The sequence below is a fragment of the Pinus tabuliformis genome, chromosome J (assembly GCF_031772625.1).
Source record: "Pinus tabuliformis cultivar Carrire ecotype Pingquan chromosome J, CPIR1, whole genome shotgun sequence".
Taxonomy (NCBI): Eukaryota; Viridiplantae; Streptophyta; class Pinopsida; order Pinales; family Pinaceae; genus Pinus; species Pinus tabuliformis.
Genome location: NC_142295.1, coordinates 1,493,579,662 through 1,493,651,750, shown reverse-complemented (window position 1 = coordinate 1,493,651,750; position 72,089 = coordinate 1,493,579,662). Strand labels below are relative to the sequence as shown.

The 72,089-nt window shown below is 36.9% G+C and overlaps 2 protein-coding genes across 3 annotated transcripts; both read right to left on the bottom strand.

Annotated features, from left to right (window-relative positions):
- Positions 1-14,303: 14,303 nt before the first annotated feature.
- Positions 14,304-32,668, bottom strand: LOC149233066 (uncharacterized). 2 transcript variants are annotated; one of them, XM_089376649.1, is made up of 3 exons: positions 32,381-32,668; positions 32,191-32,258; positions 14,304-14,679 (listed from the first exon to the last, which is right to left on the bottom strand). In XM_089376649.1, the coding sequence occupies exons 1-3, from the start codon at positions 32,483-32,485 to the stop codon at positions 14,361-14,363; spliced, it is 492 nt and encodes a 163-aa protein (XP_089232775.1). In that variant the 5' UTR covers positions 32,486-32,668; the 3' UTR covers positions 14,304-14,360. The 2 variants fall into 2 exon arrangements, with proteins under 2 accessions (XP_089232775.1, XP_089232776.1); XM_089376650.1 differs by lacking the exon at positions 14,304-14,679 and adding an exon at positions 26,090-26,425.
- On the bottom strand, positions 16,235-18,380 carry LOC149233067 (cytochrome P450 71AU50-like). Its single transcript, XM_089379681.1, has 2 exons — positions 17,323-18,380; positions 16,235-17,045 (listed from the first exon to the last, which is right to left on the bottom strand). Exons 1-2 carry the CDS (start codon positions 18,262-18,264, stop codon positions 16,407-16,409), a joined length of 1,581 nt encoding a protein of 526 aa, XP_089235807.1. The 5' UTR covers positions 18,265-18,380; the 3' UTR covers positions 16,235-16,406.
- Positions 32,669-72,089: the final 39,421 nt, after the last annotated feature.

Sequence of the window (72,089 nt, the reverse complement as noted above, 5' to 3'; positions counted from 1 at the left end):
TAGAAGGATTTCTCGATGGTATCTTGCCTTTCTATCAACACAATTCTTAGTGATGCATGGTATGTGAATATGAGGCTTCTCATCATATGCCACCAACCTCACAATTAGTAGGCTAGTCAATCTGTTCTTTGTTTATGAGGGTTTTCGGGCATATTTTCTCGTCTAATTCGCCTAGAATCTAGCAGCGATTTGATATAATCACAAATTTGAATTGTAAAATTTCCACAATCCAAGTGCCCCATGGGTTTTTCAGGGTTCTGAACCCATATACGCAGTTAAAAAGCCATTTTAAACAAAAAAATTAATACTCCGCCAATTTGTTTTTGTTAGAATTCGGCTAAAAACTCCAAAATGTAGCATTTTTAGAAAATGTAGAACTTTTAGATAATGCCAAATGATATTCACAAATAAGTTACCTGGATCATGATATTCTGCACTTATATCACATTGCATATAAAAGTAGGAGAAATTTAACCTTTCATTTCCATGTACTCTGCAATTGTACCATATTGAAGATAATGGGTAACATCTCACTTGCATTTCTATTTACTCGTAAAAGGCTATTGTTAGAAATCTAACTCCAGCCAAAGATGACTGTTATTAGAGATCGTTTCATTTGTTTCTTTATTGATTTACTCGTAAAAGGCTATTGTTAGCAATCTAACTCCCACCAAAAATGATTGTTTTTAGAGAGTGTTTCATTTGCTTCTTTATTGATGGGACTGTTCCTAAAAAACATTAATTTAGTTTGGTTTCTTTAACTTTGGTGCTATATTTTGTCCAATAGTTCATCATAATATGACCATTGTTGTTGATGATATTGAATAGCCTAAAGCACTTGAGCAGTTCTTGACAGCTAACTTACTTTGTATTTCAACTTGAGATTCATCAGTTGTTTCTATTTTGTTTCTTATGATGGGGATCCTAGACTTTCAAGTTTTGGCATGATGAAAAACAACAAAGATGGAAAGAGCTATAGCACAAACTTGGCATACATACCCAGAGTTTCTAAGGACGGGTATTCGTATTAGTTTTTAATGGATTATGATAACCTATGTTTACTTTGCACCTAGAGGAATCTTATAAAATTTGACTGCCTTGAAAGGATTCAATCGAGGAATAAATAAAGATTATGCAGTAGGATGCATATTCTAATAGAAAACTTCTTCCACTTCTAATACTACAAATAAATAAAATTTGAAAATAGGATCTGTGAATCCCATTGGCTTCTATTGAAACTAGGATCCCATTGGTATAATTGTTGGTTCAAAGCAGGGTGTAGAGGTCACGTTGTAAGCTTTGATCAAATGAATGAAAAGTCGATTTGAATGAGAAATTTTTGTATATGTGTTTTTATTTCTTCCACTCTTCATTTTTTCAGCTATTGTGTGATTCATGAAATGTTCAGAAATTTAATTTTCTACTATTAAATCAACTTTGTTTTCAGTTATTGAGCATGAGAACATTAGGATAATAATCACATAGGCTTGAAAAATTTACATGGTATCATAGCTCTTTTTCTAATTGAAATTCTCCAGCATTTATAGTGGTAAAACAATTGTCAGAAGGATGGACCAGTTTTTAGATGGTTTCCATATTTATTTGAAGCACTAATTTTCAGATCTAGGAGTTTGCATATTGGATCTCAAAGATGGTGTTATCTAGCTTTAGATTCGAGGATAAACTTGATGGTGCCTCATTTTTTTATTATAGAAACCAAGGGTTATGCTCTTATTAAAAGATTGATATCTCGGATATCATACCTTCACCTATAGATCTGCAGTGGTTGGCAGTGCACATGAGGACGGAAGTTAAGTCCAAGTGGATGATCATGGATGTCGTAAAGGATCATTTAATCACATCTGTATACAAGAAGAAAACAATAAAGGATATGTTTTATGCCCTAGTGGGCCTCTAAGAGAGTGAGAACATAAATGAGAAGGTGATATTGTGATCAATCTTAGATCCATAGAGATGACCTAATCAGACCTAGTCAATAGTTATCTTATGTAGGGAACGCAAGTTCATGGTCAACTTGTAATAGTTGGGGAGAAGGTTGTAGATTTATAGCGAGTGAACATGGCACTAAATGGATCCATAGCTTCATGGGAACCATTTGTCAAAGGTGTTGTGATCATGAGAACCTTCCTCACATTGAAAAGATGCAGGATGATTGTATCCAAGAGGATATTTGGATGGATTTGAAAGCTAGTAGGAAGGGCACGGTGATCCCAAATACCTTGTAGCAAGAGTAGGTATTGTTCTCTTCCATATTATGTTAGGTTTTAGACGTTGATGATGTTTTTCTTCACCATTAGCGAGAAAGGAGCCCCCAAAAATAAAGGATCATCATGCCTATATTATTTTCAAAGTTATTGGCATATTTGCAACAAATCAAGGGTCATCATGCCTATATTATTTTCAAAGTTATTGGGTCCAACTTTAATGTAAATCTAGCTATTGCGTTTTGCATATTTGTGTCGCAGGGACTTTTATTGTTTTATTATTTTGGGTTCAACTTTAATGTAAATCTAGCTATTGTGTTTTGCATATTTATGTTGCAAGGTTTTTTTTTGTTTTATTATTTTGGGTCCAACTTTAATGTAAATCGAGCTATTGTGTTTTCAACCATTCCATTCAAAAGTATTATTTTCAATTTAATGATATAATTTCAAGTGTTTTGATTTTAATTTGGATGTATTTTTATTTTAACTATTTAATAACTCTCACATAATTCTTTAAAGGGTGCTAGCTTAATGGAAGAGCACCTCCTTTATGAGGAGGAGGTTGGTGGTTCGATTCCACTGTGTCCTAATATGAATATGAATTAATATTGTAGTTTATTTTTAATTAAATACTTTTAATATTGGTTTATTTCCATGGTGAGATATTTTTCTAGATTCATTATTTTATATTGTCTCTAAAGAGACAAAATTGATGTTGTATTATCTTTGAATGTAATTTTTTATTGTCTCTAGAGAGACAATAGTTGGGATCAAAGACATTGTCTTTTGAAAGAGAATATGTCCTTAATCCCAACTATTGTCTCTAGAGAGACAAAAATGAAATTGTCTTTTGGAGAGACAAAAATGAAATTGTCTCTAGAGAGACAAAAATGCTTGTGTTATATATTATCTTTATAGAGACAATATTTTAAGACAACTTAATTTTAACATGATTTAATTTGAGACACCCAGTTAAAGACAATATTTAAGACAATACACAATTGTTTTTTGTCTCAAGTTAAGACAATTTACCAAAAAATTGTCTTAAATATAGTCTTAAAACCCCCCTTTGTGTTGTAGTGACCTAATGAATAAAGTAAATGTTAAATGAAAAAATATATAAATAGTCACAAGTAAATATTATGACTATAAACTATTTGAATTTCTAACAGGAACAAATTTGATCTCATGGGCATGGAAGAAATAACCCATTGTTTCAATATCTTCTGTAGAGGAAGATTATGTAGCTACAACTTATCAAAATGTATGGCTATAAATACTATTGAATGATCTTTCAGATGTTCAAAAAGAGTCAACTTCTATTTTCTGTGATAATAACTTAGTTATTGCCTACCCAAAAATCATGTGTTTCACGAAGAGAGAAAACATATTGACAGACACATTCACTTCATTCCTTCATTCGAGAACTTGTTAACGGAGATATATTTATTGATTTATGTGGATTAGGAGATTAGCTTCCAAACATTCTCACAAATCATTGGGAAAAATTGTATTTGAATTTCAGAGATAACACTTGCCCATTGTAAGTGCCAATGTTTGTAAGAGTTGACATTACGAATATTTGTAAGAGAAGACATTACCGGATGATGTTAAGATAATTAATCTCACTGTCCCATCTTTATCTACCCGTTATCATAGCTAGTCTTAGGTTCAATTATTTATATAATTTATTTAGTTATTACTGAATGATGAGAAGATTGTTTGCTACATTTCTATTTTCTAGTTCATTGTTATCCTAGTTCTTTGCTTCTCATTTCTCGTCAATTCCAGCTTGTAGCTTAGTAACTTTCGAAACTCGAATCAAAATGAATAAAAGTGACGATGTTGATCCACTATGATGGATCTAGCACTAGCGCAGTTCTAGCTTCAAATATGTCACAAAATAATTATGCACAGCCTGCGTATCTCGTTGCAGTCAAATGATCCATCAAAGAAACTAGGATGAAACGCTTTACATCGTTGAGATAGACACGCAATATTTGTTAATGTTGTTTGCACAATCAGGAAGAACCGAATATTCCTTAACGGCCACCACCTTGAGAAAGTTATAGATTCCTGTTGGTAGCTTAGTAACTTTCGAAACTCTCGCATGAAAATGAATAACAGTGACCACGATGATAAATCTAGCACCAGCACAGCTTTAGCTTCAAATATGTCGCAAAAATAAAATTGTGTACAGCCTACGGATCTCGTTGCAGTCGAGTGATCCATCAAAGAAACTAGGATGAAGACTCTTTACTTCCATGAGAAAGACACACAATAATTGTTAAGGTTGTGAAGATTCCGGTCAAGGATCTGCCGACTCTCATTTGGGACAGTTACGGAGTCCTACAATACTTTTATTTTCATCCAGGATGAAGACGTTTCCCACCTTTGCCTCAAGGCTTTGAGAGCCGAATCAATGATCAAGCATTGTGGTTTCTGCGTGGGCTCCTCAGGTTCCCATTCTTTCTCACCCATCCATCGGTGGTTTCCTTTGTCGCTCTTGCTGGAACTCCACTCCTTGGATATATATCTCAACGAAACACAACACTAAATTAAATTACAACTTCCTAGGACAAGGAGAGTTAATATCTCTAATAGTTGCAAGTTTAGGTCGCGTAGTCTCATATGATTCAGGGCACTTCATGGTTCTAACTTTTTGTAAGGATGTTTTGTTGTTGTTTTTATATTTTTGTTATTGTTTTGTTCTGTTCTTATCTTATGCTACCATATGGTTGCTTTCAGCCATGTTTTTTTTTAAGTATTTTGAGGTAATTTGGGGCCATGTTATATCAAAGAACTAAGTATAACTTTTTTCATTATATCAATGAAAGAGGTTTTAATTTTTTTTTTAAGTTTAGGTTGTGTAATGTATATAATCTGATATTTATTACATGTATAATAATTATAATCTTACAAAAAATTGTAGATGTAGAACATTTTATTTGTGCGTTAATCAAAATGAAGGAGATATGTAATTCTTTTCATTCTTAATATGAAGTCGATACAATGTGCGTCTATATCTATAGATAGATAGATAGAGATAGATAACTATTATAGATCTATTTTAACTTCGGATCTTTGAATGGTTGAGAGGATCAAATTTCTTGCCGTGCAAACTGTTTAAGTTTTGTCTTGTGAAAGATGTTTGCAACTTTAGAAAGCTTTAACAAATTTGATTCCTCTAGATTTTTGATAAATCCACTAGCAGATATCCATCTTAAGTAGGGATCTAACATGAGTGGAGAAAGATCAAATTTCTTCGAGTGTAAACATTTATAGAATGCAAAATACAATGTGTTATTTTTCATTGTTGAAATTGTATTTTTGAATGCTAAATAGAGTGTATATAAAACCATAAAAAAAAATTATTTGTTTTTCTACATATAGATATATATAAAGTTGATATTGACATAAATTAGTTAACATAGATCTTCAAATAGTTTATTTGAATATCTAGCGAGAATATTTTTGAAAACATTTTTTTTACTAGATATTTTTGAAAACATTTTTTTTTACTTTTGATTAATTTAGAACATATTCATTTTTTTAATTATAGCTGATATTATTTTTCTATTTATAACTTAATTTTTATTTTTATTTTGTATTTAAAAAACACTCAGCAAATAGACAAACTTACACATTTCTTCGTGATAGACTATAAAATAAATCTTGATTCAAAAATCAAAATTAAAATAAATCTATGCTATACAGGTCACTTCTGTTCTTTTTTTTCTACTTATTCCACGTCTGCATAGGTCACTTCTGTTCTTTTTTTTCTACTTATTCCACGGCCGCATGGCTTAAGGTTATGATTAGCAAAAGCAAGCAGCAGCATGAAGGGAGGACTTGGATCGGTTTTTGGTTAAGATTTCACTATCATACTTCTTAGTCTCGTTAGTACTCAAGCTCACTATCTTACGTTTAGTCTCTTTAGCACTGAGGTCTATTAGATTTAACAAGAACCCGTGACTTCTAAAGTGCATAACATAGCTTACAAAGCAACAGCTCGAACGTTTCGGATATCGAAGTCATACTTCGTCATAACGAGTTCCGTAGCACAAGCAACAACTCTATTTAATTGACTTTAGTACTGGAAATTTGGATTATGCCTCCATAACTAAAACATTCAACCTTCAAGTCTGCGCGGGTAATGAGTATCAACCAACTTAATCTCTTACCATAGTGGAATTAGAAAAATAGAAGTTTTCGGAGAAGTCATGAAAAATTATCCCTAAAATGAATTTTCTAGCAATAAAATGGGCTTAAAATGATACTTCCTCTAGATTTTATGGAGATGAACGTGTACTATTTGACGCATAGTAAAGTAGAACGAGCCTACGGTTCTTTCTTCTGGTTGTCGATACCGATTAGACCATGTTGCAAAGGATGGGAATCCAGAAGTTGCTTAACTGGTAGGAACGTTTCTCCCCATGATATTCGCTGCTATTATAATTCAGATTCCAACATTAAGATTCCAACATTAGAGACAATCATATACACCCATTATAATTGGCGATTCCTATTTCCATCACAAATTTTTATTTAATGTGAGAGCGAAATATAACTCGCGTTTTTTTTTTCTTCCTCCCGTCATGACAGTGCGCGTTATATTTCGCTATCATCCCGGCATGTCAAAACGCATTAAATATGAATGTATGGTGGAAATAAGAATCGCCTTTACAATCCAGATTAGTAAACAATCATGAAAATATTGAAACCGTATCACGTTGTATGGCCACGTGGCAACTAGCGTTATTAAAGCATAGATGATGTGTCTATTTATAACAGCGACAGTCACAACTCATCTCAACTTGGAGGTCACGGCTCGCTTAAGGAGAAAGGTATGCATGTTTCCGAAGAAAACAGATCCTCTAGATTCTGTGACAGTGAGAGGATGCATTATGCTCAAATTGTGATAATCGTGTCAGCGATCTAGCAAGTAGGTTTTGGAATTTCTATCAATCATGTCATCGGTCTAGCGCGTACGTTTTGGAATTTCTATCAATCATGTCAGCAGTTATTCATTTCAAACCTGCGTTTATTTCCCAGCCGCCCCACTCATTCAAATCGCGAGGGAGAGCAATAAGGGGCGGGTCGGACAAAAATCCTTGCTATATTTTATCAAAATATTGCCAAATTTTCAAAGGAAAAATAAGACTGTTAATTTATTCGGTGTCTTTGTTTTTTTTAAATAATAAAATATCAACTTCTTTAATATATATATTTATATACATATTTGATGAGTTTTAATTAAAATTATTATATTTGATGAGTTTTAATTAAAATTATTATAAATTCTCAATCATTTCATTGTTTATTGTTTATATGATTAACAGAATCATATAATAAATATCAAAACACTTATGCTGAAGATTTTTATTCGGTTAGTTTTATTACAGTATCATGGGCTAATACCATGGCTTATCAATACCATATGCCAAAAAAATAATAACTCACTTCATGGAACATATATTCATATATAACATTTTTTTAATTAATCTATTTAATTTGAGTAAAAACATGTAACAAACTACTATAGAAATAAATTTCAATTTTTGAGTTTTATATACTTTTATAAATATTCTAGAATATCTGTTATCCACTAAATAATTATTAATAATTAAATTAAAATTCTAAAATTCCTATTTTTAAATAACTTTTATATTTTTAAAATAATTCAGTATAAAACCGAAAGAAACTACAATATCAATTATATATATAAAATATAAGTTAGTTACATACCATGTTTCATTATCTGGATTAAATAATATTGACATGTTTTTAAAAATATATTAATAATCAAAAAATATTTTAATATAAATTCATAAGTAAAATATTTCAATGTTTTCAAGGCATTAAATCAATTTATACATTCAAAATTGTTATTTAAATAATAAAATATTACACATGGTGCTTAATTAGAATAAATTCATCTTAACCATCTATCTAGTTACGTGCAAATTTTTTAGACTCTTTTGTATATCAAAAAATTTGATTCCTATCAACACTTGTTAAATCCACACTTACATAATTTCCATTATATTAATTATTCTTAGTTTTAATTATATTAATTAATCAACTGATTTCAACATGTTTAAAAATGATCAGCATAGAGTAGCTCAATTGACAATGGCTATGGAAATAAAATCCGACCAAATCACAAGTCTCCAAGCGAAAAGATAGATACTATAAACATATAGTCTTATCAAACTTTAAAAATAACTTGTTTAATCATGGAAACAAATTCTCACACTTAAGAAAACGTATCTTTTAATATTTAAAACCTATTCAAACTATATTTTAAATAAATTAACAAAATCACAAATAAATATTCGATAAAAAAATATTTAAATAAACTGATGTAAAATCCACAAAATCAAATATTCGATAGAAATGTCAAATCAAGTAATGTGAAATACGACCATCATAAAGTAGGGTTTCATAAAATTGGTCTTATCCTAATCACGACCATTACACTGTCTTCTTGTGCAACGAGTTCTTTCGTAATGGACACTACTGCTTATTTGGATTATGACACTAATGATTATCCAGATTATTACGAGGATAAATGCAAAGTGTTATTACTTAACCAGAGAGTGTAAGGCCCTCGTTCTGAAAGTTATTAAACATTACACAAACGTTCGGTTCAGTGTCGACAAAGCCAGCGCCCAATCGCCGCTGATGTATCAGTGTACTTTTACTTTTACTTTACTTTTAACTTTAACTTTATTTTTATCTCTCTTTCTCTGGTTTTTAACCATAATATAGGTTTTATTGGTGATGCGTTTTTAGGAGTTATTGGGAAATTCAATGAAAAGCGATGTTGAAATGTTACTTTCAACTGCAGCGTTAAAACCGGTAGTTCCCTGCATCGCTTTTGTTGAATGGTGGTAATTCTCTGGGGTAACGAGCACTCTCATCAGTGGACACGTACCGGTAGTTCCCTGCATCGCTTTTGTTGAATGGTGGTAATTCTCTGGGGTAACGAGCACTCTCATCAGTGGACACGTATCTTGAGCAGTTTTGCAAATACAACATTTCCCCAGCGCGTAAAGTGCGGTAAAAGAAGCTGTGCGATATTCACTGACAACCGTCCGATTAATGTGGGCCAGATCGACGGAATTAATGCAGCAGAAAACCTACATCAGACAAGTGATAAGGATTAAGGAAAATGTGAGATACAACGACCAATCAAACGTATCTGAAGATTAAGGAAAATGTGAGATACAACGACCAATCAAACGTATCTGAAGATTAAGGAAAATGTGAGATACAACGACCAATCAAACGTATCTGAAGATTATTGCTCTAGAAACGAGTTAAAAGGGAAAGTCGTATCCAGATGAGTTTTCTCACGGAATTAATATAAATTCATTACATTTATTACGGTTGTTGAATATAATTAATATAAATTTACTATGGTTGTTGAATGTAGGTAAAGATTTTAATTTTATTGTTTTTAATTCACGGGAGTAGTTTTTTTTACGGTACAAGTAAAATGTAATGTCATGTTTTTTGTTGTTGTTGAAGATGTAATGTAATACGCAGCAATGCGAAAAAGTAAGAAGTGAAAAAGAAAAATTACACACACAGCAGTGTAAATTTTCAAGGAGAGACAGAGTAAAGTTTTTGAAATGCCTCTGAGCAGTCTTGATGTAATCCCTCTGTTAGAGGAAGATTTTTGTAACAGTTTTTTTTTTGTTAATGAATACAAGTTTTTGTGTGTGTGTGAAACTCTGTCATCTCAAAAACAATTTTAGTTTTCCTATGTTAAGAAACAGAGCATTTTTCTCTGTTTATTTGTTCTGGAATTATCAGAAATTCCCAACATGGTATCAGAGCTTGTCCAGGCTCTTTAAAAGTGTCAAAGAAGTTGAAGGAAAGATTTTTTGTCGCAGCAGTTTCTACAGCAGAGTGAAGACTCAATCAAGAAAGAATCCAAGGTATTTCTCAAGTTAGTTTTTGTGTTACTATTGAGGACAGTGAGTTTTTTTAAATACACGGTCAAGTATTTTGAAGCATATTTAAGAGTGCAAGAATGGCTGGAGCCAGTACTAGCATGGGTATCTGTAATACTTAGCTCCCACAATTTAATGGAAAAAACTATGACTATTGGGCAATAACTATGAGAGTTTTGCTTGCTTCCCAAGACTTATGGGAATTTGTTGAGGATGGTTTTGAAGAACCAACAGATGAAGATGAGTTTAATAATTTAACTCAGGCAGAGAAAGATCTGTTGAAGAGCAATAAGAAGAAGGATTCTAAAGCCCTCTACTTTTTGTATCAAGTAGTGCATGAGAGTGTGTTTCCAAGGATAGCAGCAGCCGAGAGATCCAAAGAAGCATGACAAACTCTCAAGATAGCCTATCTAGGCATGGAGAAAGTGAAGACAGCAAAACTACAGTTGCTGAGGAGAGATTTTGAAACTCTCTGCATGGAGTCGGATAATATTGACTCATTCTTCACACATGTGATTGGTCTGGTCACACAGATAAGGTCTTATGGAGAGATTCTTGAAGAAAGGAGAATTGTGGAGAAACTATTGCGGATCCTACCCTCGAGGTTCGATGTGATTGTCACCACCATAGAAGAGACAAAGGATCTTACAAACTTCTCAGTTGATGAACTACATGCATCATTGATGACACATGAGTAGAGATTGAGTAGAAATGAAAACTCATCTCTATAACATGTCTTTAAGACCCAAATGTTCTTTGGAAGAGAAAGAGGTCAAGGTAGAGGAAACAAGAGAGGAAGAGGCAGAAGCCAAAACAAAGGTGGAAGAAACAGTCCAGCAAATGCTCAAGGAAGAAGCAGCAATCCAAATCAGAACCAAGACCAAGGCAGCAGCGAACAAAGTGGACAACATCATGCTCAAGGAAAAAGGTATGATAAATCCAATGTCCAATGTCACTATTGTAAAAAATATGAGATTATGCAAATAAATGTAGGAAGAAGCAACATGATATGAGTAATAGAACTAGTGCAAATTTCACTAGAGAAAATATCAACCAAAATAATTTGTTTTTAGCCTATAATATGAGTGAAGCAAAGAGTGAAGATGTATGGTTCCTAGACTCCGGTTGCAGTGACCATATGACAGGAAACATAGCCCTGTTTTGTATGTTAAATCAGAGTGTGAAGTCACAAGTCACACTAAGCACTGATAGTAAAGTTTCTGTTATGGGAAAAGGAGAAGTAAATGTCTTAACAAGGAAACGTGAAAAGAAAACCATAGCAGATGTTTATTATGTTCTTGGAATGAAATGTAACCTCATAAGTATTGGACATCTTATTCAAAAGGGGTACAATGTTTTCTTTGTGGATGATGTATGCACCATCATGGATAAAACACCCAATAAACAATGTATTACTAAAGTGAAGATGACAAGGAACAGGATGTTCCCTCTCAGAATGAAAGCAGATTTAAAAAATGGAGAAGAAATAGCAGCAATGACACAAGAGGCTTTCCAAAGCGAACCAAAAGATGAAAATTGATTGTGGCACTTGAGATTTGGACATCTCAACTTTGGAGGTCTTAACTTGTTAAATAGAAAAGGAATGGTAAAAAGATTACCATTGATAGAGAAACCAGACAGCCTTTGTGAAGGTTATATCTTGAGGAAACAACACAGAGAAAGTTTTCCATCTGGGAAAAGCATAAGGGCAAAAGCACCCTTAGAGATTGTCCACTCAAATTTATGTGGACCGATGCAAACTCCATCACTTGCAAGAAACCACTATATACTAACATTTATTGATGATTTTACTAGAAAAACTTGGGTTTATTTCCTGAAGAACAAAAGTGAATTGTTTGAAAGATTTAGCAATTTCAAAACACTTGTAGAAAACCAAAGTGGGCTGCATATCAAAGTTCTAAGAACTCATAGAGGAGGTAAGTATATCTCCAAAAAATTTCTACGTTTTTGTAGAGAAAATGGAATTCATAAGCAGTTTACCACTAGACACACTCCGCAGCAAAATGGAGTTGTCGAAAGGAAGAATAGGACAATCATGGATATGGCAAGGAATATGTTAAAGGCAAAGCATTTGCCAAATGATTATTGGGATGAAGTTGTACATTGTACAACGTACATTTGGAATAGATTCCCTACAAAAGCAGTCATGAACAGTGCCGGAAGAAGCATGGAGTGAGACAAAGCAAGGGGTCACCTACATGAAAGTTTTTAGATGTGTGGCTTATGCACACATTCCAAATCAACTAAGGAAGAAGTTGGACAGCAAAGGGGAGAAATTTATTTTCATTAGATACAGTGAGGAATCCAAAGCTTATAGGTTGTATAACCCATCTACCAAGAAGCTTATTGTGAGTAGAGATGTTCAGTTCATTGAGGAGGAAGCTTGGGATGGAAGCATAGAGAAAACAGTGAATGTTAAAAACTCTGTCTCATGATGAAGATAATGAGGAGATGGCTGAAATACATTCCCAAACAGCAACACCAACAGAAGGGCAGCAAGAGACACCCTTGAGGAGAAATGAAAGTGCTTCTCCAAGCACACCATAAGGAGGAAATTCAAGTGCTCCTTCAAGCACTTGTACACCAAATGAAAGAGGTAAGAAGTTCAGAAATTTAAGTGAATTTATGAACCAGAGGCAACAAATGAAGGTATGAACTCTTTGTTTGCTTTATATTGTCATGTTGATGACCCTGTTCATTTCGAAGAAGCAATTAAGGATAGGAAATGGATAGAAGCTATGGATGAGGAGATCAATGCCATAGAAGGAAACAAGACATAGGATTTAGTTGAACTACCAAAAGGAAAGGAAGTCATTGGAGTTAAATGGGTCTACAAGATCAAGAGTAACACTGAAGGCAAAATAGAAAGATACAAGGCAAGACTTGTTGTCAAAGGATATAAGCAGCAACATGGGAGAGACTATGAGGAAACTTTCGCACCGGTTACTAGAATGGAATCCGTGAGAGCAGTGTTGTCCATAGCAACACAAAACAAGTGGAAAGTTTACCAAATGGACGTGAAGTCAGCATTCCTAAATGGAGTGTTAATGGAAGAGGTTTACATTGAACAACCTCTATGCTATGAAAAGAAAGGCCAAAAACACAAAATGTGCAGATTGAAAAAATCTCTTTATGGGCTGAAGCAAGCACCAAGAGCGTGGTACAGTATTTCCTATCCACTGGAAAATGGATTTGAAAAGTGTGAGGGAAAACCCACCCTCTACATCAAAGAAAATGATGGTAAAATACTAATTGTTGTGTTATATGTTGATGAAATTATTTTCAGAGGTAATGATGATTACCTTATTGAAAATTTCAAAACAGTCATGAAAAAAGAATTTGAAATAACGGACATGAGTTTGCTGAGATACTTCTTAGGAATAGAAGTAGAACAAATGGAAATGAGATTTTTTTCTCACAAGCGAAATATGTTAATGAAGTGTTGGAAAGATTTAATATGCAGGAGAGCAAAGCAACAATCACTCCCACAATGATGGGATTAAAACTCAGCAAAGAGGACAACAGCAAAGATTTTAATCCTAGTTTGTACAAGAGCATAGTTGGGAGTCTCATGTATTTGACTGCAACTAGGTCGGATATAATGCATGCTTTTAGTTTGATTTTTAGATTCATGGAGAGGTCAAAAAAAGCACATTAGCAGGGAGCAAAAATGATTCTAAGGTATGTTAAATGTACTAAAAGGTTTGGCATTTTATATACTGTTTCAAAATGTTCAGATTTAATTGGATACACTGATAGTGATTGGGCTGGAAGTGCAGATGATCGGAAAAACACATCCAGTTATGTTTTCCACATGGGTTCAGGAGCCATTTCATGAGCTTCTAAAAAACAGCGTATTGTAGCGTTGTCTACAGCAAAGGCAGAATATGTGGCAGCTACAGTAGCAACGTGTCAAGCAATTTGGATGAGAATGATGTTAAGAAGTTTATGCCAAGAGTAAGCAAAAGGAACTGTGATTTTTTGTGACAATAGCTCAGCTATTGCATTATCCAAGAATTCTGTGTTTCATAAGAGAACGAAACACATTAACACAAAGTTTCATTACATCAGAGAATTGGTAAACAATGGAGAAATTTTTTTAGAACACTACAGAACTCAGGAGTAGGTTGCAGATATTCTGACCAAACCATTAGGGCAGAAAAATTTTGAGTTTTTGAGGAAATGTCTGGATATGACTGATAACCCAGCGGTTGAAATTAAAGAGGAGTGTTGAAATGTTACTTTCAATTGTAGCATCAAAACTGGCAGTTCCCCGCACCGCTTTTTGCTGAATGGTGGTAATTCTCCAGGGGTAGCAAGCATTCTCATCAGCCGACACATACCCGAGCAGTTTTGCAAATACAACCTTTCCTTGGCGTGTAAAGTGTGGTAAAAGAGGCCATGCGATATTGACTGACAACCGTCCGATTAATGTGGGCCAGATCGACGGAATTAATGCGGCGGAAAACCTGAACATCAGACAAGTGATAAGGCTTAAGAAAAATGTGAGATACAACGGCCAATCAAACGTATCTAAAGATTATTTCTCCAAAAACGAGTTAAAAGGAAGAGTCGTATCTAGTTCACAGATGAGTTTTCTGATGGAATTAATGTAAATTCATTACATTTATTACGGTTGTTGAATATAATTAATATAAACTTACTACGGTTGTTGAATGTAGGTAAAGATTTTAATTTTATTGTTTTTAGTTCACAAGAGTAGTTTTTTTACGGTACAAGTAAAATGTAATGTCATTTTTTGTTGTTGTTGAAGATGTAATGTAATAGGCACCAGCGCGAAAAAGTAAGAAATGAAAAAGAAAAATTACACACACAGCAAAAGTAAGAAGTAAAAAAGAAAAATTACACACGCAGCAGTGTAAATTTTCAGGGAGAGACAGAGTGATGGAAGCAATGTTGATGTAATCCCTTTGTTAGAGGAAGATTTTTGTTACATTTGTTTTTTTTTAATGAATACAAATTTTTGTGTGTGTGTGTGTGAAACTCTGTCATCCCAAAATCAATTTTAGTTTTCCTATGTTAAGAAACAGAACATTTTTATTTGTTTATTAAAAAAACGTAAACTGACCAGTAAAACTGACGGATTTGCTTCACATGGATGAAGAAGCCCTATTTCAATAAAAACATCGATATGGAAACCAATGCACTAAAAAAACTGAGAAAGAACGATTAAACCTCTTTGACTAATGATTTTAAAACAAACAGGGCAATGGCTTGGGCTATTTATGAGACTTTATTCTCACAAAAGTCTGGCCTTTACAGATTTCTTTTGGGAGAAACATCGCCACTATCGACTTCCTTTACAACAAAATCGGTTGGAATAATACATATATCTTTCATTTATTCATTTTTTATATTTAATGAGAAAAAGAAAAGAAAAAACTATAGCTTTCCATTGTTATGAAATACAAATTTTATAAAATATACTATAAAGATCTTTGGAAGAATTTATAAATATAAAACAACAGCAATATACTCTTTAAACTCAGGTTCAATATTTTTTTTCCAGAATTGCCATAATTCCATTCTTATTAGTATCAATATACTAAAACATAATCCTTTATTATTTAACATCTTATTTTAATTGTAATATTATTTTTGAATTAGAGAATTTTACTGAATAAATTTTTAATTTATTTTTAATATATCAAACAATATTTTTTAATTTAACTATATATCAAGAAAATTCTCTAAAAATCACATTATTTAACCCTTAGTAATCTCAACTCAATACATTCTCACATTTAAAAAATTTCTATTATAAATATCTAATATAACGTTGCCCTTAAAATAAATCATAAATCACTGATTATTCAACCATCCGCATATTACAAATAGAAACAATCCCTTCAATTATGAGCATTGAGGCTCCAGTGCCTCAACAGGTATAGCGATATAAATATAAACAATAGCGATATATTATTTAAATATTATACCAAAATTTCCCAGAATTGCCATAATTATAAACACTGATTATAGAACATGAAACTGTAACAATATACTGAAACATAATCCGTAATTATTGAACATCATACCCTAACTGTAATAATATCCTATAAAATAAAATAAAGATACAAATATGGCATTAGAATAAGTCATAAATCGCCGATTATTCAACCATCCACATATTACAAATAGAAACAATCCCTCCACAATTGGTCAACCGACTATTTAGTTATGAACACTGAGGATCAGATGCTTGCACAGGTAGACGAGGGGTTGGAACCGCAAGCAAAGAAACTGCTCTCCGTGTCGAGATACCAAATTTCTCATTCATGTCCAAATCTGGTCCTTGGATTCCCTCGGGAAGTCTCCAATCAAAGCAATGCAAGAGCTGTCCCAACACAAACTCCACAGCCACCATACCCAGCTGAATCCCCGGGCAACCTCTTCTGCCCGACCCAAATGGAATTAACTGGAAGTCTTGACCTTTCACATCAACAGACCTTCCCATGAATCTCTCCGGCTTGAACTCCTCTGCGTCCTCCCATGACGTGGGGTCCCTTCCAATCGCCCAAGCATTGATGATAACACGAGTCCTGCCAGGGATTTCATAACCCGAAAGGCTACACGAGTGCAGAGATTCGTGGGGAACCATAAGGGGCGCCGGAGGATAAAGCCTTAGGGTTTCCTTCACTACTGCATGTAGATAAGGGAGATGGGGTAAATCAGATTCGCGTAACTTACGATTCAGCCCTACCACATTCTCCAACTCTTCTTGGGCGTTTTTCATCAACAGAGGCCTTTTTAATAGTTCTGTCATGGCCCACTCCAAGGCCGTAGAGGTAGTGTCAGTTCCAGCATGAAGCATATCCTACAAAATACCATATAATCCAATGCCCAGATTAAACTAATATTTGGGCAGACACATTGAACTATGTGACCTAATATAAATATATGTTGCATAGTCCAATGGTTTTTTCAAAATCATGTTTCAGGTTAGTTTTAATTTAAATAATTTGAACGCTCTAGAGGTTTGCAAAAGTTCTAAACCTATTTATACATTTATATGATCAGATTTAATGAAAAAACCTATTTCTAAATTAGAATACACCTAAATATGCGAAGAATAAGTAGGGTTTTTAACTTACCATAAGGAGGGCTTTTATGCTCTCTCGTCCGAGATTGACCTCCGGCGTAGTATTTTCAGATACTGCAAGTAAGACATCCACAAAATCCCTGGGTTTTTGCAGGTCGCTTTGGACTAGATGGTCCTCTATGATCTTCTCATAGAATGCATCTGCTCTCCTAAGAATCTTTTTTTCTTGACGACCCAGACCTTGGAGATCCATCCATTTCAGGTAGGGTATGAAGTCTCCAATATCGAAAGCACCCAGCAACGAAGAAATCTCGGGAACCATTGCCCTGAATCCTCGGCTGTCATATCCCTCCCCGTCTGAATACTTTCGACCAAATACCAACCTGCACAAAATATCAATCACAACAGCTGATACAGTTTCAGTGACATCCACAACGGGATTGGAACCTGTAGCACACTTGTGCAGAAGAGAACGGATCATAGTTACAGAGACTTCTTCTTCTCTTTGGAAGCGGAAGTATTCGAGCCTTTTGGGACTCAATAGCTCTGAAACACAAATCCTTCGGACCAGCCTCCAGTAATGTCCATAGGGAGAAAAAGTCACATCTATGGAATTGTAAAACAAGTTTTCTGCACAACGCATTGGAGGTCTGCTGCAAAAAACATGGTCATGAGTCTTCAGAAACTGTTGAGCCATTTCTGCAGAAGAGACGATTACAGTCGGAACGGAGCCCAAGCGAAGGGACATGAGCGGTCCATATCTCTGAGAGAGAATGGCGAGATTCCTGTGGGGAAGCTTTCCTATCATGTGGAGATGTCCTATGATCGGCCATGGCGGTGGCCCTGGAGGTAACTTCTCCAATTTATTAGTAGTTCTGTGAATTTTACGAAAAAGCACCCATGTTGACAAGAGCACCACTATACATATAACAGCTGCGGAAAGGTGGCCTTCCATGGCATCCATAGCCTCTCGAAATCTTTCCACAATATCCATTCCCGAGGACAATGGCACTTTTTAACCAGGCAGAACCCAATTTTTCTGGCTAGGTTCGGACGAAAATCGCGTACTATGTGGATCCGATGAATCGAGTATGTTCCATCAAGTAGTTGGAAGTTACATTGAATAATGGTCCTCCTCTTCCTTTTTTGTTTTGTGTGAGTTATTTCCTATTTTTCTTTGTGCAAATGTGGATAAGGTAGATGACTTACGAATACCCATACTGTTTGGTGGGTAAACAGAAGCGACTGCCCCCCACACCTTAGTTCCGTGGTGGAGTTTATAGGAATATTTTTTATTTTTTAATAAACGTAATTTATTTTTAAAAACGTTTATCTTAATCAAAAATTTTGTTGTATTATTTATTTATATAAAATGGATGATCATTTTGCAAATTCAAAATTTAAAGAGAATTTGCGAAGTGTTTAAGGAGAATTTGTGAAGTGTTACAACGTGAGAAGGCAAAAGGACCTGACAAATTATATGGAAATGGTCAAAGTCAAAATATTTTTTTTTTTGGATGATTGCACGACTAAAATAAGAATATTTTTTTGTTTTTCTTTAACCCAAACAAATTTCATATTAATCAAAAAGCCTCATTCGGAGCAGTTGAAGTGCATCATAATCAATATTATATGGATAAATATTCTTAAATAATTTTTAAAAGGAAAAAACCGTTACCCTCAACAAAAGCAGGGGCCCAATTGGAACACAGCTTAATTACATAAATTTGATTCTATAAAAAAAAAATATCATTTTTTCCCCAACAAATGCAGGATTCAATAATAGATCTTATGAGATTTGAGCATAGGAATAGATTCTTAAAAATTGCTTGCACAAGATAGTAGAAAAGTAGAACATTTGTAATATTTAATTGAAAGTGACTCCACAATAGAACCAGAAAAGTAGAACATTTGTAATATTTAATTGAAAGTGACTCCACAATAGAACCATGGAAAATTAAAGAATGATGAACATTTTGAGGATTTCTCACTTCATTCTTTTCTACTTCTTGTTAATAGAGAAGAAGATTATTGATTGAATTTTAGAACATCTAAATAGGAAGGAGAAAAAGAGGAGAGATTGAGCTCTTTCTCTTCCTCCAATTTGGCCTCTTTTTCTGAAGGGTTTTTTCAATATCCTCGGAGCTAATCACTTCCTCAATGAGTGAACTAGTGTTGTTTGAAAACCCTTGATTTAGATCCTATTGAGCTTCTACAACTTTTGCCTTTGAGCAGTTCAAAGCTTCATTCCAAGTTTACTGAGACATGTAAATAAATGCATTAGTAAGTTAGGAAAAATCTTTTTAAATACATAGAACAAATGACAAGATATGGACTTTGTACAAATGCATTAGTAAGTTAGGAAAAATCTTTTTAAATACATAGAACAAATGACAAGATATGGACTTTGTACAAAACATTGATTTTTTTTTTTTTGGGCTACATTGATTGTGATTTTGTAAGCAACTTATATGAGAGAAATAAGTATAAGTGCATGTCTTTCATTTTGGTTTAGATATGATTTCATTGGTACCTAGGAAACATCTAATTATGACTATCTCATAGAAGGTAAGTATCTGGGAACCACAATAATGGTTTGTCAAACAGTTTAGATATGTAGAATATATTGGACAATCTTGAACCAGGATGAAAATGACCATTGTTATAATAACAATTCAACAATAGCTCTATCTAAGGATCAAATTTTCAACAGAGAAAGAAATATAAATACATGATATTGTTTTATTAAAAAACTTATAAATAATGGTGATATATATTTAGAGATTTTTAATTCAAAAAATAATTAACTGATATATTTTAAAACCTTTTTCAACCAACAATTTTGAATTTCATAAATAGAATTAGATGCTAAAGCATTCAAAAATTATGATTAAAAAAATATTGAAATAATTAATCAGTTAAATTATTAGTTATTTTTAGTACAAAAATAATATGGTAAAATAATAATTAAATCTAAAAATTGCATTTAGATAATTCTCCAGAGTCAGAATTAGATAGTTCTTAATATTTAATGATTTTTTAAAAAAGCATCTTCAACATATAATGAAATGTCTCTTGATAAAGAAAATCTCAACAAATATATATATGCTATAAAAATTGTTTGTTTTATATGAACATTTTTCAATACCTGTTTCATTCATTTGTCATTAATTTCTCATTTCAAACAAAACAGCATAGCACCCTCACTGAATTGCTTTTATTTTCGATTCATTCCCAATTATTTTTGGAGTGCAAGAGGCATTGTAACGTCAACTCATTCTCATCTAAATTTGTTGAAATAGCTTGCTAGTGGCAATTTCCAATTAGTCTTACGTTAGCTCACTTAGAACGTAAACTGGCAGTCGGCAACTTTGATTAGTAGCGCCAATAAGTTTCCTTGCCATTAACGGCCAGCTTTTAACTCACTATAACCCCACCACTGATTCTGCTACAATGGAATCACTAAGGCAAAGTGGAAACCGAAAAGAAGCATACATTCCTACCCCGCATGCATTAATATTCACAAAGAATAAACTAACTCTTATACCTAGTGCTAATAAGTACGATAATATTGCTAACCCAACTCAGCTTAGTGGTCTTGTTACGTTCTTCCCTAGCAAAAGCAAGCAGCGAAGAGATTGAAGCCCGCGGATTTTCGCTTCTCTTTCCTTGATAGGAGGTTCTACTGATCTTTAGCGGTGGTGGAGATATTAATTTTAATCATTTCGTTAAACACTTTGACAGCAGTTATATTTGTCAGAAGTATTTTTGCAGGTTGTGTCTCTGTTTGAAGATGGAAACACTTAATCGAGAACAAAAGTACCACGCTAACCATTCAAAACGCAACAAAGAATTTAAGGCATTTAATACGCAACAAAGAATTTAAGGCATTTAATGTATTTGGGTAAATAGATATGGGCAAGGATTCATTCCGCGACTATAACCCACACTCCACAAATCCTTGTGCCATTCTGATTACACTCAACAACATATTAATTATTTTCTATGCCATGCATTAATTCAAAAATTGTATGTTGAGATAAAGAAGCAGGTAAAAGTCATTTTGCAAGTAAGAGAGTAAGAAAAAAAAAGAGTGAAAGAGAGCGAGAGTCTCTGAGGAGAAAATGGTGGAGCAAATTTTGGTCGGCGTCTCAAGTGAAAATCTCTGTAAACCTTGTTTTTACTTGGTGAATGAGCCCCAACCTCATATGAATATATTTTTCATGAATTAGAAGTCAATCTTAAGTTTTTATTGTGTTGTTCCAAACTTACTATGTTCTATCTTTGTCCTATTTTTTTTACCGTGAGTGAATACTGGTTTTTAAGTCTCTATACAGCTGCGGGAAATTAGCTTGGCGAAAAGTCATAGAGTTGAAATCAGCTTCTGCACAAAAGTAGCTTCCCAAAAGTCACTGCTCTGCTTCTCCACCTAAAAAAAATTTCAACATAGTATCAGAGCGGATTAAACTCTGTTAGTATAAAAACAAGTGTTTTTATTAGCAGTAAGAATTGTTTTGAAGGTAGATTGTTTTTAGCGTATTTACCAGCTCTGTTAGTATAAAAACAAGTGTTTTTATTAGCAGTAAGAATTGTTTTGAAGGTAGATTGTTTTTAGCGTATTTACCAGCAGGTAGAAAGTTTTTTTTTTCTTATTCTTAGAAATGGCAACATCAAGTACAAGCTTGACGAATCCTGAAATACCTCAGTTTAATGGAAAAAATGATGATTATTGGGCTATTACAATGAAGACCCTGTTTTCTTCTCAAGACATTTGGGATTTGGTGGAGAATTGTTTCCAAGAACCAGCAGATGCAACAACATACAATGCCTTATCTCAACGAGAAAGAGATTTTTTAAGGGACAACAGGAAGAAGGATTCAAAAGCCTTGTTATATATTTTCCAAATAATTCATGAAAGTATTTTCCCAAGGGTTGCAGCAGCAGCAAAGTCCAAGCAAGCATGGGACACCCTCCAGAGATCCTACCAAGGCATAGGAAAAGTCAAGACAACAAAGCTGCAAATGTTGAGAAGAGACTTTGAAACACTCTGTATGAAAGAGTCTGACAATGTAAACTCGTTTTTTACACATGTAAGTGGGTTGGTTACTCAAATCAGGTCTCATGGTGAGACACTTGAGGAAAGAAGAATAGTTGAGAAAGTTTTCCAGAAAGGTTTGATGCCATTGTCGTGGCCATAAAAGAGACAAAGGATCTCTCGCAGTTCTTAGTGGATGAATGTAATGCATCACCGATTTCTCATGAACATAAACTGAATAGAGCAACAAGGTCCTTATTGGAGCATGCCTTCAAAACACAAGTATTATTTGGTCAAGGTAGAGGTAGAGGAAGATCATAAGCTAAAGGAATAGGAAGAAGCCCACACAAAGGTGGAAGAAGCAACTCTTCAAGTTCAAGTGAAATATGCAGCAATCAAAATCCAAGTCAAGGCCCAAGCCAAAATCAATCACAAGGTGAGAGGTATGATAAATCTAAAGTTCAATGTCATTACTGTAAAAAGTATAGTCACTATGCAAATGAATGTAGAAAGAAGAAATATGGCATTAGTAATAAACCAAGTGTAAATTTCACAAAGAAAATTAGAACCATCATAGGATGTTTTTAGCTTGTAATGTAGCACAAGAAAAATAGAGTGATATATGGTATCTAGATTCAGGGTGTAGCAACCACATGTGAGAAAACATAGAAATGTTTTCCAATCTAGATGAAAGTGTGAAATCTGAAATGACATTAGGGACTGATAGCAAAGTCTCTGTCATGGGAGAAAGAAGAGTTAATATCCTAACAAAGAAGGGAGAGAAGAAGTACATCTCAGATGTTTACTTTGTCCCCGGTCTAAAGCATAACCTCCTAAGCATTGGATAGTTCGTGCAAAAGGGCTATAATGTCTTCTACAAAAATGATGTGTGCACAATTTTGGATAGGCCTCCAAGCACACAACTGATTGCAAAGGTTTAGATTACAAACAAAAGAATGTTTCCCCTAAAATTAAAATCATATTTGTAGAAAGAAGGTGCACAAGCACAACTCTCAATAAACTCACAAGAGAATGAAAGAAAATATGCAACTGTCATACAAGTAAACTTTCATGTAGAGGTCAAAGATAAAAATTGGTTATGGCATTTGAGATTTGGTCATCTCAACTTTGGAGGTTTGAATTTACTGCATAGGAAAGACATGGTGAAGGGATTACCACTCATAGAAAAATTGGATAGCCTATGAGAAGGATGTATCTTTGGCAAGCAACATAGAGAGACATTTCCAGCAGGAAAGTCAGTAAGATAAAATGCACCTTTGGAGATTGTCCACTCAGATTTATGTGGACCAATGTAGACACCATCAATTGGTGGCATCCACTATGTATTGACCTTCATAGATGACTACACAAGGAAGACATGGGTCTTTCTCCTAAAACAGAAAAATGAAGTGTTTGAACACTTTTGCCAATACAAGGATCTTGTTGAGAATCAAAGCAGACACTACATCAAAGTCCTCAGGACTGATAGAGGTGGAGAATACATTTCAAATGATCACTACATCAAAGTCCTCAGGACTGATAGAGGTGGAGAATACATTTCAAATGATCACTACATCAAAGTCCTCAGGACTGATAGAGGTGGAGAATACATTTCAAATGATTTCCTTCATTTTATAGACGTTGAATATGTCGACAACAGTAGTGTGGGAGATAGTTTGGATGAGAAGGATGTTGATGGATCTTCGTCATGACCAAGAGGGAATGAGAACTATTTTCTGCGACAAAACCTTAGCAATTGCATCACCAAAGAATTCTGTCTTTCACAAGAGGACCAAGCATATTGATGCTAAATATCATTTTATTAGAGAGTTGATTAACAATGATGAAAAAATGTTGCAGCACTGCAGGTCAAAGGAACAATTTGCTGATATTTTCACAAAGCCATTGGGATGTGAAAGTTTTGTTTATCTCATAAACTGTTTGGGAATTAGCAATGGCGGCAATTGTGATTAAGGGGGAGTGTTAGAGATATTAATCCCAAACACCGCGTTAAACACCCTGACAACAACCATACTTGTCAGAAGTATTTTTGTAGGTTGCGTCTCTATTTGAAGATGGAAGGGCTGAAGCCAGAACAAAAGTACCACGCGAACTATTCCGAAACACAACAAATAATTTAAAGCAATTAATGTATTTTGGTAAATAGATATGGGCAAGCATTCATTCTACGACTATAGCCCACACTCCACAAATACCTGCGCGATTCTGATCACACTCAACAACAACAACATATTAATTATTTTCTCTGTCATGCATTAATGTAAAAATTGTATGTTGAAATAAAGGAGCAGGTAAAAGTCATTTTGCAAGTAAGAGAGTAAGAAAAAAAAGTGAAATAGAGTGAGAGTCTCTGAGGAGAAAATGGTGGAGAAAATTTTGGTGGGCACGTGAAAACACCAGTTACTGTCTATTATTCCACCTGCCTGTAAACCTTGTTTTTACTTGGTGAATGAGCGGCAGTCTCATATGAATGTATTTTTCATGAATTGGAAGTTAATCCTAAGTTGATATTGTGTTGCTCCAAACTTACTCTGTTCTACCTTTGTTCTATTTTTTTTCCATGAGTGAATACTGCTTTTTAAGTTTGTATAGTTACTTGTAAATCGAGTTGGGCGAGCTTCGCCAAGAGTCATAAAGTTGCACAAAAGTAGCTTTGCGAAAGTCACTCCTTTGTCTCTCCAGGTAAGAAAAATTCAACAAGCTGTTCTCTTTTCTCCAAGTATTTCAAAAAGTAGATTTGCAAATCCCCTTCCCAACATTTGTTAAACTCTCTTGGCCAAGTCGTATGGCTTATAGTTATGATTAGCAAGAGAAAATGGACATGGGTTGGTTTGTTGAACATTGGGTTCAACATTAATTAATGTTGTGTGTTTTGCGACATAGACTAACCGCCCACCCATGAATCCTAACTCTAGTCACTATAACAAAGACTAAGTTCCGTTGAATCTTAGAGTTCCTCAAATAGTATTAGAATTGAAGTCTAGAGTTCAAAACTCACCATGCTGAGGCTAGTGAAGATTGTTGGACACTGTCTAATGATTCTAACTCTAAAGCGGAAACTAAGCCCTTCAGTTTTTGTTCTAACAATAATAATAATTCAACCTATTTATACTTAAATTTTCACTATCTTACTTATTAGTGTGTTAGTACTCGACTTGTTAAATTTAATAAAGTGCATAGCATAACCTAGAAAGACAACTCCCCAAATGCTTCGGGTAACAAGTCAAGGATACGTGGTCATAGCGAGTTTAGTAGCACGAGCAACAACGACTCAGTCATAACGAGTTCAGTAGCACAAACAACAACGCTATTAAATTGAGTTTAGTGCACGAAATTTGGATTATGCCTTGAGAACCGAAACCTTCACCCTTTAACACTGCGGGGTAAAGAATTTCAACCAACATAATCTTTTAACATAGTGGGATTACGTGCAGTCTTGAGCCACTATTTGTCGTTGTGGAGGAAAACTTGCAACCAATACTGTGGGATAACTCGATACTCTCAACCCTAAGATATATAAGAAAATAAATTTATTAGAGAAATTCTTGTATATTGATTTAAATTTTCAAAATAAAAACATATTTTTATTAGTTACATCTTTTTCAGAAAGAAAAGCTTTAATATTATATTGAGGCAATATATACAGCATATGCTTGTTGAGCACACATGGAGAGAGTAGACTGCCTCTGTGGAAGAAGCAGATGAACCCCATAGAAGGAAAAGATAGTTAAACAAGATAAGTGCATAATTGTCTCATGGAAGAACACATATAGCCCATACCAAACTGCCATACAAAACTGCCAAAACAAATATATCGGCATAATGACCTTCAGCAAATTATCTCATGAGAAGGGCAAATGAAGCCCATACCAAACTTCCATACAAAACTGCCAAAAACAAATATATCGGCACTATGACCTTCAGCAAATCTACTGTCGAGCACTGGAAGGATGAAGAGCTAAAACTGATGATAACACATAGTTGAAAGATATGTTTGAATTCTCAAGTACTTTTAAGTTCCTCCATTTCCATATACTCCATATAGTTATCGGGAGGATTGGGCGTTTGTGAGGCTGTTGATTTCCCCACCAATGAAAAGCTGCATCCACAGAAGAGAAGTTATGAATTTGAACGGAATAAATCATAGCAAGTTCATACCATATAAGTAAGGAGGTCCTGCAGGAGAAGAACATATGGGAATTTGTTTCCTCATCCATCTTGCATAGAACGCACCTGCTGGGGCCATTCCAATCACGTTTCCTTAAATTTTCCCAAGTCAGGTTCTTGTTATAAAAGACGAGCCATGAGAAAATAATCACTTTTAGGGGACATGAGAGCTTCCACCATTTTAGAGGGAAAATCTTCCTGGACGGAGGAATTTTTTTGTAGATGAGGTCCAAATAAATATCTTTGACAGTTGCTGTAGATGATCGAATCGACCAAACCATGTGATCCTCCGACGAAGCGCGCTTCAAGGCCATCTGTTCAATAGATAATTTTTGAGAGAGCCATAAAGAAGATAAATCTTGAGGGATGCCAAGTTCTGCTGCATTCTTAAGGATAGGGAAGAGGCCATTCCATTTCTCTATAATTCTGTTACACGTGAAGCAAACTGACCTGTGTAGATAAAACAGAAGAGGATCCGAGAACTTTAGAGGATCTTTGACATCAGCGATAGGGTCAAGGCCAATAAGGATCTTGGAGCCAGAGAAGATCCTCCATTTAAGGTTACATAAGAAATATTGTTCTATTCTCCTGAAACTTAGCCAAATGGCTGATCCCTGTTTGATTCCGATAGCTCCAGACCTGTACCAGAACTCCACAGTTCTCCCTTTTTGATATTTATGGCGGATAATGGCACTCCATGGATTGGAGTGGAAACAGCCTCTCCAAAGAGATTTGCAAAGAAGGGCTTTCCCGAAAATCCTTAAATCTTTTATACCCCAGCCGCCCATATTTTTTGGCATCGATATATGGTCCCATTTAGATAGATGAATCTTGTTCCTTTTCACATTGGCCCCCCATATAAAATTGGCTGTTATCCTGTTCATGGACTGAAGAATGCTTGCCGGAAGAAGAAACAGATGACCCCAGTACACCAATAACTGCATGAGAACTACTTTAGCTAGGATAAGCCTTCCACCCAGAGATAAATATCTATTCTCCCATAAAGATATCTTGTTGTGAAAACGTTCTATAAGCCACCTCCAATCCTCTTTTGAGTATGCCTTGGGCTTAAGGCGGAAACCAAGATACTTGATTCCTTGAGATAGCGATCTGGAGGAAATGCCAAAGAGATGAGTGATCCAGCGTGCAAGATTCTCGTCAGTACCATTGTGGAACAAGATTGATTTTGATTTGTTGATGGCTAGCCCTGTTGCTGTTTGAAAGCGATCCAGAATGGATTTGATGCAGATCCAAGTGGATTTATACAACATGGCAAAAAGAAGCAGATCATCTACAAAAAGATTGTGTGAGATGTGGATATTTTTGCAAATTCTGATCGGAGCATATTCATTTTTCTCCACAGCTTGATTGATGAGCAGACTTAGGGAATTAATGGCAATAATGAACAGAAGGGGCGATAGCGGGCACCCTTGCCGTAATCCTCTTTCCGCCTGAAAGAAGGGAGAGGGAATACCATTTATCAAGGCTGCGTATTTTACATTTTGATAGCATGCCATTATCCAGCGAATGGGACCCTGCTGAAGGCCTATTTTCACCAGGAGACTTTGTAAATATCCCCAATCCAAAGCATCGTATGCATTTTTGATGTCTATTTTCATAATGGCTGCATTTGTATTTTGCTTGGCCATGGAATGGATGCACTCTTGCGTGCAGGCAACAGCATCAAGGATGTTTCGGCCCTTTAAGAATGCATGCTGATTAGGGGAAAGAGAAGAAGCCAGCGTCCCTTTGATTCTTTCTGCGATAATCTTTGAAATAATCTTAAAAGTGATATTGCAAAGAGATATGGGCCTGAAGTCCAGAAAGGATATTGGCTCTTCCTTCTTGGGGATAAGCGTGATGTAGGTAGATGAGGTGTATGAATGAATGCTCCTTGAAATCCTGGATGCTTCCACCATGCTGAGCAGGTCCCATTTGAACAGATCGAAGAAGTGAATAAAGAAGTCTATTGACCATCCGTCACGACCGGGGGATTTATCTTTTTTAAAAGATTTCATAATCTCAAGTAGTTCCTTCTCTGTTACTGGAGAGAATAAGGCTTCATTTTTTGCTTGATCAAACATCTCCGGCACCCGGTCCAAAGCCCATATAATATCATTAAATGCAATCTCATTATTCCTGCTGTATTGTTTTTTAAAGAAATCCATTGCCAAATTGGAAATTTCATCCTGAGAGGAAGCTGTGTTGCCCTGTTCATCCTTTATCTTCCATATGAAGTTCCTTGCTCTCCTAGCATTTGCATATTTGTGAAATTTTTTTGTATTTTTATCACCTTTATCCAACCACAGTGCCTTGCTTTTGAGCCTCCATTTGGCTTCCTCTTGATTCAGCAACCTTTGTTTTTCTTTCTCCAAGATTCTAATACGATTTTTCATCTCAAGGGAACATGAAGTGTAATCTGTGGATGCCAGAGGGATGTCTAGATCCTGTTGAATCATTTGAAGATCTTTTTTATCCTTTTGATGTTTTTGAAATTGCCATTTTTTAATCAGATCCCTTAATTCTTTCAATTTTTCTCTGAAAGAGGAGTAAATAAAAAATTTGTCCCGGTCCTTAATTCTTTTCCACTCCTTCTGAATGAATTCATTAAAGGCTGAATCAAGAAGGAGGCCTCCATCAAACTTAAAAGAATACCCTTTACGGAAGAGATTGTCAGGCTAGACTAAGAGAATCGGAAAATGATCCGATATCAGGATATTTTCCATGGAGAGGCGTGGCATTCCAATTCTGTCAATGATATCAGCACAAATGAACACCCTATCGAGCCTTTTTGCTATATAGACTTCGCCTACTCTTCCATTTGACCAAGATGGTTTCATAGTCATCAGGATTATATCAATCAATTTTCTGTTGAGCATCTCTTCATTTATGAAGTTCGCCAGGCCATTATTTATCTTTCCTTGACCCCATACTTCATTAGATTTTAATGCCACATTCATGTCACTAGCTATAAGGAGATTGTTTATATCAAGCAGATCAGAGGCAAAAAATCTGTTCCAGAAGGCGAAGCGAGATTTGTATGGAGCATAAAGATTTAATATATTTATCGGAAAATCCCATCCCCTGATAGATGCTGATATAATAATCCCTGCATAGCATTTATATGCCTTTGCTCGAACCCAAGAGGGGTCCCACAGAGTAGCCATGCCACCCGACAAACCATTAGCTTCTGTAGCTGCAATGGACCAGTTCGGAAGCATTTTCCGGAAATATGCGATTGAATCTTCCTTATTGTGCATTGTTTCCTGGATTAGGATGATGGCAGCCCTGGAATGGAAAAAAAAATCTTTTAGCGTTATGAATTTGGGATCAACGCCAAGACCCCGAATATTGAAAGAGATGATAGGGATCATTTGGAAGATTCTGTAGCCCAGCTTGCTCTAAGGGGCTATGGTTCTGAGACTTCAAGGATTGGGATCTCAACCATTGATAAATTCATGATGCCTTCATTTGAGATTGTAGTCCTACCACGAAAATGACGGCTTCCTCCTCTGGCTTTTTTCCGAACTGTAATATTTCTTGCCGAGTCCGGACTTATGGAAGGCGAAAGGTTAGGTCCTGGGTTATGAATCGTAAGCGACTGTAATTCAAGGGATTCATTGTCAAGCAAATGGTCTAAGTTACTATCAAAGAGGTTTACGGTGAGGATGACGGGGAATTGAGGGGGGTCGGTCCACCATCCTTTTCTTTCCCCTTGAGGATTCGGAGAGTTGAGTTTTCTGGGGAAGATGAGGAGATTGGAATAGGGATCGAGCCAACAGAAAAATTCACCTCCTTGGGGAGACTTTGAGATGAAACAGGAGCGTAATCTTCGTTTTGCATAGAAGGTGGCGAGGGGATAGGACCAACTTCCTTGGGCTCAATAAAGGGAGACTTTTGAAAATCTGATTGCATACCGGGGAGAGGACTGTCATCCGATCCTGGGCATACAGGATCCAGTTTCTGCGTGATATCCTCCATGTGCTTATGATGGTCTGGCTGGAACTTTTGCTTACCTGGACTATAGAGTTGAAATGAAGATGAAAAAGGAGAAGATTGGCTTCCATTTATAAAAGATTTTTTAATATGCCTTCTGTTCCCAAAAAGTTTTGTACTAGGGCAATTTTTAACAACGTGACCTGTCTTCCTACAGGCAGCGCACCTGAACGGAATACCCCAAAAGTCTAGCCTTTGATTGATGGATTGATTCTTCCAACTAATCTGGATATGATCAGGGTAGCCCCCCCTGAAAGGTCTTTGAATGAGGATCCATGCAATACGTTTGTCTCTTTCACCCAGACACCATGGGTCCACATAGACAAAACGGCCAATAGCATTACCTATCATTTCCAAGGACTCTTTTGACCACAGTTCTAAAGGAAGATTTGGACATTTAACCCAAATAAAATTGTTGACAGGAGTATTTTTCAGAGGGTCAAAACCTATATACCACCTGTACAGAGCTAGAAAGCTTCTCTTATATACCCATGGTTGATTCTGAATGGCCTCTGCATCAGCTGCGGATTGAAAGTTGAAGCAATACCAGTCCTTCATTAGGCTAGATATAACCGGGACGTAACCTATAACCGGTTTCCAAAAACTAGCTAGCCAATTCCTCATGTCACAATCAGACATTTCAGAGAAATGTCATTTCCCAATCAAGGCCAAGTTCTGTAGGCTTTCAATTCTTTGATCTAGTTGAGATATATCTATCCTCAGAGCCAGAGGCGGGAGGGAGGTTTTAACAGGTTTTTGATGATTATTGAATTTTCTGTTCTCTCTCTTTATAAATGGGGCTCCTCTTGAGGAAGATGGTTTTATTACCATCTCGTCCAACGTGGCAAGGGAGGCATTTGACCAGACATGCTCCGCGTCCTCAGCAGCCTTTACAAGTTCTGCCGTTTCCACGGAGTTATAAAGCTCATCCATCATCCCCTTCACTTCGCCTTTCCCGAGAAAAGGAGTGAACTCAGAAGATCCCAGAAAGATTAAGATTTGAATTTACCTACCACCTTTTCGAGTCCACTCTTGCTGATTAAATAGGGAGTCTTTGAGAGGGAATAAAGATGACAACTATCAGGAAAGGCACTGTGGATTAAATGGTCACGGCTTATATGAATAGAAAATCGGATCAAATGGTCTTTAAGACAAGTACTTGAGATGCCAGAAGCTTCTTCATGCAAGCAAAAAATGGCAGCGGGGGCATCTCGCGAAATCCCGAAACAGATATGTTCCAGGATTCGGGATAATGACTTCGTACGTCTATTTTGATCTGTATTCCTACCTTCTCCTTGCCCGTTGAAAATGGAACGGAACGAAATTCGAAGTCAGGATCTCTGCAGGGTAACCTAGGGTTGAGCCTGCGACTCGTCACACAATAGGCAGCAGCAATAGACTTTCATAATGCACCACCATTATCCAATCTTGAATCTAACGTCATTGCATGGTTTGTAGATAACAAAAAGGTTTCTAAGATTATGGAAGAGTGTTTTCAGCATCTTGTAGGAGACTTATAAGATTATAGGGAAGCAAACCGCCAGCCTATTCAGAAATCATTGCTACTCTACTCACATACCCCTTTTTTTTTAAAATACTAGCGGTAATAAGAATTACAGATGACATATTTGGCATTCATGACTATATGAGCTTCATAATATTGAAAACACAGAAGTGAGAGGAGCTGAGGATTAGACTAACCTGGAGCCGAAACCGAACCGCCGACCACGTGAATACAGCAAAGACCGAAGAGACATCGACTGGCCAGGCTGGGAAGTCATATTAGAAACTGATAAAGATTATGGAGCTTATAATTCGAAGCCGTTGCAGAGAATTGAAAAAGCTGTTTAGGGAATTATAGAAGCTGGATATCTTGTTCGAGAATCATTACCGAGCCGTGAGCCAGTGCCGCTAGCGGAAGAAAGAAAAAACGGAGGAGGGAGAGGCACTGAGATGAAGAGTTCATACCCCGGCAGTGTCTCCGCGGCTTAGGCATAAAATGGAGCTAAGACAGGAAAAAGGGTTTATAAAACTAGATGCATGGTTGTTAACGTGTCATGCTGGCGCTGCTGGAGGTGGCGTTCTAAAGGATTGGCGCTTGTCTGGTGTTAATGGAAGGTGGGAACGGCTGGAAGCTAGTGGTCTCATGTATTGACACGTTGCCGGCAGAGGATTCGCTCCACTCTCTGCTCGTCACCTTTGGGAATGTTCATTCGATCCGCCTATCAGTCTCCGCCATTATTGCTGCTCCTCCCCGTGCTCCGCTGTAATGCAAGTGCCAGAATGCTTGTAGAAGAGTCGAATAAATTGATGTAACATCCACAATCATAAAGTAGGATCAGATCCTGATCGCGACTATTATGCTGTTATCATGTGCAACAATTCAATAGTTCTTTCGTAATGGACACTACCTCTTATCTCGATTATGAGACTGACGTTTATCGGATTATATTTTGTCTTGTGTATTTAAATTATTTTAAATTAGAAACTAATTAAAAATATAAGAACAAACTGTTATATTTTGTCTTGTGTATTTAAATTATTTTAAATTAGAAACTAATTAAAAATATAAGAACAAACTGTTATATTTTGTCTTGTGTATTTAAATTATTTTAAATTAGAAACTAATTAAAAATATAAGAAGAAACTGTATGATAGGATTTGATAAACTTCTCTATGGCAAGACCCACGTGGCCAAAGGATCAAAGCAACTACCAGAGATGTTGCTATTGCCCAATTTAGTGCCCTGAGGGAAGAAATTGTTAGTGGGAGGGGCAAGTTTGAGGACCTGGCGACTCGATATTTAGACTGTAAATCCGAAGCCGGAGATTTTGGTTATCCAAGTAAAAATCCAATTCCAATAAATTTTATGTCATATATTTAATTTTCTCATTGAACATATATTTTTTTTAATTTTAAATTTAGATTTTTTCATTCACATATTATTAGGGTTGGTTTACCATTTTGAATTGTTGAAGAATCTAATTCCAACCACCTAGTAGGTCTCAAAACCATCTAATTTAGTTTAGTTTCATTTTAGTAATTTATCACTGAAGTTTCCAATATCTGATTCATAATATTGAGAAGAGAAATCTTTTACACCATGCTTTTTCTTTTTTGTTGGAAATAATAATCCCACCACTGCAATAAACACTCTCACAGGGGCCATACTTTTCAGAGGTATTTTTGCAGGTTGCCTCTATATTTGAAAATGAAGGACTGAAGCCACTTGTATTTTGCTAAATAGATATGGTCAAGCATTCATTCAGTGACTATTGCCCATACTCCACAAACCCCTGGGTGATCCTGATCACACTAAACAACAACATTATATTAATTATTTTGTTCTGTCATGAATTAAATATAAAATCGTATGTTGAGTTAAATATGAATGTAAAAGTAATTCTATAGAGAGAGAGCATAAGAGAGTTAAAGAGAAAAAGAGCGAGAGTCTCTGAGGAGAAAAGTGTAGAGCAAATTTTGGTGGGCACATGAAAACAAGTCTCTGAAGAGAAAAGTGTGGAGCAAATTTTGGTGGTCACATGAAAACAACAGTACTATGTTTTACTTTGTGTTATTCCGCATGGAGTGAAAATCTCTGTAAACCTTGTTTTTACTTGGTGAATGAGCCCCAATCTCATATGAATATATTTTTCATGAATAATAATTTAATCATAAGTTTTTATTGTGTTGCTCCAAACATACTATGTTCTACCTTTGTTCTATTTTTTTGCATACTGGTTGTCCAGTTACTGTGTTTTACTTTGTGTTATTCAGCGTGAAGTGAAAATCACTGTAAACCTTGTTTTTACTTGGTGAATGAGCCCCAGTCTCATATGAATATATTTTTCATGAATTAGAAGTTAATCCTAAGTTTTTATTGTGTTGCTCCAAGCTTACTCTGTTCTACCTTTGTCCTGTTTCTTTTGGCTGTGAGTGAATACTGGTTTTTAAGTCTTTATATCGTTGTGCCGAGTTGGGCGAAATTAGCTTCGCAAAGAGTCATAGAGCTGCACGAACTTCGGTCACTCCTCTGCTTCTCCGCGTAAAAAAATTCAGGCGAAATCAGCTTCGCGAGTCATAGAGCTACACGAACAACTTCGGTCACTCCTTTGCTTCTCCGCGTAAAAAAAATCAACATGGTATGAGAGCGGATTAAACTCTGTTAGTGTAAATAAAATTGTTTTTACTGGCAGCAGAATTGTTTTGAGGGCAGAGTGTTTTCAACATATTTACCAACAAGTAGAAAGTTTTTTTTCTTATGCCAAGAAATGGCAACATCAAGCACAAACTTGACTAATCCTCAAATACCTCAGTTTAATGAAAAAAATTATGATTATTGGGCTATTACAATGAAGACCCTATTTTCTTCTCAAAACATTTGGGATTTGGTGGAGAATGGTTTCCAAGAACTAGCAGATGCAACAACATACAATGCCTTATCTCGACTAGAAAGAGGTTTGTTACGGGACAACATAAAGAAGGATTCAAAAGCTTTATTCTATATTTTCCAAGCAGTTCATGAAAGTATTTTCCCAAGGGTTGCAGCAGCAACGAAGTCTAAGCAAGCATGGGACACCCTCCAGATAGCCTACCAAGGCATGGGAAAAGTCAAGACAACAAAGTTGCAAATGTTGAGAAGAGACTTTGAAACACTTTGCATGAAAGAGTCTAACAATGTAGACTCGTTTTTTACACATGTAAGTTGGTTGGTTACTTAAATTAGGCCTCATGGTGAGACACTTGAGGAAAGAAAAATAGTTGAGAAAATTTTGAGAAGCTTGCCAACAAGGTTTGATGCCATTATTGTGGCCATAGAAGAGACAAAGGATCTCTCACAGTTCTCAGTGGATGAGCTTAATGCCTCATTGATTTCTCATGAACATAGACTGAATAGAGCAACAAGCTCCTCACTGAAGCATGCCTTCAAGACACAAGTATCATTTGGTCAAGGTAGAGGCAGAGGAACATCATATGCTAAAGGAAAAGGAAAAAGCCCACATAGAAGTGGAAAAAGCAACCCTTCAAGCTCAAGTGGAAGAGGCAGCAATCAAAATCCAAGTCAAGGCCCAAGCCAAAATCAAGCACAAGGTCAGAGGTATGATAAATCTCAAGTTCAATGTCATTACTGTAAAAAGTAGAGTCACTATGAAAATGAATGTAAAAAGAAGCAATATGGCATTAGTAAACCAAGTGTAAATTTCACAAAAGAAAACCAGAACCATCATAGGAGGTTTTTAGCTTGTAATGTAGTACAAGAAAAATAGAGTGATATATGGTATCTAGATTCAGGGTGTAGCAACCACATGTCAGAAAACATAGAAATGTTTTCCAATCTAAATAAAAGTGTGAAATCTGAAGTGACATTAGGGACTAATAACAAAGTCTCTGTCATGGGAGAAAGAAGAGTTAATATCCTAACAAAGAAGGGGGAGAAGAAGTACATCTTACATGTTTACTTTGTCCCCGGTCTAAAGCATAACCTCATAAGCATTGGACAGTTCGTGCAAAAGGGCTATAATGTCTTCTTCAAAAATGATGTGCACACAATTTTGGATAGGCCTCCAAGCAGACAACTGATTGCAAAGGTTCAAATGACAAACAATAGAATGTTTCCCCTAAAATTAAAATTAGATTTGTAGAAAGAAGGTGCACACACACAACTCTCAATAAAATCAGAAGAGAATGGAAGAAAAGATGCAACTGTCATACAAGTAAACTTTCAAGCATAGGTCAAAGATGAAAATTGGTTATGGCATTTGGGATTTGGTCATCTCAACTTTGGAGGTTTGAATTTGTTGCATAGGAAAGGCATGGTGAAGGGACTACCACTCATAGAAAACCAGACAGCCTATGTGAAGGATGTATCTTGGGCAAGCAATATAGAGAGATATTTCCAAGAGGAAAGTCAATAAGGGCAAAGGCACCTCTGAGATTGTCCACTCAAATTTATGTGGATCAATGCAGACACCATCAATTGGTGGCAGCCACTATGTATTGACCTTCATAGATGACTACACAAGAAAGACATGGGTCTTTCTCCTAAAACAGAATAGTGAAGTGTTGGAGTGCTTTCGCTAATACAAGGCTCTTGTTGAGAAGCAAAGCGGACACTACATCAAAGTCCTCAGGACTGACAAAGGTGGAGAGTACATCTCAAACGATTTCCTTTGTTTTTGTAGGGAGCATGGAATTCACAAGCTATTTACAACAAGGTATACACCTCAGCAAAATGGTGTAGTGATAAGGAAGAATAGGACCATTATGGAAATCGCAAGGAGTATGTTGAAGGCAAAGCATTTGCCAATTCATTATTGGGCTGAAGTTGTCGCTTGTGCAACATATATCTTGAATAGATGTCTAACCAAAAGTGTCCAGAACATAGTTCCTGAAGAGGCATGGAGTGGAAGAAAGCATAGTGTCAGTCACATGAGAGTTTTTGGATGTGTTGTGTATGCACATGTCCCGGATGAGTTGAGGAGGAATTTGGACAGCAAGGGGGAGAAATGTATATTTGTTGGATATAGTGATGAATCCAAGGCTTACAAACTCTACAATCCATTAACCAAGAAGATCATAATCAGCAGAGATGTGCATTTCATAGAAGAGGAAGCATGGGATGGAAGTTTAGAAAAGACAATCAATGTCAAAGCATGCATACCACATGAGGACAGAGAGGAATTAACAACAACAAGTAGTTCCTCAACAATGACTCCCTCTACACTTATTCAAGCGCAACAAAGTAGGCATGAAGAAACACCATTAACAAATAATAGGGTAGTTTTGCGTAGCCAAGCAAGTGCTTCTCCAATCACATCGAAAAGTGCAACAACAAGTGACATGTCAAGCCCACCTTCAGCAAGCACAAGAAGAGAAAAATTCATAAATTTAAATGAAATTTATGAGCAAGAAAAAGTTGATAGCAGCGCTGGTCTGAATACCCTATTTGCACTATTTTTTCATGTAGATGACCCAATCCATTTTGAAGATGCAGTCAAAGAAGAAAAATGGGTTGTAGAAATGGAGAAATAAATAGAAGCAATAGAAAGGAATGACAAATGGGAGTTAGTGAGCCTTCCGAAAGGAAAACATGTCATTGGAGTGAAATCGGTCTATAATACCAAAAGAAACATTGATGGAAAGATGGAAAGGCACAAAGAAAGGCTAGTTTTCAAAGGATACAAGCAGCAGCATGGAAGAGATTACGCGGAGATGTTCGCGCCAGTCATGAGAATGGAGATAGCGCATGCAGTTATGGTGATTTCCGTGCAACATAAATTGAGAGTGTATCAAATGGACGTAAAATCAGTGTTCTTAAATGGGGTTCTAAAATAAGAAGTGTATGTTGTGCAACCACCTAGTTATGAGGTAGAAGGCCAAGAAGACAAAGCCTATCGATTGAGGAAAGCTCTTTCTGGGTTGAAGCAAGCACCGCGCGCTTGGTACAATAGGATAGATGCCTACTTGTTCAACAATCGTTTCGAAAAATGTGACAGTGAACCTACTCTCTACATCAAAGAGAGCGAAGGTAAGATTATCATTGTCGTCTTATATGTAGATGATTTGATTTTTATAGGTAGTGATGATTTCCTCATCGTTGATTTCAAACAAGTCACAAAGAGTGAATTTGAAATGACTGATTTGGATTGTTAAGATAATTTTTGGGCATAGAAGTGAAGCAAACATAAAATGGAATTTTTATCTCTCAAGCAATTTATGTGGCAGAAATTTTGGAGAGATTTAAAATGCAGAACAACAAGTTCGCACCAACTCCAACTGTCATGGGGTTGAAGTTGAGAAAAGAAGATTGTAGCAGCAATGTCAATCCGACATTATACAAAAGCATGATAGGTAGCTTGATGTATTTGACCGCCACTAGGCCGAATATAATGTATGTAGTAAGTTTGGTGTCGAGGTTTATGGAGACACTCAAGGAGACACATTGGCAAGCAGTGAAAAGGATTTTAAGGTATGTCAATGGGACAAAACATTATGGCATTTTTTACACATCAACAAGTGATTCCATGCTGGTTGGTTACACTAATAGTGATTGGGCAGGAAGTGTCGATGACAGAAAGAGCACGTCAGGATATGTTTTTCATTTGGGTTCCAGAGCCATTTCATGGGCCTCCAAGAAGCAACCAATAGTGTCACTGTCAATAGCGAAAGTTGAATATGTTACAACAACGGCAGCGTGTCAGGTAATTTAGATGAGAAGGATGTTGAGGGATCTTCATCATGACTAAGAGGGAATGATAACTATTTTCTGCGACAACACCTCAACAATTGCATTGTCAAATAATTTTGTCTTTCATAAGAGGACCAAGCATATTGGTGCTAAATATCATTTTATTAGAGAGTTGATTAACAAAGATGAAATTATGTTGTAGCACTGCAGGTCACAGTTACAATTTGCTGATATTTTCACAAAGCCATTGGCATGTGAAAGTTTTGTTTATCTCAAAAACTACTTGGGAATTGTCAGTGGCGGAAATTGTGATTAAGGGGGAGTGTTGGAGATATTAATCCAAACCACCGCGTTAAACACCCTAACAATAGCCATACTTATCAAAAGTATTTTTGCAGGTTGCATCTCTTTTTGAAGATGGAAGGACTGAAGCCAGAACAGAAGTACCGCGCGAACCATTCTGAAATGCAACAAAGAATTTAAGGCATAGATATGGGCAAGCATTAATTCCGCGACTATAGCCCGCACTCCACAACAACAACATATTAATTATTTTCTCTATCATGCATTAATGTAAAAATTGTATGTTGAGATAAAGAAGCAAGTAAAAGTCATTTTGCAATTAAGAGAGTAAGAAAAAAAGGGTGAAATAGAGTGAGAGTCTCTAAGGAGAAGATGGTGGAGAAAATTTTGGTGGGCGCAAGAAAACAATAGTGTGTGTTATTTTGCGTGAAGTGAAAATCCCTGTAAACCTTGTTTTTACTTGGTGAATGAGCAACAGTCTCATATGAATGTATTTTTCATGAATTAGAAATTAATCCTAAGTTGATATTGTGTTGCTCCAAACTTAATCTTTTCTACCTTTGTTTTATTTTTTTTTTGTCGTGAGTGAATACTGGTTTTTAAGTCTGTATAGCTGCATGCAAATCGAGCTGCACAAAATTAGCTTTGTGAAGAGTCATAGAGTTGCGCAAAAGTAGCTTCGCTAAAGTCACTCCTCTACCTCTCCGCGTAAAAAATTTCAACAAGTGGTACTCTTTTCTCCAAGTATTTCAAAACTAGATTTGTAGATCCCCTTCACAACTTTTGTTAAACTCTCTTGGCAAGGTCGTATGGCTTATGGTTATGATTAGCAAGAGAAAATGGACTTGGGTTGGTTTGTTGGACAATGGGTTCAACGCTCCTTGTGTGTTTTGTGACATAGAATAACCGCCTCGGCCTCTCATGAATCCTAACTCTAGCCATTGTAACAAAGACTAAGTTCTACTAAATTTTAGAGTTCTAACAATTAGTATTGGAGTGATAGTTCAAGAGTTCAATACTCACCATGCTCAGGCTGGCGGAGATTGTTTGACATTGTCTAGTGGATCTTAACTCTAACACGGAAACTAAGCCCTTTAGTTTTTGGTCTAACAACAATAATAATTCAGCCTAATTTATACTTAAATTTTCACTATCTTACTTATTATTGTGTTTAGTACTCAGTCCCGTTAAATTTAGTAAAGACTGTCACTTCTAAAGTGCATAGCATAACCTAGAAAGACAACTCCCCAGATGCTTCAGGTAAAAAGTCAAGGATACTTGGTCATAATGGGTTTAGTAGCACGAGCAACAACGACTTGTTCATAACGATTTCAGTAACACAAACAACAATGCTATTAAATTGAGTTTAGTACACGAAATTTGGACTATGCCTTGAGAACCGAAACCTTCAACCTTCAATACTTCCCGGTAATGAATTTCAACCTACATAATATTTTAACATAGTGGGATTAGGTGCAATTTTGAGCCACTATTTGCCACTGTGGAGGAAAACTTGCACCCGGTACTGTCGGATAACTCGATACTCTCAACCCTAAAATATAAAAGATAATAAATTTATTAGAGAAAGAATTCTTGTATATTGATTTAAATTTTAAAAATAGAAACATATTTTTACCAGTTAAATCTACTATCAACGACAAATATAAGCAAACTGTACTTTACAAAAATAGTACACTTCAAAATTTCAACGTGATATTCCTAAAAATAACACTCAAATCAAAGGAAACAAATGCTTGTCGAAGAGTCGAATAAATTAATTTAACATCCACAATCATAAAGTAGGATGAGATCCTGATCACGACTATTACACTGTTATCATGTGCAACAATTCAATAGTTCTTTCGTAATGGGAACTACCTCTTATCTTGATTATGAGGCTGACGTTTATCCGGATTATATTTTATCTTATGTATTTAAATTATTTTAAATTAAAATCTAATTAAAAAAAATAAGAACAAAGTGTATGATAGGATTTGATAAACTTCTCTATGGCAAGACTTGTAAGACATTCAACTGGAAACCAAATAAACTATATATTAAATGATCTCAAAGAATTATGTACATATAAATACATATAGGAAATAGTTGAATTAGTTATTGGGAGTTATTGGACTCCAATAACTACTTAAACTGACCCAAGGTTAATCCTGAGAATTAGTTATCTAACAATCCCCCCTTAATCTGAAGGGATATACAAATGTCCAAGAACGAGAGCTCAAAATGCAGAAATGTATCTTAGCCAAGAGCTGAATGTATCTCAATCAACTCCGGAACCTTCATGGTGGTTCTCAGAACAAAAAAAGTGTGGTTTTAAGGTGACCACAAACTCTAGAACTATCATAGCAGTTCCTCGAACAATTTCAAACATGGAAGTGCTCAATCAACTCAATAAACTCGAATTTGACTCAGGCTCGCTTGACATCTCGAACTCGAACCTATAGCAGACCATCAACCATTCCCTCCTTGTCAGATACAAGGTGAGAAGTACTCTTCATTGTTGCAAGGCTGCTCATCACTCAGGAACATTTTTTTCGACACACCATGTAAATCTTCTTGGCTGTTTTGGTCCAATCCCAAGAAACAATCCATCCGAAATTTACCTTCTCTCTTGCAGTAGACTTCTTTCTGGAACATCTATTTGTATGATGATTTCGCTATTTGCAATGTTCACATGGGTGAAGATCAAAACACTGATCTTTCACATGTCCAACCCTGTTACATTGTTGGCATCTATAAACTTGTTCTAGAATGACACCGTCCAAAAATCCAACACTTTGGAATTGTATCGGTTTAGAAAAATCTAGTATGTGAAAAGATACATCCAGAATATCCTCTTTGTAAGCCAAACCAGTTCTTTGTTTATTGTGTCTAATCTCTCCCCATGGCCTTATGAAATTTTTGGGAATATCAGGCTTCTCATAAGAACTTTCAGTTTCATTTCCTTTTGTAGATTTTCGCAAAGGTTCGCTGAAGTGGTTGTAAAACGGGCTCAAGGACAGGCTCTTCAAGAGCAAGTTTTGGTCTTGTAGAAACATTACTCCGATTATTTTCTGAATGATGATTGGGCTCAAACACACTATTATTCGGAACATGAATGGGCTCAAAATTCTTCTTTTGCAGTTCTTCTCGCTGAAACTGGGTTTCTAGTTCCAAAAGTTCAATTTCTCTTTTCACATTTTGCAAATATCATTGGATGTCAGAGAACATGCCCTTGTTGACTTGGACACTGTTATGCATAGAAAATGACATTAAATTGTTTAATAATTGTAGTAAATCATCGAGTTTCACCATGTTTTTGAGCAATCAACTTTAAAAATGGGTATCGGTTACCACTGATCATGCACCCATCTACAACATAACTTTAACTTCGAATCTACAATTTAGACTTTTACTTTTCGACTTTAACAAAAAATCTACGAAAATTATCTGTCTTCGACTTCGACTTTACAACTTTAACAAATTTTGTGATAAAACACAAAAAATTCTAAAATGATCTTGTCAAAGATTTGAACCTATGACCTTCAATCCACCAAATAACTATGTAAATTTTACCAACCACTATGCCTTTGATTTTCTTGTTTTTATAATCATAAGTTAACCAAATTAAACTTTAAGAGGCGATAATAAAAAAGATGTCGACTTATTATCACTTTCCTTGGAATCGGTCTCCTAAAATTGCTTCAACCTTCTCGTACACAGTCACATGTAAACTACCCTTGATTGGAAATCCCATCGAAGTTTCCTAACCGTAGTTAGGGTTTCAATGAAGTTGAGTCATGAAGTAATATTGCCACCAATTATGATTTTTTTTTACTCACATATCCCAAATATCCATATATCCCAAATATTTTAAATAAACCTCATAATTCAAATTTATTTGTATACTTAATTAAAAAAATTGTGGCTTTTTGCTTGGTAGGAAAGTTTATGGGATAAAGAGAACTATTGTGACGATAGCCCACAACCAACGAAATTTACAATTTGCAGAGAATTGTTTCAATGCTCAAATCCAAAAAAAAATACTTCAATGGACATCAAGGTTCCAACCAATTCTTAGGGGTTCAACCAGGTTTAAAAGCATCAAAAATTCAAAGTTTATTATGGCAGCAATACAAAGTTCGTTTCTTTTTGCAACAATCTCTCAACAAGCACAACACATTAAAGAATTCTTTCTTTCAATTTCCTACTGTAAATTTAGTCACTTTCATTTTGCAGAAAAATAAAGTACCTTATGTAATCGCTTGAATCTATATAGTAAACTTTGCTTCAAAAATATGAATGTCACTGTCAAGAATGTATATTATCAGCTCACATACCAATCTTTAAAACCACAAGTAATTGATCAAACGCTGTTCCTCTCTCCTCTTAGTCAAAAGATTCGATTTTCTGGCAGATGGTGGTGAAATTTTTTTTACGCAGAGATAAGATGGCACAACAATCTACATTGGTTGTTCATCATACATACAACGATGCAATGTTGCTTCGAGACCGATGCTTGTAACTGCCATACGAAATTCTACCGCTATGTCTGTAAGACACACAAGACTGCAACACAGACCCTGCCACTGCACTTTCACCGACTGTGCTGCTACGCAAACTGATTTTTTTTTGTTAGGTTGTGTGCTGGTTAACGCAGCGTTACTATAAGATAATCAAAGTAAGAGGTATAAAACTAATTTCCAAGCTTGAGAATGCTCCAAAAGTAAATCTCCTAAGCCGATGGGACCATAATCTCTGAGTCTGGGTTCCAATAGATGACTCTTTTCATAAATATTGACTCTACGGATTGGAATTTTCATAAAGATTCACTTTACGGATTGGAGAAAATGACATTTATGAATGAAGAGGAAATTATGCGGCCAATAACTATTGTTAACAACTTTGATGAGAAGGAATGCAAAGATGATTCTGTACCTATAAAATCAAAAGTTGGCTTTAATACAGAAGTTGGAGGATGGCCGAGATGAAAAAAAGAAGAAGTCAACATGCCAGCAGATGGTTGGTTTGATTTACTGGATTACTAGAGCCATTCTCGAAATGCGAGATCACCAAAGAGGATCTTGATACTAAAAAAAACCATGAGGGAGGACACGCTATGTGATTCTACTAAACACGAAGAGTGTAAGAGAAAAATTCTATCTAGAGATGAAGAAAATGGTGGCTGGGTCATTATAATCTGGCAGACTACATTAATAGTGTATTGAACATGAACATAAATGAAAAAGATGTTGGGTATATGACCAAAGTCCCACATTGACTAGAAGTGGGGAGGATCATGGGTATATAAGGATGGACAAATATCTTCATTGGTATGAAGCCTTTTGGGGTAAAGCCCAAAAACAAATCCATGAGGGCTTAGGCCCAAAGTGGACAATATCATACCATTGTGGAGATATGTGGTGTCCAGAGTCCTAACAAGTGGTATCAGAGCCATGCCCCGAAGTTAGCCAAGTGGATGAATCCTCGGAATGCTGAACGAAGGTGGTGGGCCCCGGTAATATCACGATGGGATCCGTGGATGAGCTCGGTTAGACAGGCGGTGTGCTCCGGATTCTTCATGGACGTGTCCTGGTCCCAACACGGTGAAGAGGAGTTGACCTAGGATAGAGCAAGCTCTCGAGGCAGGTGGTGCTTCCATGTAAGGCGTGTGCTTCCAATGCATTAGAGCGGAGAATCCTGGTTGGTAGAGAGTGGACGGATGGATAATCGTTTGAGGGGAGGCTCGATGGTCCTTTGTTCGAGGGGAGGATTGTTGGGTATACGACCAAAGTCCCACATTGACTAGAAGTGGGGAGGATCATGGGTATATAAGGATGGACAAATATCTCCATTGGTATGAGGCCTTTTGGGGTAAAGCCCAAAAACAAATCCATGAGGGCTTAGGCCCAAAGTGGACAATATCATACCATTGTGGAGATATGTGGTGTCCAGAGTCCTAACAAAAGAATCTCCTGAACGTAGAGAAGATAAGCTAGAGCACCAGATTCCAGATGCACTTCAAACAGAAGAGGAGTGCATTTTACTCTTTTATGAAAATGATTCTGGGGATGAGAAGTCAACACAGGAATTTCTCAACTCTAATGGTAGTCCACCAAGAAAGGAGGAGTGCTTAAGAAGGCCACAACTTCTTATTTTCTCAACAATATTTAGCATACAACATCTTCATCGAATTAAATTGTTACCATAGAATTCTAATGAAGATCAATCCGAAGACCTTGTTTGCTGGGTCTGAACTAAATCCTTATAGTTAGTATCCAGGTTGGCCATGCTGGAACTAACCTTCGCCAAAATATGCGAATCATTATAATGCGCCACGACATGGACAGATGCTGAACTAGACTGGAAAAGCACTTATTAGGCAATATTATGATGAAGTGAGGACTGCAGCAATTATCGGTCGAAATTGTATCTCTTTCTCGATTTCTCTCATTCCCTCCTGAGGGAACCAATCCATAAGCCTTTCCCCAACTACAAATATGGACCGGTGACTATGTCTTGCCAAGTGCATTTCTGTCTCAACTAGACATACATTCTCTCTGGCCACAAAACTAGTGGCGTATCTCAATCAACACGCGGATGAACAACCCGCTCTGATACCACTGTAAGACATTCAACTAGAAACCAAATAAACTGTATATTAAATGATCTCAAAGAATTATGTACATGTTGTATATATAAATACATATAGGAAACAATTGAATTAGTTCTCGAGAGTTCTTGGACTCCAATAACTACCCAAAATAACCCAAGGTTAATCCCAAGAATTAGTTATCTAACAAGACCTAAGTGGCCGAAGGATCAAAGCAACTACCAGAGGTGTTGTTGTTGCCCAACTTAGTGCCCTGAGGGAAGAAATTGTTAGTGGTAGGGGCAAGTTTGAGGACCTTGCGACTCGATATTCTGACTGTAAATCTGCTAAGGAAGCCGGAGATTTTGGGTATCCAAGGAAAAATCCAATTCCATTAAATTTTATGTCATATATCTAATTTTTTCCCTTAATTAATTAATTTATTTTTATTTTTTAATTTTAAATTTAGATTTTTTTCTTTCACTTCATTATTAGGGTTGGTTTATAATTTTGAATTGTTGAAGAATCTAATTCCAATCACCTACTAAGTGTCAAAATCATCCAATTTAATTGGGTTTCACTTCAATAATTTATCACTGAAGTTTCTAATGTCAGATTCATAATATTGAGAAGAGCAATCTTTTACTCTATATTTTTTTTTCTTTTTTTCATTTTTTGTCATGGTGTCTGACCTCAGGCTGAGTAAAGCTTTGTGACAACATCATAGAGAAGAGATTAAGTCGCATAAAACTCTAGGGATAAAAGATTAAGTGGCATAATACTCCACAAAGAGCAACGCTTCAAAAAAAATTGGGCTGGCAAAAAAGAAAGTACGATGCCGAAAAGAAAAGTGTGAATTCTGGACCTGTTAAGAAGAAAAAAATATAATTACGCACCTGTAAAAGGAAAGCTCAGTGTGTAGCTTTTGCATCTTTTGCATCTCAGCCCGTAATGAATGCACCAAAAATCCTATCAGAGAAGAAAAATTAAAATTAGGGAGCATGACAAATTTTTTAAAAAAGTACAATGTTCGAAGGTGTAATGAAAGTGGAACAAAGGCTCAACTTTTCATTTCATGAATTTAAAAAAAAGGTGCACGTGAGATTTGGAGAACATCTAATGTTATTTTTTGAATGTCCCATTTGATATCTTTTTCAAGAGGAATAATTCATATTTTAAAAGGGGCTTCGTTGATTGGTTTTCTTTTGAAGGATTCATGAAACATGAAATGCCCTCATGAGATATGTGTGAGGTTATTATGAGATGTGGGTGAGTTTAAAATGGTTGTGATGAGAAATAACAATTATAGTAAATGAAATGAAGACATTTAAGGAGGCCTAGGATAGTTTTAAGAAGAGTTTTTTTGTGTAAGGGGGTAATTCAGTGGAAGATGAAGAGTTTGGTGAATTCTACTGTGCTTCGCCATGAGTAGATGATGAATGAAGAATTTGTAGAAGAAGAAGAGAAGGAGCACACAAATGCTCATGAACCCCACTGTGCACAACCACAAGTGACCGAAAATTTGGTGAATCCAACAACAGATCTTGTTGATGACAACTTGGTGAATCCAACAACAGAGCTTGCTGATGACAATTTGATGAATCTAGCAACAGAGCTTGTTGATGACAATTTGTTGAATCAAGCAAAAGAGCTTGTTGATGACAATTTGATGAATCCAACAATAGAGCTTACTGATGACATTGAATTTGTCGTTGGGACAGTGAGTGTTATGATTAATCTAGCAACTCAACTTGTTGATGTTAAATTTGATGAAGGCTCATTACCTAATGATGAATGGTTGTAGATGATGCAACAAAAACTTCATATCGACATGATCTTACTCGGTGAAGAAAGCCCACTTGAGTCTGAAAACCAAGTGGAAGGCAAGCTATCCGCGGCAACACAACTTAGTATAGAAGTGGGAGAGACAAAAAAAAAGATAGAGATGGAGACAGAGATAGAGGAAGAAGAAAAGAAGGAAGCCCACAAAGAGAAAACATAAACAGAGGTAGAGGAAGAGAAATAAATGCAACATGATAAAACTCTCATTGCAGAGCAGAAGGAACAGAACCAATATGGTTCTACAAATATTTTCAATTCTAACATTGATTTCCAGTGTGCATGTACATAGGACGATTATGGAGAAGAGTGAAATTCTCTTGAAGTATGGCTTGCAAAACCATGTCTAGATGATGTCTTGATAGAATTTGCAGCAATGAACCTTGAAGACAACTTGGATGATGAACAAATTAATGAAATTTTCAAGTATTGAAGTCTTGAAGAGATGAAATTGTATTATGGTCTTATGTTGCAGCAGATTGATGATGAAAATGACACAACAAAAGATGACGTGTGGTATCAATCCACATACAAGCTGATTTTTGAAGAAGTCCATGACATGCTTAAGCAACCTGAAACAATGGAAGACCTGCACGAAAAAATGAAGAAACTAAGGTTTGAAGGATACAACAAGAAGAAAATGTTGAAACAATTTAGAGGCTACATGATTTGGAAGAAGAGAAGAAGAAAAGTAAATGTAGTTGAAGTCAATTTTTTAAATTGTAAGCCTAGCTGAGACATAGACCAGCGGGCATCTTAATTGAATTTTTATGTGGTTGAAATTAAGGGGGAGTGTTGGAGAATCTAATTCCAACCACCTGCTAGGTGTCAAAACCGTCCATCCAAGTGTCCTAGTTCAGTTTCAATTAGTCTAGTTTAGTTGAGTATCACTCCAGTCATTTATTACGGATGTTTCTAATGTAATCTCATTTAACTAATTCGTAATAGTGTGAAGAGCAATCCTTTGCTCCATGAATTTTTTTTCATTTTTGGTCATGAATTTCTCTGATTGATTGGTTTTTTCAATTCAATTATGACGAAATTTATGCTGAAATTTGATGGGATGCATTTTTTAATTTTATGGTATTCACATCCTCTTGATAATTTGGTTCTATATATTTCAAAAACTTCCCACTACTTCAGCTCTCTAAAGCTTTTTTACCATTCTACCATATTAATGTGAAAATTTAATCCCATTATTGCTCATAATTTGACTATTGTTGCCCAATTTGGATGGATTTTACGACGATTCAAGTGAGGTTCAAGCTTGGGTAAATTCTGATGGAAAATAATGTTGCGCTTATGCATTATTCTATGAACTTTGACTTTTTTTCGACTTATAGCATTTATTTTCACTCATTTGAGTTGAATCATAAGCTTTTGACAGTTTTAGTGGTGCAGCACATGGATTCGGGGTTTGAATATTGGTGTTGCACTCCTCATGTGAGAATAATGAATGTAAATAGCGTGATTCACCAGGTTTCAAACCTAGGACTCTAATATGCCTCCCTAGGGACCATTTTTACATAAAACCGTGAAATGTGTAAAACATTAGCATAATACAACGTGTGAAGAAACCATTTATGATTCGTTTCAAGAATTTGAGGTTTAAAGATGGTGTTTAGAGTTAGAAGTACAAAAGATAAAATTATGGACATCTTCTCCTTGCTAATCTAAAGTGAATTTAGTATTTTATAAAGGGGCTAAATTTAGAATTGTGAATGTTAAATGACTCTGTGTCTTTCTTACTTAGGAATCATTTAGAAGAGTTAAATTGAGGCCCGGTATTTACACAGTCTACCAAAGATTGTTGGAAAATTACTCCCAACCACCACATTAAACGACTGATACCAGCCAATCCCAGAAAGTATGCAAGAAGATCAAACAAGTTGTCTTTTGCAGTAGGGAGAAAATTTTATGTATAATTTGAAGGAATGTTAAGTTAATGTTTCGTAGGCCTGAGGATGTAGAGTTTGTGACTACCCATAACTTGTTTTTATTGTTTATCTTGTCATACAAAATTCAATTCAGTCGCACAAGTCATCTGAAGTTTCGATATTTCTATATTAAGATTAAACACATAAGTATTTTGTGAAGTGTAGTGGTAGCAAAGTCTTTTACAGGGGATCGAAGGTTTATAGACCAGAAGAAGAAAATAACAATGAGCAGTTTTACTGGTTGATACAGTCTGTTACAACGCATAAAAAAGAGTAGTTATAGTGAGTAAAATTTATGTCTTTCATAGCAGTGAATGAGTCAAAGTCCCAGTTTTAGTTTTGTAATTTTTTTCCTCAAATAAATTTTAATATAAAATATTTTGGTTGCACACTCCAATTTATAGCCTTACTGTGCATCCCCTATTTTACTTTGTTTTATTGTGTTATTACTCTATGTTGTCACTGTGCACAATTTTATGGGTTTTTACCTTTCTGCCTAAAATACAAACATTGGTATCAGAGCAGGTTTAAGAAGTTTTTTTCCTTCAATAGTTAAATATGGCAGTGACATCCAGCACAAGCGTGACCAACCCACAAATACCCTAGTTCAATGGAAAAAATTATTACTATTGGGCTATCACAATGAATGCTTCGTTTTCTTCTCAAGATATTTGGGATTTGGTGGAGAATGGGTTCCTAGAACCAGTGGATGTAGAAGCATACAAAGTTTTGTCACAAGCATAAATAGATTTGCGAAGAGACAATAGGAGGAATGCTTCAAAATCCCTCTTCTGTATTTTTCAAGTTGTTCATGAGAGAATTTTTCGAAGGATTGTAGTGGCAACAAAGTCCAATTAAGCATGACATATTCTCTAGACAACCTATCAAGGCATGGAAAAAGTGAAGACAACCAAACTACAAATGCTAAGAAGAGATTTTGAGACCATATGTATGAAACTGTTTGAGAATATAGACCTATTTTTCACACAAGTTATTGGAATGGTTACTCAAATCATGTCGCATGGTGAGACACTTGAAGAAAGGAGGATAGTTGATTAAGTGCTCAGAATTATGCTCAAAAATCAAAGTGTCATAATCTTGTCAAACTCGGCTTCAGATTGAAGGGCTCGTCATTTTGAATCCAATGGTGTAAATGACACTCAAATGTGAGTTTGTATGAAAAAGATGGGATAAGTCAAAGTTCAAGTTTGACTTGTCTTTGTGGCAGGATTGGATGACATGGCAAAGGGTCCTAGTGAACGGGGAAGTGCCAAGTGGCAGGTTGCCACTGGGTCTTGCATATCACATATATGGAAGAAAAGAGAGGTGTAAGTTAAGAATCGGCCCCAGCAAATCACACTAAACACCCTACTGTTATGTTGTTACCACCGGTAAAGTTCTGATTGCAATAAGACTGTCGAACATGATAATTTTATGTGTTACAATTTAACATCCCAGCGGGTCTGTCATATCACACTAGTTATGTACACGCTCCCGATTGCGATAAGACCTTAACACAGGAATTTTATATATCACTATTTAATACCCTGACGGGTCTGCAATACTGCAATCGCAGTGTTCCCATGTTAAGAAGACCTTTGGTCATTGAACTTCATTGATTATGATGAGCGGAGGTTTCAGATGCTGGATTATATATGTTGCAGTTAATTATCTCCCGACGGGTCTGTAATACTAGAATCGCAACATTTTGTTGTGTTGGGAGCCCGCAGAACTTGTCGATTGTGATTTCGATGCGGTTGACATGATAACCCACCGAAAAATGAATTTCTCACTCCATTAGCTGATTTTGGAGCGGAAATGGGGTTTTTGGTCGGTTTTGGAGCATTCTGTGGAACAAATAGTGGAAGAACTGGGAGAAGCCATAACTTCTTCAGTTCTTATCCAAATTGGATGCAAAAAGAGGCTAGATGGCCATTTTTTAGGATTCTGAACTCATTGAGACAAGTTTCAGGGGCATCTGAGCATTGTAAACACACCTTTGTTGTAATTTTAGCATAATAGAGAGGCCCAAGATACTGGAAGCTGGACCAAGGAGATGTAGCCTAAGAGGGATGAACTCCTTTATCATGTGCTTGTTGTGTGTTGTATTTTGATGTTCTTTGTTGTTATTTTTTCTGTTGTTCAACAAATGTTTTATGTTAAATTGTTTCCAACATTTACATAAGAAACTCTCATGGGAATCTGTTAATTAAGCAAAAGTATTGAATCCTTAAACACTTGATAAGAAAATGATAAGCATCTTGGGTTTTATTCTGAGTGGGGAATTAGCACAACATTACTAATCTGCTCCATTTCAAATCAAGTTGGTATTAGAGAACTGGTTTTTTCTTACTAGATTTTCTTTGTGAAAGAAGGATTTAATTGTTTCAAAGTTTATGTCATGCTTACAAGGTTGAAACTCCAAAGAGGTGAAGCAAAACTGGTTGAAAGCCCTAAAGTTGGGTCAAGTAGAAGAAGAACAAGGTTGCCAAAGTATTCTACACAATACATCCTCAAGTTGCAGAATTTGTAGTTGAGACTCCAACACTAGTTGAGCCTCAAGTTGTAGTTGAAACTCCTGAGATCATGTCTCATGAAGGAGAAACTATCATGACAGAAGATGAGAAGACCTTCAAAAAGGATTTCTTTGATATGACATAGATGATTAAGGTCCTCTATGAAGAGAGGAATAGCAGGATGCAAGGAGAAAGTTCCAAGCCTCCCAATGGAGAAGGTTCTTCAGGAGGAGGTAATGGGAATGGAGGAAAACCTCCACCATCTCCACCATATTCTTCATATTTTTCTTCGAAATCATATTCACCTTCTTCCACTAATACCACCGCTACTCATACTCATCATCATTCTTTAAAAGTGATTGTTAAATCACCCTTTCTAAAGCTTGATGTTAAATTCGAGTTGCCTATGTACAATGGTGAAGTTAATGAAGAGAAGCTAGATAACTGGATTCGTCAGTTGGAGGTGTATTGTAGAATTCAGAACCTTCAAGAGGATGATATAAAAATTTGTTGGCTTCATTAAGAATGGAGGGTGCAACACTTGTATGGTGGGAATCAAGGACTCAAGATGAGATCAAAAAACATGTTAAGATCTCTATTTCTTGGAATGATTTCATTGCTACTAGAAAAAGACAGTTTCGTGCTTTAGCTCATATGCAAAAAAACTATTATGAATTGGCAAAATTTCAGAGAGTTAAAAGGTCAAAATGTGAAATAGTATACTCAAGAGTTTAGGAAAAGAGCTCTTATGCTAGGAGTAGAATTACAGTCACAAGATACTTTGTTGAAATACATAGGAGGGTTGCATAGCTATCTTCGACATACCATTCTTATGTTTAGTCCCACGAATCTTGATGAGGTCTGTGTTCAAGATACACACCTCGAAAAAAGAGGGAAAAATGTACAAGAAGAAGGTAAGAAGAAGCCATTTCAGAGTGGTGAAAAGGGAAGAAATTTAAAGGAAAGCACAAAAAACGCTTTTGTTAAGAAAGAATGGGAGAAACCTATGTGGAAGAATTTTTGCAATGAGAGTCATGATGAAGCGCATTGTTGGAAGCTTCATATAGAATTAAGATCGAAGAAATTTAACAGTAAAGGGAAACAAAGGACAAACACTGATGTACAACATGACTTGGGTTCTGACTCAGAAGATGAAACCAAGATTGCAGCCACAATCACTAAGGGAAAAGTCATGGCAAAAGAAAGTAAAGAGGAAGTCAGGGCAAGAACCAATATAGAAAATAACTCCAATAATGCTTCAAATGAGGAAAACAGAATTGTGTTGTTCCATATCACAATTGTTTCTAAACACACCAAGATTGCTACATTTTTTAACAGTGGATCTCATGCAAATTTAATTTCTATGGATTTGGTCAAGAAATTGAATCTGGTAACTGTGCCTCATCATAAACCCTATCTGTTGGGTTGGATAACCAAGGATGCCAATTTGCAAGTCACACATAAATGAGCTTTAAGGTTTGCAATCACTATTAATTTCATTCATGAAGTCGAATTAGATGTTGTGCCATTGGATATTTCTGGGATTGTGTTTGGAAGCCCATATCTGTATGACAGGAAATCGGTTTTCCACCGATTTGAAAAAAAAATATCATTTGTTCAAAGATGGAGTGGAGTATATTGTGAGATCCCACTGCAGAAAGCTTAGTCTGTCTTTAGCAAGCGCAGGGGAAATGAAGCAACTAGTCAATTCTAGTAAGAGTCTCGTGCTCTTTATGATCAAGCAGAAGAATGACATGGAGAAGGAATCCTTTGCAGGCTGTGATTTGAAGCTGAACGCTGAATTGGTTGATGTGGTCAATCAATAAGGAGACATGTTTCAAGAACCAAAAGGATTGCCACCAAAAAGAGTAATTCAGCATGAAATTCGGCTACAACAAGATTGTTCACTCCCAAACATCTGTGTGTATCAAATGTCAATTCTGGAAAGTATAGAAATTAAGAAACAAGTTTAGGAATTGTTGGATAAAGGTGTAATTCATCCATCGAATTTTCTATATGGTTCACCAATTGTATTGGTCCCTAAGAAAGATGGGACCTAGTGCATGTGTGTAGATTATTGAGCTTTGAATAAGATTACAATAAAGAATTGATACCCACTGCTCAGAATAGATGATTTTCTAGATCAGTTGAAAAATGAAAAATATTTCACTAAATTAGATATGAGAAGTGGATATCATCAAGTAAGAATACCTGAGGAGGATATTTGGAAGACTTCTTTCAAAACAAAACAAGGATTGTTTGAGTGGTTGGTTATGCCTTTTGGTCTTTGCAATGTTCCAACTACATTCATGAGAGCTATGAATAATTTTTTAATATCATTTCTTGATGAGTTTGTAATTGTCTATTTAGATGATATTTTGATATTCAGGAAATCACGAGAAGAGAATATCAAGCATGTAAGGAAAGTTTTGGATATCATGAGAAAAGAACAATTATTTTTTATGTCTAAATGTGAATTCGGGAAAACTTCTTTAGTGTATTTGGGCCACATAGTTGGAGAAGGTGAGCTGAAGATTGACCCCTCTAAAGTTTTCGTCATTGTGAATTAGCTAATACCCAAATCAATCACAGAATTAAAGAGTTTTCTAGGAGCAGCGAAGTACTAGAGGAAGTTTATTGCTAACTTCTCTTCCATAGCAACTCCACTACATGCTTTGACCAATGTGAAGGTTGTCTTCGAGTGGGGAGGAAAACATAAAAAAACATTTGATGCTTTGAAACAAAAGATTAGTTCAGCCCCAGTTTTAGCATTGCCAAACTTGAAACAACCCTTTGAAATACAAACATATGCAAGTCACTACACCATGGGTGCAACTCTTTTACAGCATGGTAATCCCATTTCATTTCATTCTGATATTTTTAATGGTGTTGTTATTAATTATCCTACATATGATAAAGAGATTTATGCATTGGTACAAAGTGTGAAGAAATGGAAGCATTATTTGATGGGAAAAGAAACCATTATTCACACTGATCATCAGCCTATGCAATATCTACAATCTCAAACTAAATTACAGTAGTCAAGGCACTTTCGTTGGATGGGATTTTTACAACAATTCTACTTGGTAATCATGTACAAGAAAGGTATTTATAACAGAGTTTATTATATGCTTTCTAGACCAGTTATTAATGTAGCCATTCTACTTAAGAACCCTTATGTTATGCCTGAAAGTTATGTTGAAAAAGACGCACAAGATGCTGACTTTCAAGAGGTACATTTAAACTTGAGTGAAGGCCACCAAGTTGAGGAATTAGACTACCATGTACATGATAATCTTTTGTATCATTTGGGAAAACTTTGTGTTCCACAGGGAGAGAGTAAATGTCACAAGGGAAGCACACACTTCTCTTATTGTTGGACATTTCAGTGTAAGTAAAACAATGGCAAATCTTCAGAGGTATTTTTACTAGCGTCGTATGCTTGAAAGTTTGTCACATTTTATCAGAGGTTGTTCATTGTGTGCATTCGGTAAGCCTAGTAATAAGAAACTAGGATTGTGCACACCACTTCCAGTGCCTTCACGACCATGGGAAATTGTTTCTATGGATTTTGTAGGAGGTCTTCCTTTATCAAGGAAAATTCATGATTATTTGTATGTAATTTTCGATATGTTCAACAAGATGTACATATTAATGCCTTGTAAAAATCAAATTGCAACTGAAAAAATAGCTCAACTTTTCTTTCAAAATGTATGGGTTCATTTTGGATTGCCTACTTCTATTGTAAGTGATTGTGATTCTTTATTTGTTGGGAATTTTTGGTCAAGTTTATGGGACTTGATGAACACTAAGTTGAAGAAAATTACATCCTTTCATCTGCAAATAGATGGTCAAACTGAAGTGGTTAACAGGTCATTTATTCATTTTCTAAGAGGATATTGGAGCAAACATCCTAAGTTGTGGGATGAACAGTTGCATTATATCCAGCATGATTACAACCGAGCAAAACACTCTACTCTAACTTTGCCTTTTGAAACATGTCTTCGTTATTTTCCTAAATCACCTTTGGATTTCATCTTTGAGAAATATGTAGCTGTAGATGGACATAGTGACATAGACAGAGAAAAGAAATTCATTAAGAAAATTCAGTTGATTCACCAAATAGTTCAAGAACAACTAGAAAAGATGAAACTAATGCATTATGGTCCATTTAAAATGCTAGAAAAGATTGGTAATAATTCTGTCAAGCTTGATTTGCCTTCATATATGCAAATATATTCCACTGTCAATGTTGAAAATTTGAGATTGTATGAACCTAATTTGATTGAAGGTTAAGGAGAGAATGTTCAAATTCCATCTATTGAAGACTTTTCTCCATAATTCCTTGATGTGCTTCAGCAAGACACTATACTTGACAGAAGGAAAAGGAAAACTAAAACAGGAAGTATTGATTATCTTCGGGTGGGTCTCAAAGGTACACATCCATCAAAGTCCAAATGGATTGAAGTGGGGAAGGTGATGGAACAGTACCCTCATCTATTCAATAACTAAATATAAATATTTTTTGGTCCAAAAGGCTTCCAGTGGGGAGGAGTGATCAGGTGCTCAGAATTATGCTCAAAAATAAAAGTGTCAGAATTATGTCAAACTTAGCCTCAGATTGAAGGGCTCATCATTCTAAATCCAATGGTGTGTATGACACTCAAATCCGAGTTCGTATGCAAAAGATAGAGTAAGTAAAAGTTCAAGTTTGACTTGTCTATGTGGTAGAATTGGATGACATGGCAAGTGTCACACCCACGAGCTGGCATTTGCGATGTGTGATAGGGTGGTGGCATAAACTTCGGTTAAAGGAAATGTGTTGCGATGTCGAGTTGCAACGAGCCAACGGGAGAGTCAAAAAACCGAGAATCAGAAAATTGACTAAGTATGGAGAAGTGCGGCGAGCTTATAAGGAGTGTCGAAAAACCGAACGAGTCGGTGGGACTACGTGCGAAGCAACGAGTTGCATTAATCGATGAGAACTTTGGTATTTTTGGTGGTTGAAATACATCGTCAACTAGGGCAGGCTGACCCACCTTAACTCTTGAGAGAGGCGTATATATTTGATACGACTTGGAGGAGTAAAGGCAAGAAGTTCAATCATCTCATAAAGGAAGTTTTAGTATCCAAAGGAGAGTTCAAGCGTAAGGGTGGATGAGATAAGGAAGAAAATGAACAGGGCAAAGTTGCAAGCGGAACGAGGGCCGCAACACTTGGCTGAAAATAGAAAATGGAACTGAGGTGGGGCGCGTATGAACGAGCAAGCTGCGGCGGGTTAAGTCTAAACAGATGAGCTGTGGTGGGGCGACCCTGCCCAGACAAGTTGTGTAGGGGCGCATCTGCCGAAGAATTGAATTGGGGCACCTATTCCTGGATGAGATGCAGGAGGGGTGTGTCTGCAAGGTGACCTAAATGATCGAAGGACGCGGTTGAACGAGGGCGAACCTGAACAACAGAAGGGTGCGGCTGAACGAACAACAGGGCAACCCTGAATGATGGAAGGGAGTGGCTGAACGAACAACCGGGCGACCTTGAAAGATGAAAGGGCGCGACTGAACGAGGGTGACCCTGAACGACAGAAGGGCAAGGCTGAATGGAGGGTGACATGGGTGGGTGACCCTGAACGACATACCGAATTGGAAAATTGGCAGTTTTGCAAAGGTGAACTTGGGGTTGCCTAACAAAGGTTGTTCATGTAAAAATACTTGTAAAATATTGTTTTTATTATTATTTAGGTAGGCACTAACCAGGGAGTTTCCCCTCCCTTTAAAAGAAGATTTTATCCTCTATGCATATATTTATGATAATAATGATGATGAATGTTTCCGTTGTGTAAAAGAATGATGAATGATTAGTAAAGTTTAAAATTTTCTAAGTGTTGAATGTTAGGCGTACCGTACTTGAGAGTAGTGGTGAAAAGAAAATAGGTAGCGATGTCGCACTTGACTATGTGTGGTTGAAATAATACCGCTAGGATAGGGGTGTGACAGGTGGTATCAGAGTTGATTCAAAGAACAAGTTGAGTTTGATTCCATTGTAATTTGTGACAAGGATCAGAGGCTTATTTGGAAGAAGTGATACAATTGCACCTCATGACATTTCATATCAAGAGGCCTTTTGTAGATTGAAGTGAAATACTTCGTGACAGTTGATATTGGGTTTTTAAAGCTGATGACCGTTGAGGGTAAAGTAGGTATTGAAGACTCAATGAATGGATGAAGATGCTCAAAAGATAATTTAAAAAGCTTTAAGACGTGACAGGTTATAGGAAAGATGAAATGCAGAAATGCTATGAAAATCTTATACAAAAATGGGAACTATTGATACATATGGGAGACATGATAGTGGACTTGGGAAAGGACTTGAATAATCTTCATGGGAAGACTGATGAACTCAATGAACTTGATGAGAAGATATGATAGGGTGACCGAAGACTCCAAGAACTCATGGATGAGCAAGTTTGATTAAGGAGAAAAGCAGCATGGCATAGGAAAAATTCAAGGAACTTGAGGATGAAATTAAGAAGGACTTTATTGGTAGAAAGACCATTGTGATAGAGCAAGATGAGCTCGATTACATTGACAGACTTGGGGACTATCACTAAAACATGAAGGAATATATTCAGAACATTAGGTCACTTCAGATGGAAGGAGTCAATGTGTGCTTGATAGGTACACTTAAGCATAAGGCCATGGAGGAGGAGCTTGATGGAGCTCAAACTAAACCAGGATCAAATTTCTTAGATGAACCGAATAAGGAGCTATAATACCTTAAGAAGGAATTCAGGTTGAAGCATAATTCAAAAGACTCTTCTGAGGTCGAATTGTTGAAGAAGGTTAGAGAGATAAGACACAAGATCAAGCCTAGAGAGGATGGTGATGCCTTGAAGCTGTGTTTTGTGTAGGTTACCGTATGTGGCAAGAAGTTTGATGCATTGGTGGACATGGGGGATACTCATAACTTCCTTAGCAGGAAAGTAGAAAAATCTTTTGGGAAGAGAGTCGGAGTGGGAAGAGAGTCGAATGCTTTCAAAGCACTAAACTCTACCATGAAAGTTGTGACAGGTGTATTGAAGGACACTCAAGTGAAAGTGGGTTCATGGTTTGGAAAGTTGCACTTGAGAGTTGTTGAATTGGATGATCATACTATGGTGCTGGGGTAGGACTTTCTAAAAGTTGCACAAGCCATACCAATGGTGGACCGAGATTTTATCTTGATTACAGCTAAATGGAAAACTATGTTGGTACCGATGAATTGGAGGAGTTGCTTAGAATATAGACCAAGGATGGCTTCTATGACTTTGCATCCAAAGGATTTGAATGTGAAACATGATTATGTGGAGGATTCATGAATCAAATAGTGAAGGAAAGGAAGTTAGTTGACCTCGTTTCAAGAGCTAGAAGGAAAGATGAAGGTGGAAAGAAAGTTTCACACATCTTGAAACACTTGACAGGTGCATCTTCTACGGAGGATCTTCACCATAGAGTTGTGGATGAAGGGAGTTGATCCAAATTGGATCCATAAAAGACTATCAAAGAACCATGACTATATCAGATCAGGACAAATCCCTAAAGAATTCAGAACCGTGATCAAAAACACCCCTCAACTAGTGGCAATGGTAGCCAGCGTGGAACGACGAGGACCTCGGTCAAAGCGCGCTGACCAAGGCCCATGGAGACTGCGTAGGAGGTCAAAATAGCCCCTTGGAGCCTCGAATTGGGAAAATAAGGAGGTTTTTGATGCGCGATTAGCACTAATTGCGCTAAGCTGGGCAAACAGGGCAAAAGTGGGGGAAGCCCGAGCACACGGACGCATGGCGAACTAGAGAACCACAGGCGGAAAAGGCGAACAACGCTAAACGTACAAAGGTGGGACCCACGCTCTGGAAACCGCCGGTATTGATCGGGGTGCCCTCAAACAGTAAATGGTTTTAGATGGAAGTGGAGCGATCCCAATCAACAATCGACGCCTGGCAAGCGAAGGTGAGAGAAAACCGTTGTTGATCGCGCATTATCAGTTGAGCAAGTTAATCGTCCAGGACATGCGTATGGCGTCGGATCTGGAGGCCCCAGATCGGATGGCTGAGATCAAGCCTGATGGAGGAAGCAGAACCGATGAAGGAATACGCCGCGATTTGTAAAGATTTGGAATCCGTCTAACTGCCACGGTGGAGGAAAGACTTCATCCACGACATAATTGGAGAAAACGAACCGACGAAGCAGGCTGGCGCCATTTAGAGGAGGACATGTGGCCACTTCCTGAGCATTCATGCTGACGCCGAACAGGGAACTCCAAGCGCATATGTAGAAGGTGAATCAACAGAGGCGGAAGAGGAACTGAACAGGCATTGGATCGAATGGCTAAAAGCCATGAATAGAGACAGAATACACAGAGAAAAATAGGAGAGACGAAAAAGACAAAAATCCCGAGAGGAGGACGAAATACACAGAGAAAGAAGACAGTGAAGCAAAAGCAGGAAGAGACAGAGGGCTGAGCTGACCAGTGACAACATTGAGCACCAGAGAGCTTGAGAGATTCGAGCCATCCCATAGAGGATCTGTCCAGGCTGATCACCACATTGGGCTCTTGCCACTGTAGACCAGAAGGTCATAGAGCCGGTAGGAAGGAGAAGAGTCTGTGTACTCCAGTGGCTTAGGGAATCCAAGAACCACACTGCCAAGGAAAACCTGCTTCAGGAGAACTCACATTGAGTCCCTATATTGTAATTCTCTGCTTAAAGGCACAATAAAACAAGCCCACCACTGAAAGCTGGACCAAAGACGTAGCCCTAGAGAATAGGGCGAACTCATTAAAATTCTTGTGTCTTTGTGTTTGCTTACTGTATTTCTCTGCTGTATTTCCATTTTATTGTCTGTGTATTGGAAATCTGATCGATTTGTTGCTTCAATAACACATAACACACACTAGCACATGAGTCTGTAATACCTTTAAACAATAAATCTTTAACTGATGTCACTCATAGGGTGAATATCAGATCAAGTGGTATCAGAGCTTTAGGCTGTAAGGGTAGACAAGCTTGTGTTGGTTTAGGTGTGAATGCTCACAGGATCAAAGCTCAAATTAGGAGAAGGAGAGTTAGTCAAAACTAATCCTGAAATTGGGAGAGTCTATCCTCAGAAGACAATGTCAGAGGAAGGTTCTATGGGTCCAGACCCTCAATTCCTAGAGAGTTTCCTGGCTATAAAGTCTATGATAGAAGAAATGTATAGGGACTTTAGAAAGCATAAGGATGAAGATTCATCAGGTTCTAAACAAGAAAAAGAAGAAGATGAGTCTCATTCCCATGACCACTCAAAAGGAAAAGGGAAAGAGGAAAGCTTTCTCACACCTCTTAATATCCCTGTGCATAATAAGAAAGCATCTTTGATTAAGCTAGATGTTAAATTTGATTTTCCTATATATGATGGAGAGTTGAATGCTGAAAAGTTGGACAACTGGATTAGACAAATTGATGTGTATTGTATAGTGCAGAATATCAACTCAGACAAGAGTAAAATTTAGCTAGCAAGCTTACGCCTAGGAAGCACTACCTTGGTTTGGTGGGAAGGTAGAACCCAAGCTGATATGAAGAAACATGGTAAGACCATCTCTGTCCGGAGTGAATTTTCTTCTGCAATCAAAAAGCAGTTCTATCCATTGGCCTACATGCAACAAGCCATGATGAGTTGGAAAACTCTTTGGCAGTTGAAAGGGCAAAGTGTGCAAGGGTATACTCAAGAATTTAGAAAGAGAGCATTGATGTTGGGTATCACATTATACTCACTAGAGACTCTTTTGAAGTACATTGGTGATCTACACAACTACATGAGGCATACCATCCTCATGTTTAATCCCACTAGTATAGATGGGGTATCTGTACAAGCTACTCATCTAGAAGCTAGAGGAAAGAATGGAAATCCAGAAGTTGGGGGACCATCCCAACCCACTGTAAGAAAGAGCAAGGAGAAAAGAAAGCAGAAGTGGAAAGCAAGGAAGGCTAATACTGCACAGAAAGGCAAAGCTTCATGCATTCACTGTAAAAAGGAGGGCCATGATGATGAGCACTGTTGGATTTTGCATCTAGAGCTGAGACCTAAGAAGTCTGAGGGCAAGAAGAAGAAGGCTGCTGCAGCTATTCAGAAAGATTTGGGGTCAGACTCGGGAGATGAAACAATCATTGCAACCATAGGTATAAAAGGTAAGAATTCTAAAGCATCTACTAGTAATTCTGCTCAAACTATTATTGATGAAGAGCATGAGAGAAAAAAACATGAGATTTTTCATATTCGAGTTATTTCCAAGCATCAAAAGATTGATACTTTATTTGATAGTGGCTCACAAGTAAATTTGATTTCTGAAGAAATTGTAAAGAAATTGGGATTAGCAACTACACCTCACAAGAAACCATACCCATTAGGATGGTTGAATGATAAAGCACAGCTACAAGTGACTAGATAGTGCAAACTCAAGTTTTCTTTTGGGTCAGCATTTGTAGATGAGGTTGAGTTAGACATAATTCCTTTGGATATATGTGGAATTGTTTTAGAAATTCCTTACTTGTATGATAGAAAGACTATTTTATATAGAGCTGAGAACAAGTATCTACTTGTTAAAGATGGAATCAAATACTTTGTAAGAGCTCACAAGCTCAAGAATATTTATACTCTCATAAATTCTGGGCAAATGAAAAGAATGATAAATTCATGCAAACAATTCTTACTAATGATTGTAAGGAAAAGAAACCTGATAAAACCAATGTATTTGAGGGCTGTAATGCTCAACAGCAAGCTGATATAGAAAACATTGTTTCAGAGTATGATGTCCTGTTTCAAGAAACTAAAGGTCTACCACCCAAAAAGGAAATAGTACATGATATTATTTTGCAGCAAGATGTTCCATTGCCTAACATTGGGATGCACAAGTTGTCTGCTTTAGAGAATGCTGAAATCAAGAAGTAGGTGCAGGAGTTGATCGAGAAAGGATTCATCAGGCCTAGCACATCACCATGTGGGTCACCAATCATTTTGGTGAGAAAGAAAGATGGCTCGTGGAGAATGTGCATTGACTACCAAGCACTGAATAAGATAACAATCAAAAATCGTTATCCCCTTCCTCACATAGATGATCTTTTAGATCAATTGAAGGAAGTTGTCTATTTCACCAAGCTAGATTTGCACAATGGATACCATCAGGTCAGATTTGCAGAGCAAGATGCATGGAAGACTGCTTTCAAAACAAAGCAAGGATTGTATGAGTGGCTGGTTATGCCTTTTGGCTTGACCAATGCTCCTGCTACTTTCATGAGATTAATGAATGATGTACTCAGACCTTTTCTTGATGACTTTGTTATTGTGTATCTGGATGACATTTTGATTTTTAGTAAAATGTGGGAAGAACACTTAAAGCATGTTAAACATGCATTAGATGTTTTGAAAAGAGAAAAACTTTATGTTAAACTCTCAAAATGTGAATTTGGCAAAACATCTCTAAATTATTTGGGTCATATAGTAGGGGGTGGTGAAGTGAAAATAGATCCCTCTAAAGTGGTAGTCATTGTAAACTGGCCTAAACCCAAGTCTACTACAATACTTGCTAAGGTTTTGCAAATGGGGTAGCAAGCTAAGTGGGTTTGATTGTGGGGAAAACTCCACAGTTAAGCACGCTTGAGCCAGAGGCGATCTGGGATGGGTGAACTTCCGGGAAGTCCTGGTTACCGGGTGCAAGCCCCGGAAGTGATGATTGACGCTATGTGATTCATTTCACTAGTTTCAATCCCACTTCTTCACCCCTGTGAGCATCACCTGATGCAATGAGTGCTAAGTGAACTATTCAAAAATCATGAGAAATTAGTCAGTTACGACTACCTCTCATGGAAATGGTCATACGTGAATGACTTACTTAACGCAATTGAATCCCAAAATGATATCTAATATAATGCACTGCGTAAACCCCCATACTTAAATTCAAAAAGAGTGAAGGGATCTCTAATTGAATGGTTCATGAGGCACAATACTTGCTAAGGTTTTGCAAATGGGGTAGCAAGCTAAGTGGGATTGATTGTGGGGAAAACTCCACAGTTAAGCGCGCTTGAGCCAGAGGCGATCTGGGATGGGTGACCTTCCGGGAAGTCCTGGTTACCGGGTGCAAACCCCGGAAGTGATGATTGACACTATGTGATTCATTTCACTAGTTTCAATCCCACTTCTTCACCCCTGTGAGCATCACCCGATGCAATGAGTGCTAAGTGAACTATTCAAAAATCATGATAAATTAGTCAGTTACGACTACCTCTCATGGAAATGGTCATACGTGAATGACTTACTTAACGCAATTGAGTCCCAAAATGGTATCTAATATAATGCACTGCGTAAACCCCCATACTTAAATTCAAAAAAGAGTGAAGGGATCTCTAATTGAATGGTTCATGAGGCACAATACTTGCTAAGGTTTTGCAAATGGGTAGCAAGCTAAGTGGGCTTGATTGTGGGGAAATCTCCACAGTTAAGCGCGCTTGAGCCAGAGGTGATCTGGGATGGGTGACCTTCCGGGAAGTCCTGGTTACCAGGTGCAAGCCCCAAAAGTGATGATTGACGCTATGTGATTCATTTCACTAGTTTCAATCCCGCTTCTTCACCCCTGTGAGCATCACCCGATGCAATGAGTGCTAAGTGAACTATTCAAAAATCATGAGAAATTAGTCAGTTACGACTACCTCTCATGGAAATGGTCATACGTGAATGACTTACTTAACGCAGTTGAATCCCAAAATGATATCTAATATAATGCATTGCATAAACCCCCATACTTAAAAAAAAAAGTAAGAAGCTTCTTAGGAGCAACACAATATTGGAGGAAGTTCATTTCTAATTTTTCCTCAATTGCAGCTCCCTTACATGCTTTTACAGAATTGAACAAGGTGTTTCAGTGGGGAGGCAAACATCAGAAAGCCTTTGACACCTTGAAAGAGAAGATTAGTATAACACCTATATTAGCATTGCCTAATTTACAAAGATCGTTTGAAATCCAAATAGATTCCAGTGACTATGCCATGGGAGCAGTGTTGACACAACACGGTAAACCCATATGTTATCATTCTGAGACTTTTAATCCTGCAGTAGTTAACTATCCTACATATGATAAAGAATTGTATGCATTAGTTCAGAGTGTGAAAAGTGGAAACATTACTTAATGGGAAAAGAGACAGTAATACATACTAATCATTAGCCACTTCAATATCTACACTCCCAAACTAAGTTGTAGCAACCAAGAAATTACAGATGGATGGGTTTTCTACAACAGTTTCATCTAGTCATCAGATAAAAAAGGGCATACACAACAAAGTTGCAGACATGTTATCTAGACCCATTATAAATGCATCTACCACACTTAAGCATAATTATGTGCTACATGAAAGCTACATAGAACAATATGCTCAGGATGTGGACTTTAAAGATGTATATGCAACTTTGAGTCACGACAAAAAGGTGGAAGAATTGGACTATCATGTGAAGGACCAGCTCTTATACCATTGTGGGAAAATCTGCACTCCATAGACAGAGAGAGTAAAGATAATTAGAGAGACACACACTTCTATGATATCAGGTCACTTTGGGGTAAGTAAAACAGTTGCACAACTACAAAGATTTTGTTATTGGCCGAAAATGAATGAGACAATTTTTAGATATGTAAGAGGATGTACTATGTGTGCTAAAAGCAAGCCCAACAATAGAAAACTAGGCTTGTACATTCCTTTACTAGTTCCTTCTCACCCTTGGGAAAGTGTTTCCATGGATTTTGTTGGAGGACTGCCTAAATCTAGGAAATGTCATGATTATCTATATGTGGTTGTGGATAGGTTCAACAAAATGTGTATTTTGATACCTTGTAATAAACAAATTACAGCTGAACAAACTGCAAAATTGTTCTTTGAACATGTATGGGTTCATTTTGGATTACCCACCTCTATTGTATCTGATCGAGACACCCGATTTGTGGGGAAGTTTTGGTCGAGTCTGTGGGAACTGATGGACACCCAACTGAAGAAAAGCACAACTTTTCATCCACAAACTGATGGCCATACAAAAGTAGTTAATAGGACAACGATCCAGTTACTGAGAGGATATTGCAGCAAACATCCTAAGCTTTGGGATGAACATTTGTGTTACGTGCAACATGCTTAGAACAAAGCCAAACACTCTTCTACACAGAGATCTCATTTTGAGACCTGTTTTGGTTTCATACCAAGGTCACCTTTGGATATTGTCTTTGGTAAAGATACCATGGTTGATGGACACAGTGATGTGGACAATGCAACTAGGTTCATTGAACAGATCCAGGAGATCCACCAGGCAGTACAGGAACAGCTGGGAAAGTGCCAAGCCAAATACAAGGCTAGGCATGACAATCATCAGATGGAGCATAGTTTTCAAGTTGGAGACCAGTTCTGGCTGTATATCAGCAAGCACAGGATGCAAGGTGAATGTAAAAAGCTAAAGCCTATCAGGTATGGACCTTTTAGGATACTTGAGAAGATTGGTGAAATTGCTTTTCGCCTTGATCTACCAGCTTACATGCACATCTACTCAGTCGTAAATGCAGATTGCTTGAGATTGTTTGAACCTTCAATGGTTGAGGATCCTGAAGAGCAAAGTCAATTGCCTTCTATTGATGACCTGCTACTGGAATATCTTAATGAATTGCAGGAAGACACAGTCTTGGACAGGAAGGTGAGGACGATGCACATAGGAGATGTTGAATACCTCAAAATTGGACTCAAAGGTTCAAAGTCGAGCAGTGAAAAGTGGATTGAGATTGGATAAATGAGACAACAATATCCTCACTTAGTCGATGCTTGAAAGAAAAACCAACTTTTGGTGATCCAAAAGCTTTTTTAGTGGGAAGGCCATGATCTGAATTGGATCCATAAAAGACTGTCAAAGAACCATGAATGTATTAGATCGGGACAAATCCCTAAAGAATTCAAAACCATGATAAAAAACACCCTTGAACCAGTGGCAATGGCAGCCAGCATGGAACGACGAGGACCTCGGTCAAAGCGCACTGATCGAGGCCCATGGAGATTGCGCAAGAGGTCAAAATAGCCCCTGGGAGCCCTAGATCAGGAAAATAAGGAGGTTTTTTATGTGCAATTAGGGCAAACAGGGCCAAAGTGGGGCAAGCCCAAGCACACAGACGCATGGCGAACCAAAGAACCATGGGCGAAAAAGGCAAACAGTGCTAAACGTTCAAAGGTGGGACTCACGCTCTAGAAACCAGCAATATTAGTTGGGGTGCCCTCAAATGGTAAACGGTTTTGGATGGAAGTGGAGTGATCCTACTCAACGATCGACGTGTGGCAAGCGGAGGTGAGAGAAAACTATCGTTGATCGCACGTTATCAGTTGAGCAAGTCAACCGCACAGGACGTGCGTATGGCGTCGGATCTGGAGGCCCCAAATCGAACGGTTGAGATCAAGCCCGATGGAGGAAGTAGAATCGATGAAGGAATACGCCACGATTTGTAAAGATTTGGAATCTATCTATCCACCACGGTGGAGGAAAGACTTCATCCACGATGTAACTGGAGAAAACGAACTGACGAAGCAAGCTAGCACCGTTTAGAGGAGGACATGTGGCCACTTCTTGAGCGTTCATGCTGACACTGAATAGGGAACTCCAAGCGCAACTGCAGAAGGTGAATCGATAGAGGCGGAAGAGGAACTGAATAGGCAATGAATCGAATGGCTAAAAACCATAAACAGAGACAGAATACACAAAGAAAAATCGGAGAGATGAAAAAGACCAGAATCCCGAGAGGAGGACAAAATACACAGAGAAAGAAGACAGTAAAGCAAAAGCAGGAAGATACAGAGGGCTGAGCTGACCAGCGACAGCATCAAGTACCAGAGAGCTTGAGAGATTCGAGCCATCCCATAGAGGATCTGTCCGAGCTAAGCACCACATTGGGCTCTTACCACTGTAGAGCAGAAGGTCACAAAGCTGCTAGGAAGAAGAAGAGTCTTGTACTCCAGTGGCTTGGGGAATCCAAGAACCACCCTACCAAGCAAAACCTACTTCAAGAGAACTCACATTGAGTCCCTGTATTGTAATTATCTGCTTAAAGGCACAATAAAACAAGGCCACCACTGAATGCTGGACTGGAGACGTAGCCCTGGAGAATAGGGTGAACTCCTTATTAAAATTCTCGTGTCTTTGTGTTTGCTTACTGTATTTCTCTGTTGTCTTTCGATTTTATTGCCTGTGTATTGGCAATCTGATCGATCCGTTGCTTCAATAACACAGAACACACGCTAGCACATGAGTCTGTAATACCTTTAAACAATAAACCTTTAACTGATGTCATTGATAGGGTGAATATCAGATTAAGTGTTCAAATACTTATTCAAAGGTAGTGGTTGGGGAAGATTATGCAGGTAGAGATCTGGCTGGGACAATGGATTTTTGCAGGTATGCTATGGGCATATATGACTTTCAGTTGACCAAAGACAAGCTTGAGAAGCTTGGTTATACACATGAGGAGGTTGAAGTTGTACACAAGTACTTGAGGATGTAGTATCAATCATACACATGGGTGGATGGGAGTCAGGGAGGGAACTTCCTAGCCCTCCTTTCTAGATAGACAACCTTGGAGATAGGTGTGTGCAAGTCCTTGTTATCTAGGAGTACTGCACCACCCTTACAAGGGGCCTTTGGAGATGAGGCTTCTTCCTTTGATAGGTTGATGATGCTTGGATGTATGCGACTGTATGATAGCACATCGGCATTAACATCATGGGTAGCATGTTTCATATGAGATGATGGACATGTCATGGACCTGAGCATGGATTACTTTTACAGTTGGATGGATTCTTGATCAAGTTGAGATTGTGGCGGGATGTTGAGAAACAACCAACGGTGACCTGAGGAGGTGCATTCTCGTGGGTTGAGTATTACGGTTGGATTAGCTATCCAACTAGTTCGATGACATGGGGGCATGTAGTGCACCAAGTTTGTGTCAAATAGATGTCTTGGTTATGACTGAGATGTTGTTTTAGATGGAGTATTATGCAATGGATCACATGATGACGATACATGATGAGGTCAGACATGATATATGTTGCACTAATGGCATGTAGTTGAGTTGGAGGGACAAAACCTTCCATGATGGGGCAACATGTGGATGTGCGACAGATGTGGATTGATGATCATGGATTGAGGAGACTTCATGTCTATGGAGACACAGACCTTGGTGGTTTATGCGAGGTTGTAGAAAAGATGGGTAGCATGAACATTTTTTCAGATTTTGGAGCTAGTGACACTTTACGACCTCGTATGATGGTGTTGTCGAGGACGAGAACCATTTAAAGTGGGGGAGTATGTCACACCCACGAGCTAGCATTTTTTATGTGTGATGAGGTAGCAACATAACCTTCATTTAAAGGCAACGATTTGCGAAGAGCCAACGAGAGAGCCGAAAAACTGAAAATTAGAAAATCAACTAAGTATGGAGAAGTGTGACAAGCTTATAGGGAGTGTCAAAAAATCGAACAAGTTGGTGGGCTGATGTGTAGAGCGACGAGTTGGGAGAATCAACACGACCTTTGGTATTTTTTGTGGCTGAAATATATGGTCAGCTAGGGCAGGTCTACCCACCTTAACTCTTAAGAGACGCGTATATATTGGATATGACTTGGAGGAGTAAACATAGGAAATTCAATCATCTCATCAAGGAAGTTCAAGCATCCAAAGGCGAGTTCCAGCATAAGGGTGGACGAGCTAAGGAATCAAACGAATAGGCCAAAGGTGTAGGCGGACTAAGGGCCACAGCACTTGGCTGAAAAATAGAAAACGTAACCGAGGTGGGGCGTGTCTGAACGAGCAAGCTACGGCTAGGTGAGTCTGAACGGATAAGCTGCGGTGGGGAAACCCTGCCTCAATGAGCTAAAGAGGGGTGTGTCTTCCCAAAAAACTGCATTGGGTCACTTCTACGTAGGGGAGCTATAGGAGGGGCATGTCTACCTGGCAACCTAAATGATGAAAGGACACAGCTGAACAAGGGTGACCCTAAACGATGGAAGGGTGTGGCTGAATGAACAATTTGATGACCTTGAAATACGGAAGGGTGCGTCTGAACGAGGGCAACCCTGAATGACAGAAGGGTGAGGTTGAATGAAGGGTGACCTAAGGTGGGTGACCTTGAATGACAAACCAAATTGGAAAATTGGCAGTTTTGCAAAGGTGAACTTGGGGATGCCTAGCAAAGGTTGTTCATGTAAAAATACTTGTAAAAGACTGTTGTTATTATTATTTGGGCAGACTCTAATGAGGGAGTTTCCCTTCCCTTTAAAATAATATTTTATGCATTGTGCATATATTTATGATAATGATGATGATGAACCTTTTCGCCGTGTAAAAGAATGATGAATTCTTAGTAAATTTCAAAATATTCTAAGTGTTGAATGTTAGGCATAGTCCGTACTCGAGAGTAGTGGTGAAACGAAATTGGGTAGTGGTGCCACATCTACGTGTGTGCAGTTGAAAGACTACCTCCAGGATAGGGGCATGACGGCAAGGGTCCTAGCAAGTGGAGAAGTGCCAAGTGGTAGGTTGCCAATGGGTCCCACATATCGCATATTAGGAAAGAAAAGAGGCGCAGGTTAAGAATCAGCCCCCACAAATCGCATCAAACACCCTGTTGTTATGTTGTTACCACCGAAAAATTTGTGATTGCGATAAGACTGCTAGATGTGATACTTTTATGTTTTACATTTTAACATCCCGACAGGTCCATCATATCGCACTAGTTATGTACCCACAGTCGATTTCCGATTGCGATAAGACCCAGATGCGGAAATTTTAGATATCATAGTTTAATACCCCGGCGGGTCCGCAATACCACAATCGCAGTGTTCCCATGTTAACAAGACCTTCAGCTATTGAAATTTCCTGATTGCGATGAGCGGGAGGTTCTAGACACAGGATTATATATGTTAGAGTTTAGGCTTCAGTGATCCATATCAAGTTTACAAAAAAAATTCGGCGAAGATCACATGAGATATCATTTGTCGACGCGTTTCGAACCAACCAGTGTGGTTCATCGTCAGGACAAGTTGAAGAAACAGATCCAGCTTAGCATGTTAAATAGTCTGAGCAGAGACTCCAACGGCTAAATCGACCAATGGCTAATTTTGACCTACGGTCCATATGTCAAATACTATTCATAATTTAATATTATTATTATTAATAAATTATTCATCAATTATTATAAAATATATATATCATATAGTTGAGGTTAAATTTTTTTATTAAATGGTTAGTTAGTAAAGGTAAATTATTTGATTTAATAATATAAGTAATTATTTATACTTAATATTATATTGGTAAAATAGCCTTGATAATAATATATTATTAATATTAGTAGTGAAAATATTATTATTATTATTATTATTATTTATGGAAAAAAGTTAAATTAGGTAAGATATATAGATAAATTATTTAGTTTATTTATCTAAATTATTTATTAATAATTATATATATATAAATATGTATATAAATATATTAATAATCTTAGATAAAGTTAGGTAAAAAAAATAAAATAAAAATAAATAAATAAATAAATGTTTGAGGCATACTATTTAAGAGGTATCTATCAAACATTTTTAAGAGGTTTAATATTTAGGACAACAACCCTGCACCAACTCCAACTATCATGAGGTTGAAATTAGGAAAAAAATATTGTAACAACAAATTAGACTGTTAAAAACAATTGTTGTAACAACAAGAGACACTATAACAACAGTGTCAATCTAATATTATACAAAAGTATCGTTAGCAGTTTGATGTATCTAACAACAACTAGGCCTAATATAATGTATGTAGTGAACTTTGTGTCAAGATTCATGGAGACACCAAAGGAGACACATTGGAAGAACCCAAAATAATACAAAGGTATGTCAACGGTACAAAATAATATGGTATTTTATACTCCACAGCAAGTGATTTCAAGTTGGTTGGTTATAGTGACAGTGATTGCGCAGGAAGTGTTGATGATAGAAAGAGCATGTCAGGCTATGTATTCCACATGGGTTAGAGAGCCATTTCATGGGCTTCGAAGAAGCATCCAATAGTGTCACTATCGATAGTAGAAGCTGAATATGTCACTGAAACAACATCAATATGTCAAGTAGTTTGGATGAGAAGAATGTTGAAGGATTTATGGCAGGAACA

Bases quoted from the DNA above. Each gene is read 5' to 3' on its own strand.
- LOC149233067 (XM_089379681.1), bottom strand. From the start codon at position 18,264: ATGGATATTGTGGAAAGATTTCGAGAGGCTATGGATGCCATGGAAGGC. The intron at 17,046-17,322 runs GTAAGTTAAAAA...GGTATTTTGTAG, and splicing joins GCATAAAAGCCCTCCTTATG to GATATGCTTCATGCTGGAAC.
- LOC149233066 (XM_089376649.1), bottom strand. From the start codon at position 32,485: ATGCCTAAGCCGCGGAGACACTGCCGGGGTATGAACTCTTCATCTCAG. The intron at 32,259-32,380 runs GTAATGATTCTC...ATGACTTCCCAG, and splicing joins CGGCACTGGCTCACGGCTCG to CCTGGCCAGTCGATGTCTCT. The intron at 14,680-32,190 runs GTTAGTCTAATC...TCTGATGTTCAG, and splicing joins CGGTTCGGTTTCGGCTCCAG to GTTTTCCGCCGCATTAATTC.